The sequence below is a fragment of the Ruditapes philippinarum genome, unplaced genomic scaffold, assembly GCF_026571515.1.
Source record: "Ruditapes philippinarum isolate M1 unplaced genomic scaffold, ASM2657151v2 ctg470_1_1_1_1, whole genome shotgun sequence".
NCBI lineage: Eukaryota > Metazoa > Mollusca > Bivalvia > Venerida > Veneridae > Ruditapes > Ruditapes philippinarum.
This window is the reverse complement of record NW_026857845.1, coordinates 98746-170834: the sequence shown is the minus strand read 5'-3', so window position 1 is coordinate 170834 and position 72089 is coordinate 98746. Positions and strand designations below refer to the sequence as shown.

The following is a 72089-nucleotide window of genomic DNA, read 5'->3' as shown; positions in this document are numbered from 1 at the left end:
AAATTTACAGGAGCTTGGTATTATCCATGTGAGTTTACAGAAGATTTGATAGTCTATGTAACTTTAGAAATGACAAATGCATGTTCCATGGCGTTAACGATGGGGAGGGAGCTTGCTGCAATGTAAAAAGAAACAAAAGTTACAGAACATATTCCATGTGTGTTAAACATAGCTTTTGTTGGTTTTATGTAAGTAAGGGAAAACATAATCTATTTCACGTGCGGTTTCAGAAAAGGTATAATGTATTCCCATGCATATTCAGTATGAGAACGATCGAAATCCGTTTTATGCATATTAAAGCAAGCATTTCATTTCATAAATTAATTCAAATACAGAAATATAGTCAAAGGTTTCAGTATAATTTGATGATAAGCTTCAATGCTTACTTTAATTAAATTATAAATGAGCGGAGGTCATTATGGTAATTCAAGTGTTACTCTGTATATACGTGAAAAAATGACTTTTTTACAAAGTTCGAAATTAACATAGGAGCCGCATTTGTCATTTCTTCGCTTAAAATATAAATTAACGCACGATCTGTATAAACACTCAAGTTTTTTGGCAAAATGATTTTAACCAGAAGGAATGTAAAATTTATCAATTAAGTTTTAAAGTAGTAATTAAATGATTTTACTTTTAGAGTTGAAAGTTAGAAGGTGTTCATTACAAATTTTTTCAAAATGGGCTTCCGTATCTATAACAATCTGTGCTTTGTATAGCATTACATTATTTTAATCAGATATGTTGTAAAAAATTTTATCTATTGAATTTGTCAGGAAGTTATGAAAACAAATTTCGGGGGAAAAGTTATGATGATTTCATTACAACTGTTTTTGAAGATGAGCTGTCGTGTCCATGGTTACTATACCCCTCTATGTATTTGAATTATTTGAATAAATGTTTATGTCAAATAAAACAAGGTAATGCATTTACAGATTTTATAAGTGTGCACTTTCGTAAGCGCACATGCGTTTCGTAATAAACATATAAAATAATTGAATTCCAGCTACGAATGTATTTGAACTGGATGGTACTTGTTGGTTAAGAACAAATCAATTTGATCATGGATGTTTTACTTAATGCAATTTTTTACATGGTAAATAAAACATTTTATATAAATTTGTCGAGCGTCTCAAAGGTTTTCGTGTTGACGGGAAGGCGTGTAACTATCGTCGTCGTCGCATTCTCGCACAGCCACTGAACATGGCCCAATAACGCCACCAAAGATAGAGATGGTACAGTGCTTGATACAAAATATGTACTAAATGGACTAAATCGTCAAAACGATTTAATATTCAATTATCATTCTTGCCTTTTCGGTAGTGTACTTTTAAATGCATTATTGGACCTTAATCTATTGGTTTGTTTTCGGGTATCTATTTGTTCGTATTCGATATCCTATTCATGCTCCATGACATTTTAGGTCAAGCAAAAGCTCGTATAAATCCGACAAACTTCGTCACTTTCCGAGTCTAATATTTGTATAATAAGCGTTTCATCACTAAGATTTGCTTTGCTCTCGAGAAAGCGGACGCTTATTTAATATTGTAATGACACGGAAAGAGTCGAAATGTGCCGTAATTGAACGATCTTTTGATGAATAGAAAACACGTCTTTCTCTTGTCAATCATTTGTATTATTGAAACTATTAATTACGACATAGCTTGACATTCATGATGATATTTTTTTGTATGAACGAACTCGTCTCCCTTTAGTTAGTATAAATCATTACTTGTGTACAATAACAGTCGAAATAATGCATCAGTTAATTAATGATTTATCGAACATGATAAAATGTACAACATGTCATGTTGACTTTTATAGATATAACCCATATTTCATCATACAATCAAATTATGATTTATCTTGGAAGGAAGTTATAATGTGGCGGTTCTTTAATTCATCGTAACAAGAACCATGTATATCAATGGCTGAATCGGAATCGAACACCCTGGACCATGATTGTCCTGTTTGTGATGTAGTCCTTTTTCGGGGTGTAGTCCTTTTTTCGGGGTGTAGTCCTTTTTCGGGGTGTAGTCCTTTTTCGGGATGTAGTCCTTTTTCGGGGTGTAATCCTTTTTCGGAATGTAGTCCTTTTCGGGATGTAGTCCCTTTTCGGGGTGTAATCCTTTTTCGGGGTGTAGTCCTTTTCGGGATACCACATGCTGTCTATAAGGCACAATGTCACAATTATTTGCCCTTGGTTGCGGAAGAAGTTACATGGGAACTTGTGCTTATGTTTAATGTTGAAACATTTATAAAAAAAAATTAATGAAAACCCAAAAGCATAATTCTAGAGCGGAGATGTGAAATGAATGTTAAATGTGAATTTTGATGCAAGTTGAATAACGCACATGAACAGTGATCATTTTTGACAGGGGTGTTTTGCCTATTTACGAGCATCCTGACAGTTTTTCTACATACGCATTTAATTTAGGTAAACATTATGAAGAAAAAAATGCCTATCAACCCTTCCTTTACAGTGCACAGAACTTGTCTCTCAACTTGTTTTACAAAGCTGATTGGTGTACGATTTTTGCATGCACATTTAGAAAATTGTTATTTCACTGTCTATATAGGGCATATTATAGTATACAGTTAGTTGATCAGGTAATAAAACAGTTATTTCATATGTGATTTGGAACAGTCAAACTGTTGGCCCGAGGTGGAGGGGGTAGTGTTTTGAACTGTTGCCCAAGGCTGTAGGCCGAGGGCAACAAATCAAAACACTATCCCCGACACCGAGGGACAACTGTTTGACTGTTCCCAAATCACGCATGAAATAACTGTTTTATTACCTGATCAACTACTGCTTTAACAGTATTTGCAGAAGAAAAAATGAACAAGAAAATCGTTTTGCGCATATGTTAATAATTAAACTTAATATTTTAACTATGTCACGTCACGTCTGGTTCATGATCAAGATCGATGGACGCTTCAAGTGGGAATCCTTTATGACGTCAATGACGTCAGAGCACGAGAGGGAAACAGTCGAAACTATTGACCGGTCAACAGTTCGCGAACGTTGACGTTTTTAGAATTTCAGAAAACAGTAAATAATAACAAATTACATTTATATAAGGTATCAGGTAATAATAGAAAATAATTGTGGTCCTTGGCCACAAGCTGGTCGTTCTGCTCGACTAGTTTGTCACACTGCTGTGTGTTCTATGTGCCACTTGGAGGGTATATAGTTTTCCCTTAATAAAAATGCAAACGATTTTTGTTTCCTGTAAATTTATAAAAAGATATATCACAAGGTGTAAAATAAGAAATAAAAAACCACATAATTTAAACATGCATATACTTTATTCTCTACATAAAGTGCTTAAAGCACTGAAAAAATAGAAGAATTATACTATTAATCTTATCAACGAGCACTTGACAGGGAAAAGGACATTACGACTGGCTTGAACGTTATGATATATTTTGTTAACGTTGTAAATAATATGCGTTAACGTTGTAATATATGAATCATCTAAACATTTTAACAAATTATGTTAATTATAATAATAATAGTTGAATTACAATACTGCACGTTTTTAACATCGATTTTGAATAGTCCATCCAGACTATATATTCATATATTACATTATTATGTTGGTTTATCAAGATTGCATGGCGAATGTGCAGCTTTACTGGTGAAGGAAGACTTCAGGCAACCTTACCGATAGTTTAAGAGCTCAATTGTTTCAGGCACATGTGGGCAACCGTCCGCTTTTTCTAATACAGTTGTATAGCTTTCTCACATAATTCAAAGTCCCTGATGAGACTCGAACTCACAGCGGCGATAGACCACTCAGTCACGTGATAGACCACTCAGTCACGTGACGTTTACATTATCAATATTCCACACTGCTGCAAATTTACAAATCAATTATATTTAAATCTGCACAGATGAAATGTGCACTATCATAAAAGCGTTGCAAAAGTTATATGACCGTGTATAAACGACTGTTCATTATATAACCTTTGCAGCATGCAAAGCCATGTAACTGTTAACTAATATAACATGTAACATACGTTACAGCATATACCATAACGTTGAAATATCTAAATCAATGTTGTAATTCATGAGTATATGTTAACATTGTATAAATTAAAAATACATTATAAATAACAATAAAATTTGCATACCCAAACAAATAAAAAAATTAACTTTGCTATGCATACATTTACAAACGTAAACGTTGTAATACATATACGTTAACGTTGTAAACGCTATATACGTTAACGTTGTATAAATTAACAAGGAGGTTCATATACATACATGATATAAAGTTGAAAAAAATACTTTATAGCAGTTATTGAGCAACCTATGTAACAGAGAGGGTGTTAAACTTATTATCTGGGTGTTCAACATGAATATTTAGGTATAAAACATATATAATTTGTTAAATAACTGTACATTTTAACAGGAAAAAATAATTTGAACATTTTTAAACAAATGAGAAGGAGGTACCCACATGAATGCAGTTATCATAATATTATAATAGTGTACGTATGTTTATACATGTCAAATAGTCAAAAAATACATAATAAGCAATGTAGAATCGAATAGAATCTAAATAAAATAACTTAAAATCTGACAATGAATGTTTTGCCATTTTGTAAATCATTGACGTAAATGTTTGTGAAAACATGTGACTTCACCATTGAATGTGGTGACAAATTCTTAAATATGGCCTAGTCTTGTTCCGTTTTACTGTGAAAATACTAATACAAAAAATGTAGGCCAAGTTTGACAAAATATAATGAAAGGAATGTTTTCTTATATGCATACCGGTAAATGCTTTTACATGATATTGGTTGAGAGGCATTCGTTACATTAAGCCATGAAAAACATGTTTATTTGTATACTATGCCCCGTACCTGTTTATTGCACATCGTACTTGTATACTGCACGTCGTGCACATCGTACTTGTATACTGCACGTCGTGCACATCGTACTTGTATACTGCACGTTGTGCACATCGTACTTGTATACTGCACGTCATGCACATCGTACTTGTATACTGAACGTCATGCACATCGTACTTGTATACTGCACGTCATGCACATCGTACTTGTATACTGCACGTCATGCACATCGTACTTGTATACTGCACGTCGTGCACATCGTACTTGTATACTGCACGTCATGCACATCGTACTTGTATACTGAACGTCATGCACATCGTACTTGTATACTGCACGTCATGCACATCGTACTTGTATACTGCACGTCGTGCACATCGTACTTGTATACTGCACGTCATGCACATCGTACTTGTATACTGCACGTCATGCACATCGTACTTGTATACTGCACGTCGTGCACATCGTACTTGTATACTGCACGTCATGCACATCGTACTTGTATACTGCACGTCGTGCACATCGTACTTGTATACTGCACGTCATGCATATCGTACTTGTATACTGCACGTCATGCACATCGTACTTGTATACTGCACGTCATGCATATCGTACTTGTATACTGCACGTCATGCACATCGTACTTGTATACTGCACGTCGTGCACATCGTACTTGTATATTGTATATCGTACCAGTATACTGCCCATCGTACTTACAAAGTATATTGAAAATGAAAGCTTATAGACAAGAAATAATACAGGCCTATCATATAGATTATGTTTATGTCAGTTTATACTAAAAGTGAGTTTATAGTCATTAAATTAATTAATTAATAAATGAAGACGTATGATTTGATTAACCTAGTTGATTTGGTTGACCAATATTTACAAAAAAGACATTAATAACCAATTTAAACGATCGTTTTCTGTTATTTATGATCTTATTTTGGAACACTTTTAATTATCCTTTTGACTAGTCATGTATTTCAACAATGTATTCAATATTAATGTTGTTTAATTTCCAAACAGGCAAACATCATAAACTTAACCATAAAAAGAACTAAATTATAATAAGTCATTCATGAAAAATTTAATGTACGAAATTATGACTTCAAAGCGCTAGGCAATAAAATTATCAAAACATATACAAAAATGTACATGTTTATCTGTTTGAAATGCGATATTGTTCTAGAAATTATGACTTCACGGCGCTAAGTAATAAAATTATCAAAAACGTATACATAATATTAATAAAGTTCACCGAGTACTTAGAATAAACTTAAGAAGGACTGCAAGTTTGCCAAATGCTAATTAGGATCGTATCACACACGCAAATAACATGCATGTCTGTTATATAAGATATATTCAAATTGTGTGCAGCATAGACATATATTATATAAACTAATGGCTGTATGGAAATAAGGATATGGAAAATAACGTCATGAAATATTTAATATGTCTCCATTGCAATTAAATTTATGAATTATGATTTAAACATTCAGTATAAAAGGCACATGTTTTGTAGCCTTCTGAACACAGCTCTGTTTATCGCCTGATCATACGATTTACTTTTTCTGAAAAGACCAATCACGACCGACTTCCGCAAATGTGTATAATATAGGGCGGTGTTATAACTTCTTGATATCATTTCGAGATCTGTATCATAAATTGTATATATATTGCTGTATATAATATGTACTACAAACATTTAACAATTATCAAAACAGTCTTAAACAATCTATAGGTACATCTTCTAATTAAAAAAATCCATGTCGGTAATACAGCAGCCAAAGTAGATCGTGATGAGACTTTGAAAATGTAAAAAATATTTATATTTCTTTACATATTATGCACATGAACACTTTGCCCTACTGAAAGAAGGTTCGTCATCTAAAACTATGTAAATATACCGGCTCACTGATTCCATTAAATAAATTTGCAAACAGTCTGTATTTACTTAGGCAGTCAATGTACATGGGCGTATTTATTTGCACTGATGAATAAAAAATGACTTTCATATGAAAAAGTCATATTCAGGTAAAAATGTACTTTAATTAATACGTGCCTGTACCGATTTGCTGATAATTTCGTGCTTAACAAGTTGTTTAAACATTGAAATACCCTTGATATCAACCAAAAAAAACGAGTTATCTGCTTGGTTAACAGTAATATCACAGTTAAAACCAAATATTTACAAAAGCATTTATACACTTTATAACGCCCAAAAGTACAACAGTATGCACTTTAATATTTGCTTGAACAATCAACAGTCAACGACTTGTAATTTTATAAATGAAAATGCCTACATCACTTTTAAATGCCATTTTTAACCAAAATCTTCTGTATTTTTTTTCTCTCTTCTCTGAATTCATAACTTATCCATTTAGAGAACATAGATTTACCCCTGATCGTCTGCTTCTAGTTACATCAGCAGACGACTTATAATAACGAATGGAATACATGTACATACATGTTGCTAAATCGAGCAAGTACATGTACAATGAATTTTAGATTAGAAATCGCAATTAAACTGTTTACAAATTCCTTTAACATCAAAGCAATTCTTTCTTTAACAAGATTCCGAAATGTAACATTTAGTTTCTGTTGTGGTTGTACTGAACTTTTAAATACCAAATAATTTGATTTGTCATTAGTAGTATTGCCTCATACTTACATTATTTTTAACAACTTAATGACCCACTTTCTACAACAAAGAATAAGCGCATTATCTCCAATTCAACACTTTCTTTTAACTTAGTGCACCACCTCGTAAAATCCACAGACTGGGTTTGTATCAGATTTAGGTTTGTATCAGATTTAATGACCATGATTACACTGTTTCGAAAGAAAAGAAATCCCGAAAAGAATCATATCTATGATAGATCTATAGCTGAATTCCAACACATAGTCACCCCTTCCTCTTCTCCTACAAATGTTTTATCATAAACGTTCTGACTGTATTATATGAGCAGGAGGGGGCTTGCGAAATCTCCATGTTAATCTTTGCCACATACTTTGTTTATTTTCATATTTTCCGTTTCTCATTTGTTTTGGTTGACTATGTTGATACATGTTCATATGATGTCTTTCCTCACCCGTATCTACTCCGCTATCACTACTATTGGGGCTTTCTAAAGGAATCCCATTCTTGACCCTTAGAAATTCCTCGTAAGACCCTTTCGTGTCTTTCTGTCCAAATGTCTCTGCGTTGTCAATACGCATACGGTCTTTGTTATGTTTGATATAGCGCCCCTTAGCAGACGTACTTTTTGTTGTTCTATCACCCCACCCTATCTTAGAGTCAGAGAAAGTAAAATCACGTATAGTGTTTCTTTTCATATTTGGTTCACTAGGGGCGTGTTTTTTCTTTGATTTGGTCATTTTTTTGTCAATGTTTTTGTTTGATTTTAATGGTTTTTGAACATGCCGGGGCCTATTTTGCATAAAATGTCCCCCTTGACTACCAGGTGGCGGAGGATGTCGAAGAGGTCGGTTTGGTGCATCAAACTCGTAATCGTCTTCTTGTATGTATTTCCCAAAATCATCTCCTTCTAATTCTCTATAAACTTTTGCGTTGTTTCTTTCATAATCTACCATTGGTTCATAATCATCCTCAAACTCCATCGTCATTTCCTCATCCTCATAATCAGGAGGTGGTATGTAGGGATACGTTATCCCATTTTTATTATTTTGGTGTTCATTTTGAATTCTTTGGTGCTGCTCCTCAGCCCAAGAATATTCACTATCTGTTCTTTCACGTGACACCCCACTAATTTTCCTTTCTCGTGAATGAAATCCCGGATTATCAAGACCGTTGCTAAAGTCAATATCACCTCCTTGCTCTTCTAAGTCCATTTCAAACCTTTCTTCATCTGACCTTTGCGACATTGATCTGCCGAAAAGCGGATTACTTGTTGATGGTTCAGAATGAATAATTTCCGTTTCCGGTGCATTTGGCGCGCGGCGTTTCCGTCTGGGTGCTGGTATAGGCTGGTCATCTCTTATATCAACCGTGTCGTTTTCAATACGAAGGGGAACGTCTTTGTCACCAATAATCAACGGCGGTGCTGAAACGCCATTACTTGTATGGTGAACTTGCACTTGGTGAATATTGTCTTTACGATCATGTTCACCGTCACCAGGTGTTTTTTGAAGTAACATCTTCGGCTGATAGTTACCAATTTTCGGTAACGGCATTTGATCTGACGGAGGTCTTGGAGCCTGTTTATTTTTAAACATATTGAAGCTACTTTTCCTGTCTAATATATTGTGTTGCTTGTTAGGTGCCACACCGTTTACACGTCCATTGAAAACGTCTTCTACATGACGGATGTTGCGTTCAGCCATGGTTCAAACGTGCCGGAAGTATCCTGAAATATAAACACAAAGCTATAATGGTATTCAATACAAAAACAAGAGCTGTCGGAAGGACAGTACGCTCGACTATTCTTAGTGCTTGATAGTAAAAGAGCCTTGATAATGTTAAGTTTGCTAAGTTCACAAAAGGGCCCATTTTTTTCATTTCCATGTTATAAGCCTTGAAGAGAGTCCTAAAATGCTCACAAAGAAGTGTATAAGATGTCAATGAAATATGAAAATATCTGAGGTAGTACACAAAGTTTAACATAAATTCCAAGTTGAAAAAAGGGCATTATTCTGTCAAAATGCTTGATTGATTTACCTCCTCCTGTCTACATGTTGGGGGCATGATGGTGAACAAGTGTGCAAAGTTTCAAAGTAGTATGCCAATGGACTTTGAAAATGTTTGAGGTGGTACGCAAACTTTAACGTAAATTTAAAGTCGAAAGAGGGGCATAATTCTGTCAACATGCTTGATAGCGTTACCTCCTCTTGTCTACAGGTTGGGGTCGTAATGGTGAACAAGTGTGCCCGATGTCAATGAACTTTGAAAATATTTGAGGTGTTACAAAAACTTTAACATAAGTGGTTACGTCGACACCGACACCGACGCCGACGCTCGGGTGACTAGGATAGCCCTACTTATTCTTATCGAATGGTCGAGCTAAAAATTAAAGACTATCACTTTTATTTCATAAAAAAACAGGTTCTCGTCACACAAACATTACTGGATCTGACCAGTTTGAAACAGAAACTTTGATATAACATAGTTTCGTCTTCATTTTAGTCATTTTAATTAATATATCATATAATCCTATGACACGCAGAAAGCAGAAATACACGGTAATGTTGTCGTATTCTTCGCATAACATTATTCTCTTTTCTGGATTTAAATCTTAAACCTGTAATTACCATACGAAATAATCCAAATGAAAGAATTAAGAGATTTGGTTAAGTAAGAGTTCCGTGCGGCTGGTTTTAGATGTAAGACTGAAAATGGAAATTTGTCATTTTAACGATCAAACTGAAATAGTTTAAGCTTTTTATTGTGATGAAAGTTGTGAGATTTTTTAATAACCATAACCTACGTTTAATCGCGCCATATGGACGTGATCTCAGTGTGCACTGACATTAGCAACAGCCACTCTCAAATGCTCATTAAGTCCCAAAAGTACTTTAATGTTTTATTTAAGAAGCTCTTTGTTTTATGTGTTCTGCCCCAGTTTCAACAATGGGTACTTATTGGCCATATAGCTACACAGTCTCTTGCTTATTTGGCCACCAATTTTGTAAAACAATATTGTATTTAGTATTTTGTATGAAAGACTACCCACCCCCGCAAAAAAACCGTCCCGCCCTCAAGACCCATTTTGTTTATGTTTAGACAAATCATGTATATACAAAGCCGAGTTTTTCACGTGATAAGAATCTAACATGCTCGAAATCCATTATTAAAACATTGTAAAACACAAATTTTCTTTCCTTCAGAGGAAATTTCAATTCGCATTCATATATGAGCATCTTCTCGGCTTTTTCCGTCAAACTTCGGATATTATTGATAATAACCGAGGTGTTCCAATTGGTTGAGTGCCTTAAAAACTATAAATGAGAGAAAAGTGCAACACTACAGTGTCGTTGAATACTCAAGATTTGTATCTATCCTAAATCTTTCTAAGCAGGCAATTATTTTTGATGGTGTATTATCCGTCTTTCGTGACAATATTTTTTTCAAAAATAATATCCTACTGTGAGCAATTAAAATATTTTTTTCTTTTCAATAGATCTTATAAATATCTTATATTATGCCTACTTAAACTACATATATTATAAAACACCTATTGTGATTCTTTAAATGTAAACATTTGTAGTGTATGGCATTTTGCAGGTGGAATAAAACTTTAGATAAAACTGGATAGGAAAAAAATGACAGCCGCATACTACTACTTGAAACTGAAACGCTGCTTAAAATGCATAAAATATACTGCAATTCTGTGAATTTCGTTTTTTTATCTACATGTATGAAATTTTTGTATAACACCAATATGTAACATTTTCAGTTTCTCTAACCTTTTAGGCATATTCTCTATTCTTAATTGTTTGATTATAATGTCGTTTAAAACAACAAATACAATAAACAGTTTTTTGTTTGTTTATTTGCTTCACAGACACTTAATTAATATATAGATATATAGCTGTCAGAAATAAACGAATGAACAAGTTTTGTAATTAATTATAGTGGAAAAGCGTCAAATGATATATCATTTACAAAAAACAAATATGAACTATGGCTCGATAAAATTTAACGTTAAATCGTCTTTTAAAAGCAGTCATATGGAGGATAATTTCTGCCTGTTTTTGTATTTATTTGCGTGCTAATAAATTGTTATTCATGTAAAATTTATTCAGAATATTTACCGTGAAGATTATCGTAATAATGACATATGCGCATGAAAAGATTTGATCTCTAAATCTGACAAACGCATTAGTGTGAAATCATTTGCATAGAGAAGGCAGTACATATCTCCTTTTTAATGCCAATAGCGTAATAAAACATAAATGCGAAGAAAGCACCTTTTCGCTTCCGTAGGTTACATTATTAATGGCCATGCACATATCCTTAAACAGGATGATACGTGACCGATCTTAAGACTGCAATTACCATCTGAAAATGCTATTCCGTGCGGATTCGTGAAAAAAAACCCTGAAAATTTGAGTTCTGCAACGGAGAAACATACTCGTACGCGCGTGTTTATACGCCACCAAATCACATTTTCATTAAGCTGGACTATAAGACTGGGGATCTTTAAAAATGCTTTCAAAAGTGGCAGCCGTTCTAAAGATGTGGGTAGTGGTTCCCAGTCCAGACGGTGTTAATAATTAAAGACCCATTAAGCTCCAAAGATCAAAGTTTTTAATTTACAGGTTCCGAAACGTATCCATCGTTTGCTTTTTGACCGTTAGTAAATGATAGTGAATAGAAGTCAAAATACCACTTTGTTTACATTTTTATGACTGAACTTTTCACAAAAAAGTTTCACATTCAGGGCTATTTTCTTAAGGCGCTAAAAAAACTTCTCATGCATCAAACACATGTTTGTTCTTTTACAGAAGAACAAATATCTACTTGTGACGCATAACGAGCCTTTATATGCTGTGAAATGTGGATAAAGTTGCATTTACTCTTTCATTTATGGTAAAAAAATAAATCGCTAAATCGTCAACCACTATTGTCAGGAGTATACTAAAATATCTCTTTTCGACGACCTCTTATATTTAAGATATTAAAAATTAATCACATACCCCCCGTTCTCTATCGCATTCTTTCAACATGCAGGTGTATATTGGTGATAAACAACAATATCTAAAAACTTTTTCAGTTGCCTAAATAGGACACGCCTGTATTTTATGGGAGGCGTAGTCATTTGATAACACTGACCTAAATATTTTCATCTGTGAGGAGAAAGTTTTAATTTCACCTGTACCAGTTTTTATCAAACCGGATCATTAAAATAGTATGCGGAACCCAACACATGTACAACCTAGTTTTAAAGAAAAATGAGATGACAATTTGAAACATTGTCAAGTCATCCGGTAATACAATAGCATAATGATAATGTAAAACCGTGTAACATTTATAATCCTACAATTCTTACATGAAAAGAATGGGTTATACAATCCTTTATCACGAGATCTTTTGAAATTATAACATTCCTTGTTATAAAAATAAACGTATGATACACATTCTAAGAGCATGACAATCTGGCTGAATCAAAACTTATGTCGATATAATATAAACATTCAGGCCCGTGGGCTGTGTGTCTGTGACCTTAATTGAACCTTAATTGACCATGAATTGTGCGATGACGAAGTGTTTTTTTTATTTATGAACTTCTTTTTGTTTTGGGTTTAAGGTTTCCCGACGACCAATAGCTCGTTGAATATCGGTCAGTTAATTTTCACCCAAAACAGCAGACGACATTTAACTGAACGCCGAAAACGCTTCTAGTTTAAAGTAAACTGTTAACTTTCACTTCTTTATTTCAAAACTTTATTTCTCATTCTCATCGTCGAAAAAAGGTGCGGGATTTAATTCACCAAAAATAAATACATTCAAAATCCCATCATCGAACTTTTCTATTGAAATTACTTTATCCGTGAACGACACGCCCTCTGAGCTAAGAAAGGTTGTTTCATATCGCCAATGAAAGAAATGTGATTTCAATACATTATGTATATGCGTAATATATATTATTACAACATCCCGATGACGGATGTCACGAAATATTAATTATCACATTCATGCATGTTTAACTACATTTAATGTTCTAAATAATATATTTTACATAATTTAACATTAATTCTGAACAATACAGCCGTTCATTCGTTGGCGAAAAAAAATAAATTTAGTCTCATGTTCGAGTTTCTTCTACTTCTTGTATTTATTAATACTGATGTCATATGTGGAATCGCTAGCTGGTGTAGACCGTTGCCTTAAATAGTGCTCGAACACTCGTTCCCTTTGTTGAAAAACACGGGTTTATGACATTGTGTTAGTGTATATTACCATTTTATATATTATTATCTTACATATTACCATCTGATATAACACATTGGTTGCCGATTGTGACCATAACTTAGTTGAAACCCAGTAAAACACTATCACAACATCGAACGCTAAATAATATTGAAGATGTCAAGGATTAAACAGGAATTATAAAGGACTATGAACCTTGAATGTCTTGGGCATAACCAAATTGGACTGAAGACTCTGGCAGCATTCTTAGATAAGTGGGAACAATACAAAACTATATTCTAAGACAGAATAAACTAAATTCCTAGATTCAACCAATACTACTTTCAATTAATACATAACTGAAACCTAAAAGGTCCAAATTCATGAGTCGTGAGCCGACAAAATGGGAAAAATGAAGGGGTGTGGACTGGGGAGATAGAATCAATTAATGTCTTATAATATAAATAAATACATCGGTTTTCTGTTTGTTTTCTGTATGTTCACATTTGATTAATGCAATAGTATAGACATTTTGGCTAGTTTACGGACTTATTTCTTATAAAACATATTTTAATAAAATCGATTTAGAACTAAAATCGGCATCCGCTTTAGAAATTCCAACCAGCCAGGAGACTAATTCTTTAAACACTGAAGACGCAATGGTCTATATGGAACTTATAATCTCTGCTGCAAAATGCAGACGTTTCAGATGAAATGCTATTAACACAGCAGACGACATTTTACGAACTTCATGCATTATCAAACACAATGATGTCACTGTGCAATATTATGACAACAAGTTACGTAGTATGATGAAGAACGCTTTATAAATTATGTATAAACAATCATGTACATATATAATACAATATATGGATATTCGTTAGCAACGTTATAAAGAGCTTTATGAATATAAAGAGTGTGGTATTAAATTAGTTAACCTATTATTTAACCACATTTTAAGTGTTATGTCGCTATACGCCCAGCAGTCCAATGTAATAGATATTGGCCAAAAGTATATCATTGAGCCAGGGCATCATCCCGAATGTCTGCATGTTAGACACGTATTATACTAACAAATTAGACATTCTCGTTACATTGACCAGAAATGACAACTCCAAATTTAAAAGGCGAAGGAAAATTAAAGGCCATTAAGTATTCGCTTACAATAGGAAGAAAATATCGCAATTGGACACAAGTACTTTACAGACCCCTTTTGCTAATATAATTTAATTTCAGCAATGCAGAACGCTTTTGGATAAATAAAATTTCAATTATATTTGAGAAAAAAAGTCTTGAAGCATGTGTTTCATACAATGTAATAATAATAGTAACGTTTTATTTTTTCAGTGAAGCGAAAATTATGTTTTTTCTCCTGCATAGACCACCAAAACAATCAATTATTCTCCCAGAATGGAAAAGATAGCATGCTTGCCAAATTGACAATAAATCAATATATATTATATGTTTAATAAGTGTTTCATAAGTCAATGTCAGATCACTTATCTAATTCAGTTATTCTATAATAGAATAAGTTTTTTCTTCTCTTCATTGAATCGAATGAAATTTATTGTATTTTTATTCCTTTTCAGTAAAAGAAACTTATTTGCTAAGATTGTGATACAGGTTTAATTACGATTAAGTTCAATTGCAAATAAACTACAAGTGATCTCGGAAGTAAAGACATTGTGCTCGCATAAACCATACACATTGAATAATATAAACTCGCAATAAATGATACAGTGATTCTTGTCTATATACATGACGATCTAACAAAATACATATATTTATGTACGAAAATACTTTAGTTAAGACGTATTTTATCAACAAATCTTACCATAGTTTTAATTGATCTTTTCGTCCAACAATATTCCAACAAATTCCATATACAATATACAAATTTATGTAAATACGTTGTATTATAGATTGAACCAATTAAACTATATCAGTACAGTTGGTATTTTCAGACACACCTGTCACCAAGTTACGTCAATTCTGTATTAACTTGTTGATAAAACTACCTCCTCGAAAACGTTAAATGTTAAGCCAAGTATAAAATTAATAAATTCTAACCTTATTACCGTGAATAGTTTGCTGTTTAATCATATAAATCCATACAGAAAATATGTAAATATTTTGCCGTCCCGTTTGGCTGCTTATTCCCTGTTTTATTTCCACTGGTCGATATTGAAATTCTATAGCTGTCTACACAACTACGGTACAGTGGCTATGGTTTGTGAAAGAAAAATAATTACTATACGTCACGTGAGAAAATCTTTTGAAATTGATCACTGGGGCTAAACCGGTCTTGGTATTTTTATTGATAAAAATAGGTAGTATTTTAAAACCTTCTGGCTATACTTACTAAAAAAACCATAACGGTTAAAAAGAAGTGCTTTCGTGAGATTAATAAATAATCCGGGGCAGATAACTGAATGCATACAAAGGTGTAAAAAAAACTGTATATATAAATTGTACAATACATGTTTATCACACACGTGTGATCGAGAACGCACGTGATATCACGGTAAGAAAAATTAGGTAAAGAAAAATTCCAATTTTGCCGGGCATAACAAAAATAAATACACTATCCGTCATGATAAAAAGATGTATGTTGATATGATAAAATACGTTTACGCATTAAAAGGGCGTCTTGTAACAAAAAGAACTTGTTTCTAAAATCTAGCCCACTTTGAATCATAAATCATCGTAAAGCTTGTGGATGAAATCGTAAATTACAAATACAACAAGACTTTTGAGTAAATTTTGGCTCTTTTACAGTGCAATGATAAATGCAGAAACTTTATGCTAAAGAGACGATTTATCTGTAATTCACAAATGATATGCATATTGTATATCATTTTAGATAGCGCATAATTATGATATTTTGACATTTAAATGACACACAAAAAACAAAGATTCGTATCTCACATTCTTTGCTATAAAAGAGAAGAATTGAAAGTTGCACACAATGAAACTTATAGGAATTAATATAATGTAAATCTATGCATAAACATTACGTGTTTGAACTTTCTGACTTTAGTCTCTTACGGTAATGCTATTACATTGTACCTGGGACAAAAAAATGTCCTGGATTGTACATATATACTAGCTGCGTTGTTTCACTAATTAAGTAGAATGTTTATCATTCTATTTATTTGAGTAAGATTCTGTATTTAAATGTAATAAATCACACTAAATGTACGATTTGCGTTGACTAATTCATAATTACAAGGTCTGACAGTTATGTCACAGAAGACCCAACAGGAAACTAAAATAAATCTCTCTATTTGTTATAGTAATAAGGTAAAAAAAACCTCTAAGACAGTATTTGCCATGTATTAATTTAATCATAGTTTAAATATAAATGCGTCCCAGGTACAACCAATGGTGTTGTCTAAGTGCTTAAAGGGAGTCCACTGAGTTTTTTTCCTTGACATGACGGGACTGGAAATTATTTTTCGAGGAACGTGTTCCATTTGCTGTACTGTATAGGTGAACATCAGTAACTTGCGTGCATATATATAGATCATGTGCTAACTCCGTTTTTCCAGAACTACTTAGTATTATTATAATTGTGAAAAAAATGACCAAAAGCGAAAATAGTTGCGAAAAGCGGACTTCAAAGGGCACAAAAGAACAAATTTATTATAAATTTCTGAATCTAAATATTTCTCATTTATCTTTTTCATATCTTCCTGTTGGTCTCACAGGGACCCAGCACAGTGTTGGGATAGTGTAAAAAGTAATTATAGAAAAAAAAATATATGTATATATTTTTTTCTAGAATTACTTTTTTTACACTATCCCAACACTGTGCTGGGTCTAAGACTATGCAGACTCTTTCAAATTTGAAAGACCCTGGACTATGTAAGAATTTCAGATTTTATATTTTTAGGCTTTTTCTAAGTGAAGTTCCTCTAAAACATGCAGATAAATTTATCCTAAAACACCCGTCAAATATTTTTTACTCTAATATTTGTGAACTATAATGATCTTATAGTACGTTAAATATTTTAGTGCGTTGAATATTTAGTGTCATGCAACCCAATAATAAGAAAATACAAGGAAGTATTTTCATGCTATTATTTTGAGCGCTTGGGCGATTGAGATGAAATGAGGAAGTATTGAGGAAATTTATGTCGTATTTTGTTGTTACGATGGTTTCTTCTTTGCTGAAAATAATTTCATAATTTGGAAATATATTAAATAATTTTATTCAGTCGCTGGTTATAAATGGTAAGACCTTTAAAACCTAAAATAACGCAAATACTACGATAAAAAATTTTGTTTTGATCCATATCATAAAATGCTTTATTTTTGTTTGGAATAATACGCGAGTCCAACTTGTTTTCTGTAGTTACTGTAATAGGCTTTCGTAATATATCAGAAAACGTTACAGATGCCCCTGCTCGAATATGAAGCATTGTCGCACCGCACCTAAATACAAGTAGATCAAATTGAAAATGTCAAAAGGAGAGTAGCCTGATGGATCAAGCCACAGACACTTGGGGTTTGGAGCTCAAAACGCCTTTAAAATCCAAATAAAATGCATATTTGTCAATCCCAGCACATGTACTGATCATATATATCAAAAAATCTTAATATAAGCCGTTTTGAAAAAAAATCATATTTCAACATCTATAATAATACACTGTATTATTATAGATGTTGAAATATGATTTTTTTTCAAAACGGCATATATTAAGATTTTTTGATATATATGATCAGTACTTGTCCTGGGATTGACAAATATGCATTTTATTTGGATTTTAAAGGCGTTTTGAGCTCCAAATCCCAAGCGTCTGTGGATCAAGCCAGATTATTGTCAGACCTCTAGTGTCACGGATACGTTTCACTCCCTTAAGTTTAGAAAAAAGTAATTCAGACATGCAGATGATAGGCTATCACTTTTCTACAAAATTCTCTTTGGTCTGCACACAGAAAAATATGTGATACCCCTCTCCGTATCATCACGCCATGTCCATTACCTGTGTTATACATTATTCACAGCAACTTAAGACTATTATAAATTCTCATTTTGTTCTACCTAGGACTGTTAACCACTGGAACCACCTCCCCCCTGCGGTTTCCCTACTCCCTACCCAAGAAGAACAGTTCAGTGCAGCCGTGGCTTGCATTGAATATGTCTCACCCTAGATTTCCAGCCAGTGTTTTTTGTTCACCAAAATATTTGCGAAATTCGGCCTCATTCCCCCCCTCAAAATAGTTTGTTTTTTTCCCCTCAAAGCTGAAATTTCCCCCTATATGGCAGCCCAAATTTGCCTGCAATGAATATCATTTTTTTTGCAACTTACTGCCAAAAAATGTTTTATTTTTGCCTGATGAGTTACTGTTCAGCAAGGTTGTTTACAAATTGTTCTCTGGTAGGTAAGTGGAGCTAATTCTAGCTTGCCAACAAGTTAAACATGAGACACATCGATATTTTAGATCCGTATATTTAGAAAAAGCGACATATTTTAAACTTGTGTTGCAAGAGTTGCTCCCATTTTTTACCGCAAAGAAAACAATATAAAATAAGTAAACAAATAAAATTTCCCATGCTCCTATTGCATTTTCCCCCTCCAAAGGGCACCGACCCCCTTCCCCAAAGTAAAAAAAAAAAAACACTGCCAGCCCACCTTTTCTAACATTTTTAATATTCTTTTTTGATCCTCTTTTACACTTCTCTTTTTAACTTTCTTTAGAGTTTGACATAAATAAGTTTGTCTGCATCCCAGCAAGGAGTTTGACATTAATGGATAAAATTAATTAAATTACATATATCAAAAGTTTAAATTACATGATCAAATCAAGTCAAGTAAATTTTATTGATAAGTCGGATTCATAAACAATTGACATAAGCTCTGATTAACATAAGCTCTTTTACACATACTACAAAAGTACAATGATGTGGATACTTTAACTTTAAGGATACTTACAGGGTTATGAGTCACATTCAAGTATAGCTCTTGTATTCATGACTTCATTTTTTATAAAGAGTAGGCTTTTGTTTTTCCAGGAAACAGGTTAATATGGAGTTAGAAAGAAAGGCTGAAAATATGGAGAAGGTTGATGAGAAACCAGTGGAAAAAATAATTCCAGAAGTGGCAGCACTACCAGTTAGCCGTGTGAGTAATGTAAAAATCCTGTTTCATGACTGTTCAATAATTACAAGTAATTTTGACTGTTCAATAATTTTAAGTAATTTTTAATGACATACACATGTGCATTTGTATGCTTCTTATTATAGTATTTGCATACATCTGCAATTAAAATTATAGGGTCATAAAATGTAATGTATTTTTTCAGAATTCTGTACAAATTTTATTTTAATGTGTTACATGTATATCTCAAGGGAGCAGTTACAATGCATGTCATTTCAAACTTGAGACTACATCAATTATTATTAACCAAACTATTTTCAAAATTTTAACTCTCTTGAACTACATATAACTGTAGCCAGCAATTAGTATTCTGTACATGTTTAAAAAGATTAAATTGTTTTTTTTCTATCTATCTATAAAACCAGACTTTTACCCTCTGGTATTGGAATGGGTTATTCTAATATTAGATGTTATCATCATGAAGGTCTGGGATGAAAACTGTTTAATTAGTTTTGGATAAAAAGGGTGAAAGGTGTTGAATGGAAAATAAAAACCATGAATCTTATATTTATAAATTATTATAAATGTAATGTATGTTACAGCCAAAATTAAAAGAACAAGCAAGTGTAAGCAGTACGGGTAAGAAAGTGACCCGCAGTAAGACCAAACCCCTGTATTTCTGGACCAGTGCCGATGTAAATAAATGGTTAAAGAAACATGGAGGACATTGTCATGATCTTTATGGTGAACTTTTCCTAAATCAGGAGGTAACAGGTATGTGAAGGTTTTTTCTAATGTAAGAAATAATCCAATGGAAGAATTACTTTTTCATTAAGAGCTTTTATGCTTCCCTGTTAATTTGTACTTCTTTGTGGTGAATTACAATATCAGATTGATTCTAAGAGTCAAAATAAAAAAGCTTTGTACAAAGGTAAGATGTGTTAAACATGTATATGATCAATTGGCATGGAAAAAATCTAGCGACCACTGTTGTGTAATGGTTAGCATACTGGATTAGCAAGTCAAATCTTAAAACCAGACCACCTGGTATGATGACTGCGGCAGCCTGCCTAACTAAGAATTAATAGTGTAAATGTTTTGACATTTCTTAGATATTGAACCTAACAATAGGTAGATTCATACATGAAAATATTGCTGTTTCAGGAAGAACACTTATACGCCTTACAGAAATCAAACTTGAGAAGATTGGTATTACCAACCCTCAGCACAGGTATGTTATTTTATTCTTCATCCAGTCCACTTATTTTACTAAATTCTCTGGTATTAAATTATTATTGGGGGCTCAGTTTTATATTTAGATCTTAATAACCTGCTGTAAGCGAACATGATTAGCCTTTGCCACCAGTGTCGGCTCTCTACTGTTGATAGCTCACTTTTTAGCTTGACTATTCGATAAGAATAAGTAGAGCTATTGTTGTCACCCGAGCGTCGGCGTCTGTGTCGGCGTCGGCGTAACCACTTATGTTAAAGTTTTTGTAATACCTCAAATATTTTCAAAGTCCATTGACATATGGCTTTGAAACTTTGCACACTTGTTCACCATCATGACCCCAACATGTAGACAGGAGGAGGTAACTCTATCAAGCATTTTGACAGAATAATGCCCCTTTTTCGAGTAAGAATTTATGTTAAAGTTTTTGTAATACCTCAAATATTTTCAAAGTTCATTGACATAAGGCTTTGAAACATGTTGAAATTTTATAATCTTCTTTGAGAGCATAATAGGACTCTCTCCAAGGCCTATTACTGTTATATGGATTTTAAAAAAAAATTTGCCTTTTTCTTTACTTAGAAAATTTTACCTTTTAATCAAGGCTTTTTTAGCTCACCTGTCACAAAGTGACAGGGTGAGCTTTTGTGATCGCTTTTCGTCCGGCGTCCGTCCGTTGTCCGTCCGTCCGTAAACTTTTACTTCAAATGACATCTCCTCATAAACCACTAAGCCAATTTCATCAAAACATCACAGGAATGTTCCTTTGGTGGTCACCTTTAAAAATTGTTCAAAGAATTTAATTCCATGCAGAACTCTGGTTGCCATGGTAACCAAAAGAAAAAACTTTAAATATCTTCTTTTAAAAAACCCAAAGAGCTAGAGCTTAGATATTTGGCATGAAACATCTTCTAGTGAGTGTCTACCAAGTTTGTTCAAATAAAAGCCCTGGGGTCAAAATTGGCCCCGCCCCAGGGGGTCATTGATTTTCCATATATGCATATAGTAAAAACTTAAAAAATCTTCTTTTAAAGAACCCACAGAGCTAGAGCTAAGATATTTAGCATGAAACATCTTCTAATGGGTGTCTTCAAAGTTTGTTCAAATAAAAGCCCTGGGGTCAAAATTGGCCCCGCCCCAGGGGGTCATTGATTTTCCCTATATGCATATAGTAAAAACTTAAAAAATCTTCTTTTAAAGAACCCAAAGAGCTAGAGCTAAGATATTTAGCATGAAACATGTTCTAATGGGTGTCTACAAAGTTTGTTCAAATAAAAGACCTGGGGTCAAAATTGGCCCCGCCCCGGGGGTCATTGATTTTCCTTATATGTGTATAGCAAAAACTTAAAAAATCTTCTTTGAAAAAACCCAAAGAGCTAGAGTTTAGATAATAAGCATGAAACATCTTCTAGTGAGTGTCTACAAAGTTTGTTCAAATAAAATCCCTTGGGTCAAAATTGGCCCCGCCCCAGGGGGTCATTGATTTTCCCTATATGCATATAGAAAAAACTTAAAAATCTTCTTTTAAAGAACCTAAAGAGCTAGAGCTAAGATATTTAGCATGAAACATGTTCTAATGGGTGTCTACAAAGTTTGTTCAAATAAAAGCTGTGGTGTCAAAATTGGCCCCGCCCCGGGGGTCATTGATTTTCCTTATATGTGTATAGCAAAAACTTAAAAAATCTTCTTTGAAAAAACCTAAATAGCTAGAGTTTAGATATTAAGCATGAAACATCTTCTAGTGAGTGTCTACCAAGTTTGTTCAAATAAAAGCCCTGGGGTCAAAATTGGCCCCGCCCAAGGGTGTCATTGATTTTCCCTATATGCATATAGTAAAAACTTAAAAATCTTCTTTTAAAGAACCCAAAGAGCTAGAGTTAAGATATTTAGCATGAAACATGTTCTAATGGGTGTCTACCAAGTTTGTTCAAATAAAAGCCCTGGGGTCAAAATTGGCCCTGCCCCGGGGGTCATTGATTTTCCTTATATGTGTATGGCAAAAACTTAAAAATCTTCTTTGAAAAAACCCAAATAGCTAGAGTTTAGATATTAAGAATGAAACATCTTTTAGTAAGTGTCTACAAAGTTTGTTCAAATAAAAGCCCTAGGGTTAAAACTGGCCCCGCCCCAGAGGTGTCATTGTTTTTAACTATATGTGTATAGTAAAAACTTAAAAAATCTTCTTTTAAAAAACCCAATGAGCTAGAGGTTAGATTTTAAGCAGGAAACATCTTTTTGTTGGTGTCTACCAAGTTTGTCCAAATAAAAGCCCTTGGGTTTAAATTGGCCGTGCCAAAGGGGGGGGGGGGGCGGAGGTCATTGTTTTTCATTATATATGTGTAGTAAATACTTAACATCATGAAACATCTTCTAATGGGTGTCTTCCAAGTTTGCTCAAATAAAAGCCCTGGGGTTTAAACTGGCCCCGCTCCGGGGGCCTATATACAGGTGAGCGACCTCAGGGCCATCATGGCCCTCTTGTTTACTATCAAGCACTAAGAATAGTCGAGCGTTGCTGTCCTACCGACAGCTCTTGTTATATTTTGATATTAAAATCCCTTCAACTTTGCAATATCCATTATACAAATGGAACTGGTAATGTTGAATTACTATTCTTCTCTTCCAACTTGAAAGCAGGCAAGTTTATAAAGCAAACCTTGTGTTTTTCTTTTCATACTAATGTGTCTGTTTCATTATTCATACAAATGTGTCTTATTTCAGACAAGAGTTAATGCATTATGTATTGAAGTTACGATTAAAACATGAAGCCACAGACTTAAAAAACCTAGATCAAAAAGGTATGTTTGATTTTATATGAATTTGATGGGTAAGCCTCTTAGCTCATTGCACAGTGTATAATTTTTATATGTATTTTGTATATAGAAATAAGCATTTCATCAATATTTCAAGTTTTCAATAATAAAGCTTTAGGGCCAAAAAGAAAATGTCACAGCGTTATTCACAGACTGCTTAGAATTTTAATTCTGCTAGAAATATATAGTAAGTTCATGTAAGGTAAATGAAATTAATTCTTTTGAGAATAAAAGGTACATTTGAGAAGTATTTCTAAATTAAAAGGAAGCAGATTTTTGGCTTCAATATTTTGTATTTAGAAAGACATACATGTATTATATAACTCCTCAGGGTCAATCAAAAGCCTGTAGAAATGATTTTGGTTCAGGATAAAAGCAAAAAACAAACTGTACACACAAATATATTTACTTTAAGAATAGATAGGCTTTGTAAATAAACCTTAAACTAATTAAGGGTTTGATCATATTAGTTTTAAGTTTAGATAATACATGTGGACTCATTATCTTTTTTGGCGGGTTCACAGTTTAATAAGTTTTATGTTCAGGGTTTGGTAGTATATTGTATATCAGTTTGAGGTTTACAATTTAATAGTATATTTTGATTAGTTATAAGTGTAAGGTCTATGAAGAAACTGGTTATTCATTTTTAGCTCAATTGTTTCGAAGACAGAGGTTGAGCTATTATGATCGCTACAGCGTCATCGTTGTTGTATCCAATTATTCAAACATTTTAAAAGTTATCAATATGAAACTTTGAATACTTGCTAATCATGACAAGAGACAGTTGTAAGACAAGGGGCATAATTCTGAAAGCTATATTTTGGAGTTATCTCCCTTTTTAACTTAGAATTTTCAACAGATGAGTGTTAACACTGTGCTCTGGGTGTTGGTAGTTTTCACTCTGGATCATGGCAGTAAGCCACATTGAATTTACCAGAGCATAATTATATGGTTCCTAGGCAGGCTGCCAAGCAGTTTAACCAGTACAAGTTGCCTTCACTTTTGCAACTTCCAAGGAACTGATTACTTCTGTACATACAAGAACAGAGGTACTGTGCAATAGAAAGGATTTCATAATCAATCAAAATGAAAGTTACCTTTGCCTTCCAGGAACCGAACCCAGGTCCCTTACTGGATAGAAGTGCTCGTTTTTAGCTTCTTGGTTAAAAGTAAATTGTCAAATCCATTTTAGGTTCAGGATTTGAGTTACCAGTGCCAGATACAAAGAAACAGTCAATAAAAGAGAAGAAGGACAAGAGATAGTGTTATCTAGTGGACCAACCATTGCAATAGTTCTGTATGGAGATGAATCTTCTTGTATATAGATATGACCAAAATAATCTCTCAATTTTCAAGCAGCGTACCTCTAGATCATAAAATGTTTAAGTTTTCATAAATGCTTGATTTATATTTATGAGGAAAATTATTGTTCAGTTTGATTTGTATTGATATTGATATTTTAATGTTCTTCAAGTAATAATTATGTGGATTGTTTTTATAACCTTTAGATTTCTTAAGTATGTGAAAGTTTCACTTTTTGATAAGGGTTGTTGTTTTATAGATTTAGCCCACTGATTTAGGGGTGTTTTGTAAAAACAACTTTTTTTGAAGTGAACAAATTTTTTTTTAAAGTTTTGTAATAATTGAATTTTTTTATAATATTGATATCTTATTGATATTAGGGTGTGGCACTTCAGATAAATTATGTTTAAGCATGATTAAATTAAATTTCCTTTTAAAAAAATGTGATTGTAGAGAGCAGATAATTGATCAAAAGGAGGAAATTTTTTCCAAATTTAATGAAGACTTACTTACAGTAAGACTAATTTTATATGTCTAGATTAGCAAAACCTTTTGCTATGCATTTAACAATAAAATTAAGTTATATTTCTTAAGTTAGAGGTGGGTTATAATTGTAAAAACAAATTTGAGGAGAATCGATGAATAAATATATATATATTATTGACACTTGTTTATGAATTTTCATTGTGGCTATGCTGGGCTGTATCATTTAAACCTTTTCAATAACCGTGTTATATTTTTTATGCCTTAGTGTTTTATTTGAGTAAATATAGATCATCACACATGATTTTTAATACTTCACCTTTAAGTTTAATGCATACTCTATCTTTGCAGGAAACAAATTTGTATTGAAGGATTTTTTGTATCAGTTAAAACTAGTCAATTATTGTCCCTATCTCACAAAATATTTTTTAAATTTCGGAAATAAATTGTAATTTTGAATTAATTATCATTTAGTTTTACACAGGCTATGTTCATTTGTGCAGTGTTATAATCATATAATAAGTGTTACAGATTAATTATATAGTTGTGAAGTTTTTATCTAGTATGAGAGCACAAATTGGTACCAATTTTCATTCCAATATACTTATAGAAGAAAAAATTTTGAAAATTGTTGATCTACATTTAGCAAAGAGTACTTTTGTTGACTGAAAGGAAATAACAACAATCATGTACATGTAAGAGGTATTTATTACCTAAAAATCTCAATGAAATCAAAGGGCAGGCTCTTTGAGACTAAAGTTACAATATCACAATCTCAGGTACCAGTCTGAACAATTTTTCATGTGAACAATTGAAAGGGAGTACCAGTCTAATCTGGTTATTTCAGACATACTATGGAATTGTAGAAATCTGTAACAATTAACCGGTAACCTGCTAAAACCTAATGTTATTTATGCTTTTTCCATCAGTATAGTGCTAAGGCCAGTCTGTACATTCCTGCAATCTGACCAGGTCCGTGACCGAGTGGTTAAAGTCGTTAACTTCAAACCACTTGCCCTTCACCCCCGTGGGTTCAAATCCCGAAGGGACTTTAGATTCTTTCATTGAGGAAAGCATCCAGCAGCTTCGGAAGCAGCGGTTCTACTCAGTCCTTTCTCTAATAATGCCAAAGGGTACCTGATCCTGCCTCCCGGTAAAGATGAACTTGCCTTGACCTATAATGTGTCGGTGTGACTTAAACTCAATTAAACAAACTGTCAGACCTGGCTCTACTATATACTGTTGGTAGCTCAATTTTTTGTATTTTGAATTTGAAATTTCTTTAATTTTTGAATGGACTGTTCCAAATTCAAAGCAAGTCAAATCCATTCTACAAATTCTGCAGGTTATGGGTTAAATTAGTAAAAGTAGGATATTATTATTCTTAAAAGTATTTTGTACATTAGTTATATTTTTTTCCAGTATTAGATATAGTCATGTGATGGTTTTGACTCTACAAAAATATATATTATTCAGGGAGTTTCTGTTCAAATTAAGTGAAAAGTCAAGATGTAAGGCATAAAGATATGTTTTTTTAATGAAACGTTAATATTTGTTCAAATGTTTCTTTGTTTGCTTTTAGACAAAGTAAAAAGTCGAGCGTATGTTAAAAAAATATGTCTAGTTAAAACATGTTTATTTTATATTTATACAAAAAAAAGGAAAAAAGACTGTGTACCAATTATCAATATTTTCAAATATCAAATTTTGGCATAGTATATCTTTAAGATGTTTGTTAGTCCCCTACCGGTTTAACCGGAGGGGACTTTAGGTTTACCCTCCGTCCGTCTGTCTGTCTGTCCGTCTGTCTGTCCGTCTGTCTGTCTGTCTGTCAGTCTGTCAGTCCGTCAGTCCGTCCGTCCACAAAACTGGATCCCGCGATAACGCAAAAAGTACTGAAAATATTTTTATGAAACTTAATACATGGATAGATGGCAGTATGGAGATTATGCACGTCTTTTTTTTTTCTTCCTATGTTGAAAATTCTGGTTGCTATGGCAACAAATAGTCTAAAAAATATGCAAATTTAACACATAAACTGGATCCAGTGGATAACTCAAAAAGTACTGAAAATATTTTTATGAAACTTGAAATATGGGTAGATGGCAGTCTGGAGATTATGCACATCTTTTCTTTTCTTCCTATGTTGAAAATTCTGGTTGCTATTGGGGGGGGGGGGGGGGGGGCGGGGGGGGACAAAAAATAGCCTGAATTTCAGATTTCTGATTTAAATTTTTCAGCTTTTTCACTATATTTCTTTTATTTCTTAAGTGTTTACTTCAAACTTTAAAATATAAGTTTCTGGTCATCAACCACATCATATGTGACAGGTTTTATAACTCTAGCACAAAATTCAGTATTTACCTCCTTTGAAATTAAGATTTTTTAGGGGAAAAAATGTTGTCTTTTTTAAAATAACTTCTTTATTTCCTAATGTATCTACTTCAAACTTCAATATATATGTTTCTTATTATCACTCGACATTTTTGAGAAGGTTAAATTTACTCTAGCAAGACTATTTCCAGAATTATGTCCCCCTTGAACTTAGATTTTTTTCGAGAAAACTGGTATTTTCACTCCAAACTTCTTTCATTCCTTATATGATTTACTTTAAAATCCCACATCGTAATAATATGACAGGTTGTATAAACATAATTCCTTACTAAGCATGGAAACTTAACACATTACTGTGATATTAGACAAACTTATTTTTTATTTGATTTGTGGTTGATATTTTTCAAATACAGACTTCATCCTCAAAATTCATTATAAATGGCAATACACAGGAGTGTATGACAATTAAAGAACTTTTTGAGGGACCGGTAGGGGACTACTGTATTGCCCGCAATACTATCAAATGCTTGTTGTTTTGTTGTTTTTTTTGTATAAAGAAAAATGTTCATATAATTTTAGTAGCACTATGCTATTGCCAGTTCAATAGAGCAATATTTTTTTTCACAATTCAATTTAATGTTAAGACAAAATAAGATCATAATATATTTGTTGGTGAAATAGTATTCCATACAACTTTGGAAATGAATTATTGTATTATAGATACTTGTTAGACTAGAGAAGAACTCAAGGGTTTAGATCGAAACTGATCTATCTGCTTCTATTTCTAAATAAAGATGGACCAGTTTTGCTCTAAGCCCTCGAATTTAGATTTAATTTATTGTTAAAAAAGGAGTACTTGATAATATACTTGTACCTGAAGATAAGTCTTTGTATTAAATTTTGAGAAAAATAAACACAACACAATGAGCTACATGTACTGTACAGTTAAATTATTTTGTCATTTTAGAGTATTGTAAATCTATGCAATTGTAAATGCTGTGAGGAAAAAAAATAGCTTTTTTGAGTTTGTAAAATATGAGCTTTTCATACTTTTCAGTAGTTATCATAACTGAAATATGAAAATTAATTATAGTTTGATAATTTCACAGTGAAATTATTGAAATATAATTTAACTGTATTCAATTCAGATGAAGAGCATAGTATTGTATGTGTAAATTTAAGCAGAAATACACATGATTATACGTAAAATGTACAGACAAACTGGAAGTATGAAGATGATTATACACCTTCCTAACAATAAGAGTTGTATTATTATTTCGAACGTTAAATTGTAACCGAATTTGAGAAATTTAAATGATTTTTTTTTTCAAAGTGAACTTTGTGACATCATGATTTGTTGACAAAAAATTCTTTTTAAATCTGATATAAAGTTATATTACAGTTTTGAACACCAACTGTTATTTTTTCACATGTGGCTGCACTACTCATTAAAATATTGCATGTTGTGTTCACTCTGTAACATTTATTCCAATTTTACACTGAAACAAACAAAACAAAACAAACCAACATTATCTTTGAATCTCACAAAATCGTTGGTTTTATTAATACTGCAGTTTTTGTGTGGTATTTTTTCTTTCTTCTTTTCTTGAAGAAAAAAACAGATGTGATACTGCATTATATCAAATGTATGTGTTGATCCAAATAATTCATATGATAAATTTTGCTCTGCACCACAGTGCCTCTGTAATGTAATGATAGAAAAGTAGATCATAGATTAAACAATATCTTAAATTCAAGTTATGGAATGATTAAATAATGTTGTCTAGACTCTTTAGTTCTGATGTATTATTTATTATTGCATTAATATGGGGAAAGAAAAATGATTTTTTTCATTGTTTAGTTTCAACTGATAAGATTTAAAATCCTAAAATTTATCATTAGTTTGTCTTGAAAGAATTTCAATTTGGCATTGTGGTTTTATGTTGTATTCTTGTTTTTGTTACTTTTTAGCTCACCTGAGCTTGCTCAGGGTGAGCTTTTAGGATCGATGAATGTCCGTCGTCCGTCGTCCGTCGTCCGTCGTCCGTCGTCCGTCTGGCCGTCCACAATTGCTTGTGAACACTCTAGCGGTCGCATTTTTGCCTCAATCATCATCAAACTTGGTCAGGATGCTTATCTAGTTGAAAGCTCGGATGAGTTCGAACATGGGTCATCTCAGATGAAAAACTAGGTCACAAGAGCTAAAAATAGAAAAACCTTGTGAACACTCTAGAGGTCACATTTTTGACCCAATCTTCATCAAACTTGGTCAGGATGTTTGTCTAGGTGATAGCTCGGATGAGTTCGAACATGGGTCATCTCGGATGAAAAAAAAGTAGGTCACAGGAGCTATAAATAGAAAAACCTTGTGAACACTCTAGTGGTCACATTTTTGAACCAATCATCATCAAAACTTGGTCAGAATGCTTGTTCTAGTCAATTGCTTGGATGAGTTCGAACATGGGTCATCTCTGATGAAAAACTAGGTCACAGGAGCTAAAAATAGAAAAACCTTGTGACCACTCTAGTGGTCACATTTTTGACCCAATCATCATCAAACTTTGTCAGGATGCTTGTTTAGATAATAGCTCGGATGAGTTCGAATATGGGTCATCTCTGATGAAAAACTAGGTCACCGGAGCTATAAATAGAAAAACCTTGTTAACACTCTAGCGGTCACATTTTTGCATCAATCATCATCAAACTTGGTCAGGATGCTTATCTAGTTGATAGCTTGGATGAGTTCGAACATGGGTCATCTCGGATGAAAAAGTAGGTCACCGGAGCTAAAAATAGAAAAACCTTGTTAACACTTTAGCGGTCACATTTTTGCATCAATCATCATCAAACTTGATCAAGATGCTTGTCTAGGTAATAACTCGGATGAGTTCGAACATGGGTTCATCTCGGATGAAAAAACTAGGTCACAGGAGCTAAAAATAGAAAAACCTGTTAACACTCTAGTGGTCACAATTTTGACTCAATTGTCATCAAACTTGGTCAGGAAACTTGTCTAGGTCATTGCTGGGAATAAATCGAACATGGGACATCTCGGATGAAAAACTAGGTCACAGGAGCTAAAAATAGAAAAATCTTGTTAACACTCTAGTGGCTACTGTTGTGATCCAAATATTCTGTTAATTGGTCTGAAAGTTTGTTTTGATGATTTCTAAGTCAAGATCGAACATGGGTCATCTTGGATGAAAAACTAGGTCACACCGCCCAAATATGGAAAAACCTTGTTAACATTCTAGTGGTCACATTTTCGACTCCATTATCATCAAACTTGGTCAGAATGCTTGTCTAGGTAATTGCTTGGATGAGTTCGAAATCGCATGTGAAACTAGGTCACCGAGCTAAAAATAGAAAAATCTTGTTAAACACTCTAGTTGCTACTGTTTTGATCCAAGTATCCTGGAAATTGGTCTGAAAGTTTGTTTTGATGATTTCTAGGTCAAGTTTGAATATGTGTCACCTGGGTAAAAAACTAGGTCGCACTGCTCAAATATGGATAATCCTTGTTAACACTGTAGTGGTCACATTTTTGACTCACCTGTCATGAGACTTGGTCAGAATGCTTGTCTAGGTAATTGTTTGGATGAGTTTGATAATTCAGGTGAGCGATCTAGGGCCATCATGGCCCTCTTGTTTACTGTTAAGCATATACATGTATATGGATTTAATAAGGGCATATTCTTAGCTTCGATAAAACATACAATTATCTGTTTATTTCATAACGTCATATTTCAAGCTCTTGAAGGTATGACAACTTTATTCCCATTGTTGCCATAGCATACAATGATTAAATAAGCATATATATGACAAAATATATATGTACATGTAGATATACATGTATATAAAAACATATGAACTCTCTGGTTTTCTAGAAAAAAAGAGTAACAAAATAGGTTGAATGGAGTAACCATAGCTAACCTAAAGAGTCTATGGCCTCTATAAATCTTGATGATTTTTTTTTCTATTTTTCTCTTCGTTCTTAAAAAAAAATTCAGTGTCCTTGCTCTTTGGTGTTAATTTTTATATAAATCTTTGCCTGTTGGTCTTTAATTTCTTCATTATCATCAGCTATTATGACTTTTATTGCTGTTTGACCATATTTTGTCAATTTTTTTTGTTGCTATTTTTGTAATTATATACATGTAAAGTTAAACACCAAGTTCTTTAGCAGACTGCTATGTTTCTTTTTATAATTCCAAAAATTGCTGACAAAAAAGTGTGCAAATCCGAATATATTACTTCACAGTGATCAAATGCATATCAATATAATATAGGTATTATTGTGTGAATTATTTATATATACATGTAAACTGTAGTTATTGCTTGTAACTGATGGTTGTTGATGAACGGAATTTGTGCAATATATTTTATACAGTATATAATGTGTATATTATTATTTATGTAAATAAAAAAATTATAATGGCATGAATGTTTTAAGTTTAACAGAATCAAAGATTCATAATGAGCTTTTAGTATAAAGTGGATGCTCTGGTGTTTTAAGTGTCCCCCACCCTCTCAAAAAAAGTTGTTACCCTGTCCCCCCACCATGGTACTGGTCAGATGCACAATAGGTTTACTTTGTAGCTACATGTATATTGTACACTGCTGTCTGCTAATTATATTATTCATATTGTACTTCACCTTGGCTAAAAATAGAAATACGAAATACATTTCAACAACATCCTCTCATGAACCAATGGATGTAAATCAAAATTATACTTGAATATCTAATAAAGGCCAGCACCTTTTAGAGTCTGCAAAAGCTAAAAAATAGAAATATCTTTCATGAATAAATGTATGCTCTCCACTATCATGTGTGTTTGAATAAATTTGTTCAAAGCTTAAAATGGTTTCCTGTGAACAACCTGTTCTAATGAAACATTTGATGGATGGTCACTTTTGGTCAGATTTTTTGTTTGTAGCATATAAAGATAGTCTTGTTTCAAATTTTCGCAAATAAGTTGGAATTGGTACATTTTATTCTGGTGAGCAATGCAGGGCCAACATGGCTCTCTTGTTTCTTTAATGCTTGTATTTATATGTTTGGTTAACCAGGTGAAATACACAATAGATTGTATAAGGAAAGCATCAATAAGTGTGAAAAAAATGTTTAATTATACGAGTAAAAATTATTTGCCAGAATGTCACATACATTGGGAAAATGAAACACCTGTTACTTCTGTCCTTAATTAAATAACCTTTTGTTAACTTTTATATAGTAGACTTGTGTGGCTTTAGATTAGAACTGTCCTTTGTTTCTAAAACCTTTAGCCTTCTCTATATTTCTACCCATGCTACATGTCTAAATTATAATATCAGTTGGCACATCTGTGCCGTCCGATCATGATGGTCTCCCACTGTTTGCTGCCCCGTTAATACAAAGTTAAAAACTTTCCTAAATAGAAATAATTAATGTTTTTATACAGATTGATAGAGGGATAAGTCCATTTAAAATAATAATTTAGCATGGTAAGGGTTAGGGAAGGTCAGTTTGTAAGATAGAGAGGCCAATAATAGTATTGAACCTAGTGAGACTGCACAGATGTGGTGGCTGGCCTGAGGTGGTAAAGGCTTGTCATTATCGTTCTGTGCACTGCTGACAGGTTTTATTATATATCAGTAAACAATATAGCTGGCATAAATCTCATGTAACTGTGGTTCAATTGATGATGCAAATGTATTTATTGTATTTAATAAAGTTACATCCTATTTTTGACTATAGTGTAAATGTAATTGTATATCTCACTTACATTTTTTCTTAGATGTTGATGTATCAGTCCATGATACGACTGTTTGTTGCATGTGTAACCAGTGTTGAAGTGTTTTCAGTTGTAATCAATTTTGTTTTTTCATCTAGTTTTGTTGAAAAAGATTTTTTTTAGCTTAGTTTGAAATCATTGAATATTTTTATGTTGTTTTTTCCCCTTTACAACTATTTTCTAGTTAAACATATTTCACTTTTACTGAACTAAATTTTTGTAATGGACTTACATAGGACTTGAATTTGGAATAAGTTACTAGGCTTTGAAATGTAAAAATATTTGTAGTAAACAACCTAGTCAGGATAGCCGCACTTATACCAGGAGCAAATAACTTTACATCATTGTTCCTGGAGTTCAGATAAGTTTTAATTTTCGAAATTAACATTATAATATGCATACATTAAGCCTTTTGTTGCCCAGGTGAATGATTCACAGGGATAAGGAATATTTGAGCCGCATCACGACAAAACCAACATAATGGGTTTGCGACCAGCATGGATCCAGACCAGCCTGCGCCTCCGCGCATTCTGATCAGGATCCATGCTGTTTGCTTACAAACCCTATAACAAGTTAAGAGAAACTGATAGCGAACAGCATGGGTCCTGATCAGACTGCGCAAATGCCCAGGCTGGTCTGGATCCATGCTGGTCGCAAAAGCGCGATGTTGGTTTTGTGGTGACGCGGCTCATTTAGCTCCTATTTCTGGTGCCATTTTTGTCTTATTTTCTTACTGTGTCAAATGTTTTGCAGGTAACATATTTTTTGTACTCCATTGTGTTTTACCGATCTGATCTTTGTTACTTTACAGCATTTTTTTAAGGAGGCACATATTTATGTGTACAAAATGTTTACTTAATAAATTAATGGATTTCTAAACAAGCACAGCTTTTTACTGGATTTCTAAACAAGCACAGCTTAACATGCTATAACCTTGAATAAATTAATGTGATTAAGATGAGTGCCAAAATTAGTATTACAAATTGCCATTTGGTTTTTCTCAAACACTTAGTATTATCGAAAATTGTTAGCAAAAGTATGTGATTAATGTAAGATTTTTATCATTATTACAAAGATTATGACATAGTCTGAGAGGCGTGTTTATATTTTTAAAAAAAAAATAATCAAAAAGGTTTAAAGAATTTTCTTAAACGTTCAAGTCTGATGAATCTCTTTTACCTAATTTGCATAATACTGAGCAACGGAACTAATTCATCCATGTATAATTGCAGCAATGCTTAACGAGTAAAAGTTTTTTTGTAAGTGTGAAACCTGATATTGTTCTGTCTACCTCTGTTCCAGTGTGATTCTTCTTGCTATATTTTGAGCTAATTTTAAAATTTAATGTCTTACTAAGAAGGGCAGTATTCTGTTTTATCTTGAGTATTCAAAGAATAGGGAGAGCTGTTGTACTCACCCAGGCGTCAGTGTCACACTTTGGTTAAGATTTTGAGTGTAAGTTGGTATCTCTAAAAATACTTAAGTGAAAGGGTTAAAACTTAACACTAGTATTTGAGAGCATAAAAGGAGCTCGTTTTTCAATGTCCATAATTCTTACATGGATTTTTGACTGAACAAAAGTCTACGCTATTTACTATCACTTAAGCACCCAGAAAAGGCGAGCACACTGTCCGACTGATTGTTCTTGTTCTTGATTACCCTGGTATGTATTTTCAAATGTTATACTTGGTCTGTAGTGTTGAAATATGTGTCTATCTGGCAGCTAGTATTCAATTAGATTATTCTAAAAATATTTCAGTTTACAGTGGCAAGTCTTTGTATTAATTTTATTTCACATATTTAACAAGACTTTCTGTTATTGCAAATTAAATCTACATCATTTTTGTAAAAAACAAACAAAAAACCTTTTGAACATTTTGTGTAAGTACATGAAGTAGAAAAATGGACTTTTGTTGCTTTTATTACATTGTATTATTATATATATACTTTTTTTTTAAAAATGTATACAACTTGATAAGGTCTGACATATTCAATGTTATTTTATTCACATGATTTTGTATTTTAGTTATGTAATTTTGCAGAGATTTTGGTTTGTATTTTAAGCTCACCTGAGCACAAAATGTCGACGTGACCTTTTATAAATACAGTGGGTGCGTTGTTGTCCACAATATTTAAAATAACATCTCCTAAACCACTTGGTAGATTTTAATCAACTTTACCAGAATTATCCTTAGTTGGCCCTAAAGAGATTCCGTTTCAGTATAAGTAGGTCACATGGGCTAAAATGAGATTTTAGAAATGAAATCTTTAATAAGTTTCTTCTTATAAACTATAATGTTCAAAGCTTAGATATTTGGCACGTAGCATTGTCTAGTAGTCCACTGCAAGTTTTGTAAGTTATACCCCTTGGATCAAAAATGGCTGTGCCCTGGGGTCACTAATAGCTTGCATAGACGTGTATAGTAAAAATATCTCAACAATATTTTTCTATACTTTAGTGCCAAAAATGATATATTGTGCATGTAGCATCACCCCACCAGGGTAAAATATTGCCCTTTCCTGACCAAGTGTAACTTTGTTTAGACTTTTGTAGGAAACATATTTTGAAAATCTCAATGCTACAATGTAGCATTTTCTTAGCAGACCTCTACAATTGTTTTGTTTGTCATCCAGTTGTGAACAAATATAACACTTTATGTCATATGTTAACTTCTCTGTTGAACAATCTAAGTCTATTGCAACCCTCTTGTTAAACACTTACTTTTCTTCACTTTGTTTTGTTTGAGAATCATGATTATTGTTGAAGTACCATTCAGTAATTTTTATACTTTTATTTAGGGCATACATATATTCTGTGAAAAGTGATACATACTTTTAGATATTAACATTTAATTTGATTTGGTAATTAAAATACCCTTACAATTCATGTATATCTGATGTTCTAGTGTACATGTCATATTACATGTATACAGTATATGTTATAAATGTTGATATATACATTTATATAGTGTAATTTTAAATTTCTTTGCTTGCAAAATATTATATTTTAAAAGATTTTTGTCATATATATGTGTCACTATTATATAGATAAATTAAATATTAATAAATTATTATGACAATATTGACATAGGCATTTTGAATAGATGTCCATTTTTGTATTTTCTGATCGCAGATCAGGAAATATAATGCTGACATTCAATCTCTGGCACAGAATTTCACGAAAAACCTAACAACAAGTAGTTCTCAAACAGCTTAAAACTAGCTTGTAAAAGAAAGAAATATTTTTATTTTGTTACAAGTATCCAACAAATTACAACGAATTCAAAGTTTAAAAGTAGCATTGGCTTATAAAATTGTCAATAAATGCACAATCACAAATTTACGCGGATGAATATCATTTTAATCAATGAAAATGCTATTTTTAGCGATGTCGATTACCGAATAGTTCAGAGCGTAGTACACAAATAAATCTGACTGTCGAGTAATGGAATATATACATGTCGGACTGTTTTGGCGAGAAGATTTTCGCTAAATCATTTACATCAGTGTTAAACAACAGGTTTATCGTGAACAAAATACCTCGAAATCAATAAGGATTACAAACCCGAAATGGAAATTCTAAATTTATAATAATTTGATTTTATTCAAACATTCTTTGTAAACTTCCCCCCTGGTGCAGGGAAATTGCGCTCGTTTAGGGTGTGAGAGGTCTGTGGTTCAAATCCCAGTTGAGGCAACTATTTAATTTTTTAAGGAAGTAGCCATGATATACAAGGATAATGTGTGGCTGTCAAAAAATAAAAATGAGCATACATTTTTGATGCAACCCTAATCATGCAAAATTCCGTATGTATCAAACTCAAACTGTTGTAGTAAAAAAAATCTAAACGCAGTCGCTGCATCTCGGTGCCCTGTAAGATGAATAATAGTATATGAAATTAAATTTATACAGAAAAAAACCCCAGATATATAGTATGATTTAGATTGCAAAGATCAGAAAATACCACAGAGCTTGCAGCCTTTGATTTTGTATGTGACTCCCCACTTTTTATTAGATCTAATGAACTCTGGCCAAGACTACCAACTTCAGACACTTCAACGCTCCTTACCACTGTGCAAATGGGTTTAAGACTTAAGATTCTTTCATGCGAGGAAGCTTTTCAGCTATCTTATGGAAGGTTCTGCACAGGAACCCACTTTTGTTTAAAATAATGTAGGCATTCAAGGGAAGTCATTCTTCCCGAAAGACACCATATGATCTTGACTGTCAAAGTGACTTAGAAATCCAATCAACCATGTCAGGTCACAACAAATTACATTAACATAAAAAAACAAATTCATTTTTATCTTTAATAATTTTATAAAAAATACATTCAAAACACAAATATTATAAAAGTGATGACAATGGATACTTTAAATCACATGAACCTTGATGAACATATATGTACATAATTTTTTTATATAAATTCTCTATAGAGAAACCTTCCATAAAGACCAAATATAACACTTTATATGTCAACTGGTGACCATACAATTTCTGAATTACTCAATTCTAAATAAATCATATACAATTTATTTAGAATTGAGTTATTCAGAAATTGTACGGTCACCAGTTGACATATAAAGTGTTATATTTGGTCTTTATGTAATGTCTCGGAAGGTGACCTTTTATATCCATATTTGTAAAAAAAAAGTTAGGTGGCCTGTTTTTGCAGACTACCTGTTAAATAAGGTCATTTTTTTTCATTTCCTAGAACTGAAGTAGTCTTAACAGACAGTTTCCGAACTTTCCTTTATCACAATCTCCATAAAGCTAATCAGTAAAGGGAGACAACTTTCTACAAACTTGATAAGAATTATTCTTGTGAGACAAGTCAATTTTCGTTGTCACTAATTAACCCTTTCACTGCCATAGGAATGGCTTATGCCGTTTCTATAATAATAGTAGTAATGATAATAATAAATTAATAATAATTATAATAAAAATAATAATAAATATAGAGAAAATTATACCATCGACAATAATTATTATTATACTCACAGATCTGGAAACATATATAATTATTATAATACTAATAACAAATAATAATAATTATATTAATTAATAATATAGTAATTTCTTAGAAAACCCTCTGGCAAATAGGTGATCAATAAAACAATAACCCTCTGGCAGCGAAAGGGTTAATATATATGTATGTATATAATATACATGCATATAAGAATAACATGGTAAAATGACTTTTTTTTCATCAAATAAATTCCCTTTCAATGCTATGAATGTTAGATGGTGTTCTCCCAACTTTTTCTAATAACAGTAATTTACATAAACTGACATGGCTTCAGTGCGATAGTTCATGGTATAAACCCAGTTTAGTAAAGTATGGATATGCTACTGATCTAGAGAAAATGCAATAATCCACGGTTCCAATACCATTCTGCAGTTTGACAAAATCTTACTGTTCATCATAGGTATCTTTTTATTGAGTTTTCTTGTACCTAAATTATTTTTAGTAAGACTGTGAAGCCCATTTCAGATATTATAAGCAAACCAAGACATTCTGTAAGCATTCATTAAAAATAAACAACAGAGTGTATTGGCAGTATCTATGTATCGTCGACAGTAAAGAAGAGACATAGTCCCTTTGAAGATTTTAAGAAAAATTTAAGCTAACATCATTGATCCGCTCATAAGACGAAGAAACACTTTTGTCTTCAAAATGGAAGAAAAAATTCCCGTCTTATAGCCGGGTAAATACTTGTAGTTATAACTGACAATAGCTTAAGTATTATGTCATGTTACATGATTATATTAAGTGACTTTTTTCCGAATAATACCACTATCACTTGTAATTAGTACTGCAATATCTAAATATACAATATTGCTGCACCATTATAAACCCGTTACAAACGTTTTTCTCACACACTGCTCATCAAAATATTTTGAACCAGCCAGTCATTTCTGTAACTCTCAGATATTTTGTAAAAACGTTTGCACTCTCATGAATTCCTGGAAAAAAAGATAAGAAAACCTGATTTTTCCAAATAAAACCTTATGAATAAAATATTTTACCTAAATCTCATTTGCTCTATATAAAGAAACTGAAAAAGGAGACATTCCTCAAAAGCGTTTGAAAACAAAAATTTAAAGGCTTGTTTGATTGACTCTGTTCGTGAGTTGCACATCTCTCACGCCCCCTAGCGCCCGCTTAATCGGTATTCAATCATAAACACTATAAACACATTGAAATCAATGACCCAGAAGAACCTGAACAATATAACCACACTGAGATGAAGTAGGTATGGGCAATTTTACAGCTTCAACAAGGCACTTCACACCAGCTGTTGTGAGTATAGAAAAACTATTACGAATGACCATATGAGCCGTGCCATGACAAAACCAACAAAATGGGTTTGCGACCAGCATGGATCCAGACCAGCCTGCGCATCCATGCAGTCTGATCAGGATCCATGCTGTTCGCTTACAAACACTATAACAAGTAGAGAAACTGATAGCGAACAGCATGGATCCTGATCAGACTGCGCGGATGCGCAGGCTGGTCTGGATCCATGCTGATCTCAAACCCATTATGTTGGTTTTGTCATGACGCGGCTCAATTACAACTTTCAAAGCATGTAACATATTTTGCATATATATAAGATATAATACATTACCTGCTGGTTTGTAAATAGAAATGATTGTGAAATATATTGTTTCCTTTGTACTTTGTCAAACCTCCATAAATGTATCACGTGACCTGAAATACAAAATTATGCATGTTCGTATTATGTCAAGTTTTAATCGTGGTCAGATGACATTCCGTGCATAATTTTAGGCAACGGGTAAGACAATCAAACTTGAAGTGTACATACATTTCGAGCAAGCAGTAGGATTAAAGGTTTTAGGGGCTCAGATGCATTGTGAACTTTAAACTATGACCTGGTAATGTAGTCAACAAGTATAACCCCGATTTGATGCTTTTTGCGACGCCTGGCCATACTAATTATTTTTCTGCAACCTAACGTTATTTGTCAATTGATATTTTTGTATATGTTTACCTTCCCGTATTAAGGAACTTCCAAAATTTAACATACCAACTACCGAAATTTAACTCACCAACTACCGAGCTTTGAAAATCTCCGCCTTCGTCGGCAGTGAAGAAAGATCCTTGCGCCGCTGTTATTTGGTCATATTTATGAAGATTAACATAGACATCTTGTTTAACGGGACAGAACAATGAGGTACCAGTAGGCTTCCAGTCTTCCGTTGAAAAGACGTCACAGCCTCCACGTACTGGTAGAAACGAACGCCCTGTAAAAATGTATACTAAATTTTAAACATATATATGGCTTATGGAAAAGATGTTAAATATAATTTTCATGATGGCTGAATTTACTAATCCAGAAAAATGCTCGCAAATGTTTTACTGTTTCCAGATTACTTTCTCATATCAGAGACTTAAAATACTTAAATATAGATGTGTGTTAATTAATAGTGTTACATATAAGAAATGACGCAGACAGAGTATGTCATAAGATATTAATTGCCAAGTAATGAGCTAATCTATATAAAGTGACAATCTCACATTGAAATGTCACTATGTGGGAACATTGGTCAAACAGAGAAAAAAGGCGGAAAGCGTCTCCGTTTTGTTGTTGTTTTTCTTTTTTTGTGGTGTACGTTTAACGTCGCACCAACATAGCAAAGGCCATGTTGCGGCTTTACTGGTTCAGGAAGACGTCACGTACCCGTCTGTTCATTATTTCATGCACAAACGAGCACCTGAGTAGAACCACCGACGTTCCGTCAGCTAGCAGCATGACGAATCCGAAGACACTGGCGCGGGCGGCAATTGGAAAACATATCGGCAAGAAGTCTCTTCAGTGAATTTTATGATACAATAAACATTATGTAAGCACTAGAGTAACGCAAAACCCAACTCAAAGATTCTTATGTTTAACAATGCATCTTTACCTCTTATGAACAACCGCTCTCCCGTTGCGTCCATGGTTTCCTCTATCTTTCTTTTCTTGCTAATTCCGCCAGGCTGGTTATTATTTGCACAGTGTATGCTGTTTCCGTTAAATGCTTTTGTAAAGTTTTCTTGAAACACACCGCTCATCTCTTCGAACGGGTTTGAATTTTCATCACAATCTGCCATGGTGTAAAAAAAACATCATGAATCAAATTTGTGTCTCGTTATGTTTCATGTATATAACTAACAACAAACCTTTAAATCTTTCTAGACCAAATATACAAGGTTATCTATATTTATAAACAATATATCATATAAACTACATGTATCTATCAAATACCTCTCTTCAGTGGCTATAAATATATCTTTAAAAAATTTATCCCCACGACAGACATCCCAAACCAATTGCTTTGAAATGTTTGTATCACTTTAACATTAAATTTAATCAGTTATACAAAATCTAATTTATTTCACCTTTTTTGTATCTAAAGTATGCAATTTTCTTTTCAAAGCGTCTCGGTCCACAGAAAAAGTAAGGTTAACGTACTGTCGACATAAAACGTATGTTGAGTTCAGCAAATCTACTAAACGATTAACCTTGACCGTATTGTGTTAAACTATCGTATTGTAAACAATAATGACCTACTATGGTATATTTACTACAGTTAACTAATTACAAATGAACTTATTTAAATATGAAAAAATAAAGAGTAACGGCAAAATTTCTATCTACCTGAAAGCACATGTACTTTTATCTCGTTAAAAAGCTACCGGTTAACTCAATATAAATGTTATATTATAGATATATGAGTGAAAAATTTCATATAATATACTTTTACGAGACTTGACCTATTTCAAACTACACGTATATCAATAATAGCAACTGCAGACGACATAAACATGCATGATAAATAGAGACAAATATAAAATATATATGAAGTTCCTATCATCTGTTGTTGTTGTTGTTGTGCAGCTGTAAGCCTGTAACCGAAACAAGCAGATCATACTGTTTTCCTTCTTAATTTATGCTAAAAATAAACTCGTATATGATTAAATGACCGGACACATAAAGCAAACAATGTAGTTCTAAATCCGTTAAATTAACTTTTTAAATCCTTACACATAATTTCACTGCAAATTCCGGATGTTTATCATGATTTAAAAGTAGAAAAAAACACTCAGGTGTGTATTTTTGTTAGATTCGGTTACGCCATATGAGACAACGCAATACTACACACTGATAAACTTTTTGTGTTGCTATTTGTGAACAGTGGTTATGCCCATTTTTAGATAAAAATAGGGACATAATCTAAATATAATGTTCCTGTAAAAAGTCCCTATATGAATAACGGAATCATCAGTATTGTAGTAAAAAAATAGTAATGTTATACAGTTGAACATTTTATAGGTATAGTTGCATGAAGTCGTTATAAAAAATATAAATAAAGAAAGAAAAGGATATGACAAATGCCTGGGTCTCCTTCATAGGCACTTGGTTTCGTGATAAAAACTCTTTTTGAGAGGTTTGTAGAACTCAAATTTGATTGAATATAACATTTTTTAACGTAAATGTCTCGATTCTAAAACACTTATTTTTCCGATGTTACTAAAAACATCGGTTAAATGACTGTTTTAGAATCGAGATGTAAACTATAATATCGCGCTCGATCTAATTCTTAAAGTCATGACTTGAGATAGTTAAACTAGTATCTCTGTGTAAAATAAATATTTACCCTACAAAGTAGATCTGTAGCACATTATATATGTAACTGCTCATTTGGGAGTCAGTGATGATTTTCCACTATTCGGAATATTTGCACTAGATATATTTCGGAAAATTGCAAACATTTGTCATGGACATACATTACTATAAAATAGATATCTTAAAATCCTTCAATGAAAAGGTAAAGAAGAAAAAAAAAATGAAAAGAAAAAAAGATTCACAAATATCTGTTGGTGGGGACGTAAACCTTCCAAAGATGGACCGGGACACTTCCAGTCCATAGGTCAAAGAAACTTTCACCGATGTCAACCTCACTCCCTACTCGAGGAAATAGCATGCTTGACTTATTCCTCACTAGTCCTACTCTAGTTAACCAGGTCCATACCCTCCCAGACATCAACTAGTGAAGTGTAAGCCAATACATCCGCAAGGGTAAGTGGTAGCAAGGATAAGTTACCTAGGATCCCCTGAATAACAAGAAAAATATTACATACATTCGTATGTATTATAAGTACGATTGCATACTACTTTTTGTGAAGACTTTATGTTTGCTGAATTAAAGGTGTAATGTAAACTGAACAAACATGTCATGAGATATTTTATATCTTTAAACATTTTCATGGAATGTAATTAATGTATCACCATTATTTTCTCATCTGAAGGCATGCAACTTTAATATGCCATATTAAAGTTACATGCCTTCAGATGAGAAAAATGATTTCAAGGAAATCAAATTATGTAAAGAAAATTCACGGTCAATTGACTGCTTTGAAGCATAATCACAAAATAAAATTACAGGAAATTAAAAACCTTTTTAATACACTTAAGGTAGAATTTCATTGTAAATCATAGTCAAAGATTTGAGATATGATTATTTATTCATATTAACATCATTATTGGTTATATATTGATAAAAAAAACCCCGAAAGACACAGTTTGTAAATATTTATTACAATAAAATATGAAGAAAGTATTCGCGTCGAGGTTAGCTATAACTGGGACATACGATAAGTATCCCAGGCTATAATTAAAATTCCCGCGCTAAGTCGCCGTGGTGCTTGGGATAATCACTTGATACTGTAAATGGCAGCCATTTTACGATACGAATCCTCGGATAGTTTATCCTGCCGAAAAGATATGAAAAATTACTTGCAATTCAAAGTTTGCTGGCTACATAAAGATTATCGATTTACTCTGCCCTGAGTATAATAATATTGACGTGTTTTCATTGGCTTAAACCATCACGTTACCAATACACATGTAGGTGTGAACTAATTTCGTGTTCATTAAAATTATTCCGTTAATAGACATATAACAATCTTATTTACAAATGAATTGATAAAACAACAATCCCAAAAGCATTTAAGATAATAACAATCATTGGAAAAAATAAATGCATATAAATTGTAAATTTGTGTATGACAACTCAACCCCCTAAACAAAACATAATAGACTCAACCAAAACAAGCGCCTGCTTCTTCACCTAACTATGTAGTTGCATGACCATGATTAGCAATTTAGTAAACCAAATCTAAGAGATAAACCTATTGTAAAAATAATACTATGACCACAGCAGATTTCGTACAAAAACTGCAAACTGGTAGGAAAAAATATCGATGAAGGCTTATTGCCATCCAAATGGGAATCTGCACTTGAAGCCTCAATCTTTAAGGCAATCTGCCAAGCCCTGCATATTATAGGCCAATTTCCTTAATATGTGTTTTGTGTAAGGTTTTGGAACACATATAAAATATATAGTTTCTTCTTCAATATAAAACATTTTACCAACAATAACATCGATTTCAGGGAAAAAGGTAATGTGTTCCGAAACTTGTTAAGTTGGTAAATGACCTAGCTGGTCACCTCAGTCTATTATAAGCAAGTAGATTGATTCTTTCAGATTTCAGTAAGGCTATCGATAATCAGTCATAAAAAGTACTGCTAAAAATACACGGCTACGGAATCAGAGGTCAAACTTTAAGATGCAAACAGTTGTGATAAATGTCAGCAGCTTAAACCGATCTCAGAATTCTCAGGCGTGCCTCAAGGCTCAGTCCTAGAACCCCTTCTGTTTCTCGCTTATAGAAATGACCTCCCACAAAACATATATTCCAAGGTCCGCTTCTTTGAAGACGACACTGCAATATACATGCTCTGGCATCTGCACAGCAGTCAGTCACCCTCCAAAATGGCATAAATCGGTAAGAAAAGTGGGAGTTTGGGTGGGATATGGAATTTAACCGCTCCAAGTCTCATGAATACATGTAAGTTATCCACGTCACAAATAGGAAACATCCTATCCCAACAAAATGCTGCCTTCATGGAGTCCAACTGAAATCGATTATCTCCGCAAAATACCTATGAAAACATAACAGGAGATGCCCACATAACAAGGGCATCCAAGTAAGCAAACCAAACCTTAGGATTTCTACACAGAAACAAAGGTTCAATCGAGATTCATTAAGTCCGTTGCTTACCAGACGTAAGTCAGACCTCAGCTTGAATATGGTTCCGAAGTAAGGTCTCCCAACACCAAAATACAAATAGATAAAATTGAAAATGTCCAAAGAAGAGCAGCCCGATGGATGAAGCTATGCTATTGTCAGACCTCCAGCGTCATGGACATGCTTTATGCCCTCAAGCTCCGAAAACTGGAATTCAGAGGTATAGATGCAGGGTTATCCCTTTCTATAAGATTCCCCAGGGTCTGGTTGCTTTCACCAACATCACGCCATGGCCACCCCCTGTGTTATATAGGTTATTCACAGCAACTTGAATTCAGACTTTATTAAATTCTCCTTTCTTAGGACTGTATACATTTGAATTGGAACCACCTTCCCTTAAACATTCTTCATTTAAACATTTTTTTACGCTTTGCGTTTGGTTTTGGCTCGCAGACATGCCTACGTCCCCACGAGGGGATTTGATAGATCTCCGTTTTAATTTAGGTACTCTAGTTTGGTTATCACCAATATTATAAAATTAACTTTCTACAAATACTATAGATCTACAAATACTTTCCGCGTTTTTTCTCTACTCTGGGAATGGTGCCAGTACCAGACTGATTGAGAAAAAATTCGTTATTTTGACTTAAATTGGGAACTTTTTTAAGCATTTTTCAGCTACAAATAAGATTAGTCATCATGAATAAAGATAGCTAACAGCTTCCACTGTCCAGGTAGAACTATCCAGTGATGATTTATATGAATATGTTGGATTTAGATGATTTCAGAGAAATCACATTTCGGAATTTAAACATTCAATGGAAATTTTAATGTCTATTTTCTGTTGGGAACAGTACCGTTTTAGGGTAGTAGTTATACACTGACTTTCTAAAATTGTCTTCCCGCTAGTGTACGAAAATAAGCAAGCACTGATTTTCACAAAAATTAAACAGTTAAACACAACTCGGCATGTTTCTTTAAAATAACTAAGCTAATTCAATGATACTCGAGTTTTGAACTACCGTATACCGGCATTTGAGCTTTAATTAAGCAGTGATATCCGGATTTGTTACGTGATATATCATTCTCTGACACATAAACGGTATTTGCATAAATCTGTGATATAAATTCTAATCTAACTATTGCCATGCACTAAATAACCATTTTATTAAACGATACAACTCATGTCACTCAACAATCGGTGGTTCTTTGTAGATGTAACTTAACAGTTGTTTTACCTGCACTTTAAATTTCCCGCAATTTATAGACACCGGAACCGGAAACGCATTCGGCTACCAGGTGGCATACAACAACAATCTTCCGGTGAATAAGATTTTATGCTTTAATTTATGAAATTTCAAGTGAAACTCATTTTCTATGAATATGTTCCAGATATATTTTGAAGCATCTTTCGTAAAAGAACATGAAAAGCTCATTTCATTTTAGTTCAGCTGCAGAATATGACCAAAATCTGTTTCCTCTTGAAACAAAATTTGGTGGGTGGGGTTGAAAATAAGTCGGGGGAATTTATTCGAGTCATGTTTATTTATAATATTCAATAAGTGCGTAATTTTTACTCCACACGGATTGACAGTTTCCATAGGCTAATCTTATCAGTTGAATTGCGAGTAAATATCTGACTGTATAAAACGTATGTAAAATGGTCTGACTTGTGGTAGTCCGTACAGCGCATTTTCATCGCATCTCCTCCCTGTCATACACCAACGATTCACGGTCCTGATTCCATTTTTCATTACATTTTGTCTCAGGTCTATTCTTTTCATCCTTTTACTGCTGTTCTGCGCGCTCCTAGAGTTTTGTTTTTTCCCAGGTTTGGCACCTTTATTGACGCCATTTTGTTTACATGCGACTTGGATAAAACCTGGGCAGTCAGACCTATCCAGAAAAAAAATCGCCGGACCTCATCAAAATTACCAGACATGTCCGTCGGACCGTGGGACCGACATAATTTGTGGTGTGGCAAAGGTCAAAAATTGAAACAGTCAGGAGCATATTGTTTGAAATCAGGCAATGGCTTAAAACGTGAAGAGAAATAAATTTAAACATTATTAAATCATTTCTATAAACACTATATGTGTAAAGTACACATTTGTAATAAAAAAAAATTTCTTGATCACTTTTAGCAGGCATTGAAAATTTCTTTTTATGATGAAGCTCAGCTGTTTTTCACATTTTGCATTTAATAAGCATGCTAGTTGCTACTGGGTCAATCACAGACTTTAATTGACCTGCTACAGTAAAGTATGTGGGTCAATTTCCAGTGGATTCTGCATGCAGGCTTTTGATTCTCCACACTTCTTTGGTATTGATATATGTGTTAAGTGTTATTGATATACTAGTATGTGTTAAGTGTTATGTTCTTGTCAAACATGTGATTGCATGTACAATGTACTTTGAGGGCGCTGACTTATAGATAACTCTTAGCATTGATTACCACTGAATTATTCCCCTTTTTGTGCAATAAAACATTTCCAGGCTTTTTGCTTTATTTTTCAAACATTTGTTGTGAGAGAAACCAATGATAAAGAATCAATGCTAAAGTTATCTATAGGTCAGTATAAATAAGTTAGCTTAACTTAGCTTGATTTTGGGAAAATAATCACTAAAATTGCTAATTTGGGAAGTAGGAAAAAGCTGGTGTGACTATAATTTCATATTTTTATTGAAAACTGCATGAAGTTTGAAGAAAATTTCTATTTGGAAGAGGCTTATAATATAAAAGGCCTCTGTTATATAAGATTAAAAATCACTGTTTATGTGTTTAACATTAGTATCTTTTTTTTGTAAAATAGTTTTAAATAGTGTGGTTAAGGTTAACATAATCACAGAAATTCAAGGTAGAGTTAATTATTGAATTAGTAATTATATGGTTCTTTTTCTAGAATGCAGAGTTACCAGTCATATTAAAAAATTCACAGAGTAATTGGAGGAGTTCTTTAACCTTACACAATGTCTGCTTCAGCAGTCTACATTCTGGATATGAAGGGAAAGGTAATAAAAAATTTTATAGTTCAAAAAGGTCATCATAAATTTTTGTGATAAAAAAATCAGATTATTTTCCTCTTATTAAATCATATACATGTAAATGATTGTAGATTGTTACTATAGAAACACTTAACTTGCTGAATTTCACTTAAGTTATTTGCCATGCCTAGTCAGATGGCATGGATGTGCAGGCCGGCCTGACACTATGCTGGTGATAAAGGCCTAACACCTTCAGTTCCAGGTTATGTGTTTTTAAAAATAAAAAAATGATTTATATTTTATTGTTGCAGGTTCTGATATGTCGGAACTACAGAGGGGATATAGACATGTCTGTGATAGACAAGTTTATGCCAATGGTAATGGATATGGAAGATGAAGGGCAGATGTCACCTATTATCCAGCATGGAGATATAGCTTTTATTTATATAAAATACAACAACCTATATCTAGTGGCATCATCGAAGAAAAATGCGAATGTTGCTCTGGTGTTTTCATTTCTACATAAATGTGTACAGGTATTGTCATATGTGACTTGTATTTGTAAATAATGCAATTTATGTATTTGAATCACAGAAATTTATTGAAATCTATAAAATTCTTACTGAATATTTTTAATTTGAATAGAACAATGAATAAACTATGTATGGAAGCTGCTTTCCCTATTATAGGTCAAGTAAAGTTGTTCCTTTTTTACACAAAAGATTTCCCTTTCAGATATTTCTAGAATATTTCAAAGAGCTGGAAGAAGAAAGTATACGAGATAACTTTGTGCTGATTTATGAACTGTTGGATGAGGTCATGGATTTTGGCTTCCCTCAAACAACAGATAGTAAAATTTTACAAGAGTATGTATCAATGTGTTGTTTTGGAATATCAAATAATATTTCATTTAAACATAATTTTTGAACACAGGTATTCAGAAGATGAATCTAATTCTTCTTATGAAAGACAAACACTCATTCTTTAACTAAAATAAGCATTTATGGTTGGCTGTTTTTTTAAGTAAATGAGTTATGTTATCAGAGTGGTACGCTTGATAATATTTTCATATGAGCTCTCTGGTTTACAAATGGCATCCCTAAGTTGGTTTTCCAAGGAGAACTAGGGTGGGTTAGAGATCCTTGTTGTCTTTCTCCATTGTAAAAACAAGGGTAGAAATTTTTTGAGAAAAAGACTAGGATACAAATTTTTTATCGTTAAAAAAACAATACGGACTAAGTTGGTTGATGTATATCACGAAGTAATGTATTTTATATTTGACATATTTCAATTAAAGGTACATCACTCAGGAGGGACACAAAATGGAAATCGCTCCCCGTCCACCTATGGCTGTAACAAATGCTGTGTCGTGGAGATCTGAGGGACTCAAATATAGAAAGAATGAAGTGTTTCTAGATGTTATTGAATCAGTCAACTTACTGGTAAAGTCACACTTGAACAATACCATTTTCTAAGATAATTAAAAAAAAGATAATGTCGTTTGAATAAAAATCATATTGTTGGAACAATGAAAAACCTTACCAAGTCTTGTTTTATATGTGATTTACCACTTGCCCATTGCCACTGTAGGTTTGAATCTTGCCAGGAACTTTTTATTATACCCCCACACAAAATGTGGGGGGGGGGGGCTATAATGGATTCGCTTTGTCCCGTCGGTCTCCATTTTCGTGTCCGCTCTATAAATCCTATACCAATTAAAGGATTTTCTTCAAACTTGGCTCAAATGTTCACCTCAACAAGAGCATGTGCAGAACCCATGTTGCCCATGTGTCAGCTCAAGGTCAAGGTCACAATTGAAGGTCAAATATCAAACAATCAAATATTAGACAGTATGTCGTGTCCGCTCTGTAAGTCCTACACTAATTAAGAGATTTTCTTCAAACTTGTCTCAAATGTTCACCTCAACAAGGGCATGTGCAGAACCCATGTGTCTGCTCAAGGTCAAGGTCACAATTGAAGGTAAAATATCAAACAATCAAATATTAGACAGTATGTCGTGTCCTCTCTATAAGTCCTACACTTATGAAAAGATTTTCTTCAAACTTGGCTCAAATGTTCACCTCAACAAGGGGATGTGCAGAACCCATGTTGCCCATGTGTCAGCTCAAGGTCAAGGTCACAATTGAAGGTCAAATATCAAACAATCAAATATTAGACAGTAGGTCGTGTCCGCTCTGTAAGTCCTACACTAATTGAAAGATTTTTCTTCAACAATGGCTCAAATGTTCACCTCAACAAGGGGATGTGCAGAACCCATGTCACCCTTTTGCCGGCTTATGGTCAAGGTCACACTTGAAGGTCAAAAATTGACTTAGAAAAATATTATTAAATTTTAACATGTTTTGAATATTTCTGAAACTAGAAAAGGTATTTGCTTGAAACTTAAAATGTATATGAAGTGTCACAATGAAGATATGCAGGTCAAGTTTCATAACTCTGTATTGCATTTTAACAAAGTTATGCCCCTTTTTAAGTCTTCAAATTTACATACAATCAAATATTAGACAATATGTCGTGTCCGCTCTATAAATTTTATACTAATGGAAGAATTTTCTTCAAACTTTACTCAAATGTTCACCCCAACTGGGTAATGTGCAGAACCCATCTTACCCTTGTGCCAGCTTAAGGTCAAGGCCACACTTGAAGGTCAAAAATTGACTTAGAAAATGTTTAGTTCATTGGAAAAATGAAAGGTTATTTGTAACTTATTCGAACATCATTTGACAATATATATTTATACTATTACCTGTACAATTTGTCTTTTTTTTCACCAGAGATAATTTCTTTTTATGTATATGTATTTGTGCCACTAAAGTTATTCCCTTTACCACCTTCCCAAGTCCTCTTCTGTCAAGGACATTGGTGGGGGTATGAATCGCATTCATCGATAGTTCTAGTTATTTCTTGTGATCTAAGAATTGTTGGTAGTTTTAGTCAGATGCCAAACTGAGTTCTTTTTCTATCAGTTAGGCTGGAATTCAATTTGTATTTTATTCAAATAAATGAATTACAGAAGTCAGTCAACCTGTTTTATTGATACATGTACATGTATTTAAATATTTAATACTTAAACAAATGCACAGTATGTAGTTAAGCAGAGGGCCTAGTTGTTGTATTAAGCTGTCTACTGGCATGCGAGCAGTTCCCGTACAAAAATCGTAGTTATTTAAACATTATTTTTTATTACGCTCACTCACCAAAATTTGAATGTTACACATCAATATTCGGCTCGTCACACAAATCATGGAAATTCCATCATGTTCTAAACATAGAATAACCCTTAGTTATGAGGCCTCATATGGGGTACCGAAATTATCCATTATTTTGTATGAATAGAAGTAGTTCCCGTACATAAAATTTAACCCATTATAATTATACAATTTTATTATATCGGACCTATTTTTCATTTATAATTGTTGAACAGACCATTTTCTAAGAGATAACTAGATGTAATTCAGGAAATAGAAAGTAGACTAAACGCGTGCATCTATTACCCGGTACCGTTACCCCCAACGCATTCACATGCGATGGCATGCTTGTATGCATGATATTTTACGCATCAAAGCCATAAAAGTAATATTGGTCAAAATTCTGATAATTAAACAAGTTTTCATCACATTGCCTACTTATCAGTAAACAGCTGGTATTAGTGTAAAACCCTTTAACATGCCTCACGTTTAAGTATTTTTGCGCATGCGCGCAAGGACGAAATCCCCCAGATAAAAGAAGGTCACGTTTTGACAACGCACAGGTGAAAGTGATCTAAAATGAGACTTTTTATACGTACTGCCGAACTGACACTTAGATTTTGTCTCGTTTATGTATCTGTTTGATTTGAAATGAATTTTTGAAGAATGCAAGTAAAAATCAAGCGTTAACATGAAAAATACGGGTACTGCTTCTGTACGGGAACTGCTCGCATGCCAGTATGGTTTGTAAAAATTTTATGTAGCTTTAGTGTCAAAGTACATATAATGTATATATATTTTTTGATATATTAAAGGTGAGCGCAAATGGCAACGTGTTGCGTAGTGAGATTGTAGGAGCCATCAAAATGAGGGTGTACCTGTCTGGCATGCCAGAACTGAGACTCGGACTTAATGATAAAGTGCTGTTTGAGTCAACAGGAAGTGAGTCTATGCATAAATATTAGTTGCCATGTTCTGGCAATATATAATTGATTTGGAATGTTTGGAATTAGAAAATGATAACTAGGCTAAATAAAGTACAATAATGATTTATCAAAGATTTTTTGGACACTGAAAATAAGGCCAGATGAAGTACAATATGCATTTGATCCAATAATGATTTATATTTGAACATCATGTGATATAAATGCTGGAAGTTCATTGGTTACATTTTATGAGGTCTTACAAAAAGAATTATATAATTTTATATTAATTTGAAATTCTTTTTTGAACTTCACCTGTTAAATTCCTATTTTTTATGATATGAAGGAATTAAACAGAATGCATTTTAAAAATTTAGGGATTGCACATTTTATAACATCAGCTAGTTTAATGGGCCGTCGGTGAGCTAGTTATGGTCATAGAATGTAACTTTTGCTAAATGTGTGGTGTACTTGTGTATTCCATTTGGTCATCCTTATAGACAACTTTAAAGGCCCAACTGCACTATAAAAGCCAGCAGATGGCGCTAGGGCAGGTTTCTTATTAATTTTATGCATGCTTCACTTCAGGGACCCTTTTTCAAAGATTTAAGATTAATTACCAAATGCATTTAAACAACACTTGGCATGTATGTAGGCATAGATATTCTTGATATAGATTGATTAAAATTATTCAAAATAAAACTTTGTTAAGAGTGTTTCTGGAAAAAAATACTGGCTGTCAAATTTGAAATTTGAATTTCCCTGGGAGGAGCCAACTGATCATTACAGGTCATGAACCTTCAGTAGTAAACAGAAACACGTGGCAGTGTTTATTTCAGTGAGAGAGATTTGTAGCAGACGATATATATTTCAGGGAGGTAGATTTTCAGCAGACGACACATTCGAATGCTGAATACATGATAAGAAAAAAAAACAATACCTTTTACTGATCTTACTTTATCAAAAAGTATTTATATCCAACAAATTTACAATAATCCATTAATCTATGATTTTTTTTTTAATTTCAAAGTACTGATTCAACTTGTATTTAAATGGTTTAAACTTCATGAAAACAGTAAAATTAACTTCCAGGTATATTTCATTTACACTATATTTTGTTGTAAATATCTTGAAGTCAAAATTACATTTCACAAATGTTTATCAAACCAAATGTTGCATTTGTATAAAAATTTTATATATTAATAGTTTAAAAATATTTTAAATTCCTGTCAAGATCATTTTTAGCAGGTTTTCTTAAAAGAAATGTCCCATGTAAGGCACATCCTTTGGATTTGGATATAGTTGTCTGACTTGATGCAGGACACAGTCAGGCATAATTTCCCTTACAGTCAGTTCAACATGTGCTGCAAGCATAAGTCTCTCCTTTCTTTCTAAATATACACTATTGCTCCCAAGTCCCCTTCTGTCGAGCATAGTCCAGTATTTTCTATAAAGTTTTTTTCTTATTAAGTTATTTCCTGGTCTTGCTAAGCGACCATCTCCTAACCAGGCCTGAGGACTTGCAGTCACACAAGGGGAACTAAGACAGTGGTGACAAACATCTGTATTACCGGTAGCCAGTTCAGATGATCCATTTTGTTGATCTGTTGACATGTTTGCATTTTCTTCAGAAATTTCTTTTTCGCAAACATCTGAGTTTACTGACTTAGTCTCAGTGGATGTTCTGCTCAAATTTTGATACTGGGTACTTGTTGCTTCATTATCGTCATCACTTGATATTTCAATATCCCACCCATGAAAATTGAATATTCCACAAGTAATTTCTTTCTGTTCTTCTGTCATATAAATCACATATCTCTTTTTCTTATTATCCTGTGCCATTTTTTAGAATTCAAATTTGTACGAAATATATAAAATCAGATTATAACAGCTTAAAGATTTGCACTATTTCCCTCCAAAACAAGCATCCTATGTGAATTTTAATTCTACATGGCAGGCCATACAATGAACAATTATACTTCATTGTGACAGCATCTTAATTAGGTGTTGGCAGATTAAAATGTTTCCCAGCAGAGTTTACAGTTAAAACAATGTGAAGCTGATATCATTTTCATTTGTGTGAATTCATTAGTAAAGTCAGGTATACAATATAGTGATAAACATGGATGATAACCATAATCAACAAGTTGAAGATCATAATAATGGAATAAAAAGAATACGCTTGGAATTACGTAAGGAGCCAAAAGCCTATCCATCAAATTCTGGTGAAAAAAAGACGTGCAAGAAATAAAGAAAATAGACAAATAAATAGAAAATCAAGAGGCAAATTGGAGTACTATTACAATGATGAGTCAGAAAAAACTGAATTGTTTAACAAAATTGACAAAATAAAATTGTTTCTTGGTGGAGGACAGTTTAATAAAATATCGACGTTTTGAGCTACTCCACAGGCTTTGTGATTTTTTTACTTCTCTGAATCTACCCGTTGAAGATAATGTGACAAATGAAAGTTTAGACTTTGAGCCAGAATATCAATATTGCACCTTGGAAGATGCAAAAACGGAAGACATTTTATAGGATGTTTATCATCAGTTCAAAAAACTTATAACACAAGTACAAGCCCATGATATAAAATGCAAGGAAAGATTAAGTCTTGATAAATCAAACAACAAAAAAAATGCATGGGTAATGACTGCCAATATCAAATGTAAGGAGTCCCATGCCTTGAGCTGGACGTCCTCTCCACACATGGGAAACGGAAAGTTTTTAGCAAGTTACAAATTTTGTCATGGTTATTTTTTCCAGCGGCATACTACCTAACCAATTTTAAAAACTGTGTGAAGCTTCAGATATTGCAGATTTTGGGGAAAATATATTTCTGAAATGATGGAGACTTACAAAGGAGCTGTAGAGAATGAAGTCTTAGAATCTAAAAACAATGCTCTTCAAGATGAAATTGCCATGACCGCTGCACTTTTGCCTGATGATGAAAATACTGACAGGAATAAATATTGTTTACTGATGCCGCCATTGTTGGCGCAAGAATGCAAAGTTCACTGATGTTGTCTGTCTTTGGTAAAGCAACAAACAAGTGCATTCAAGTTGAGACAGTCACCAAGTCTGATGATCCCAGCTCTCAACGGCATGAACTTGTAGGAGTACGACGCTTATATGATTATCTTGACCAGAAGGACTGCCCAGTAAACATCCATGCACATGACAACAACAACCAAATAACTAAATATGTCAGAGAAGAAAGAAGCCCAACAACGAATGCAAGTGATACTTGGGATATGACCAAGGGCATAGCTAAAGCTGCAAGAAAAATAACAACAGGCTTCAAATCAACACATGGAGTTGTGTGGCATGAGGAACTGTCTGACAAAGCTGCTGCATTAAAAACTCACACATTCCATTCAATGAAAAACTGCCAAAATAATCCCGAAATTCTACGAAAAAACATACTTAACTTTGTTGACCACTACAAGGGCAGTCACGACAATTGTCTACCAACTTCTCGATGCAAAACAGATCCACATTATGAATGTTCCAAATACACCATCAAAGATGAAAAAGCTGTTTCTATTCTTACAAATTTTTTAAAATCAATGCCAGTATACAAAGATGCAGAAAAGTATAGATACTGTATGGACACTCACTACGTAGAATCATTTAATAATGCATTATTACAGTATGGAGACAAAAGAATATGTTTTGGATTAGATGCCTACAAAATCAGGATTAACCTGGCTGTCCTTGACTGGAATGAAAATGTGAATCGCCCTCAAACATCAGAAAGGCAGATTCCATATAAAAGAGATCCTTCAAGAACATACAGCATTCCAGTGAAAAAAAGAAAAACAACTGCCTTCAAAAATAATATCTGGACAAGATGGCTTGATAATGTCTTTTAATTAATCTGATTAATCTGTGAGTTATATAAAACATCCATTAAACCTCTCCTGTGTAAAATCAGCTGTTTTTGTTTACATTCTCCCTGCAGGTTAACACTGCATGCTATTTTTAGCTCAGGGTTTATAACAGACAGTTTTACATCACTGATTAGTCACACCCACAAATACTCGCTGCCGCGGCAGCGAATGTTGCCCCTTTAATTTTATTGCAATACTAATGGAATATGATAAATATTCATCCATGTAGCTATTTTTAGAAACAGTAAATATTTTAACATACATGTGCTCTTTATACTGAAGGAGGAAAGAGCAAATCTGTCGACCTGGAGGACACGAAATTTCATCAATGTGTGAGATTATCTCGATTTGAGAATGATAGAACAATATCCTTCGTACCTCCTGACGGAGAGTTTGAACTGATGTCCTACAGACTTAATACACATGTAAGTTGACTAAATATTAATGTAAGTATGACATTTGCAGGGTTTTTTTCTTCTGTAGCAGGAACTGTTTAAGGACAGCTTTCCCTAAAGAAAAATTCTTTAAGATCATGCAGTTTTCCCTAAAAATTGAATTCTTTTTCTTCCCTCTTTACAAAAATATTGTATTATTTTCCCCCAAAATTAGGGGAAGGGCAGCTTCCACAGGCCTTGTTTTGTTGGCATTTGCAACTCAGTTGCTTATGTTGAGGGTTTGGAATCACCCGACACTGCTGTGGGTTCATAATTAATAGCTTAAACAATTGACATTGACAACTGCAGTATAAAATGTTATTTGTAAATTCAACTGGTCATTTGATGAAATATTGTTTTTATGCAAGTAATATAAATAAAACTAGTGACTCTGAATGTAAGAGTAAATTTAACTCGTCTGTTTACAAGAAAAAGTCACGCTATTATTATTGCCATGTTGTCTTTGTCGTTGTCCTCAATGTCATCGTTTTATGTAACGAATTATTATAACATTTTTGTGTGATTTTATGTCACACATTTTAATGATCAGATAAGAAATTGTGCTGTTACTTATATCAATTATTTACAGATGTTCATAATTTATTTTAGGTTAAACCTTTAATTTGGGTGGAATCAGTTATCGAAAGACATGCCCATAGTAGAGTAGAATATATGATAAAGGTGAGTAATTCTCAATATCACTTTGTGTATGATATGTACTATCAAATCAAGAAACAAGGGAAAGATCCAGTCTGTTAACAGTCATCGAATTTAGCACTGGCCCGGTGGCCTATGGCCAGTGAAAATCAGTTCGACCAGTGAAAATTAGTTTCGGGCTGGTGTAAATTTTAAGAAAATTTAGTTAATTATGTTGTAGAATAAGTTCTAAACTGGAATTCGGGCCAGTAAATTCAAAATCTTAAATTCAATGACTGTAACAGTTAAGATACTGACAAATTTATCGTTGACATGGAAATAACAAAGAATTTTCTCACATTGAGTGACATGTTTTAGAGGTGGGCTGCTTGCCTGCATTGTTGCCTAATGACATCTCACACCATATGTTCGTTTTATAAGACTTAGACTTTATTCTTGAGATATGTTGCTCATAATTTTATCATTTCATGTTAATCATTGACCAGATGTATTATTTTTTTCTCAAAGTAGATGTTACAAAATTATAAATAGTGTTAACAGCTATTAAGTCTGCCATGTTTTGGCCTCTATTGCTCACTGGTTCAGGTTGATGACTTTAAAACACTTGGCTCTCAATAATATAGTTGTGATTTCTATCAGTGACTGAATTTTCCTTGTAACTAAGCCATCTGGCTAACTAATGGGTGCTTAATTGCTCCCTTGGGTACCCTTTTGTTCCTGAAATAATGTACAGAGGGAAATCCGAGATTTTTCTACATAGTAAAGCTAGAGAATGGCCATATGACCTTTATATTATAGTCTGTGTGACTTAAACCCCTACAAAAAAAATAAGTCGGCCATATTGAGACTGACATTTTTGCACCATAAGTTATCATTTTGTATTAACCTGTATACCTTGAACAAAGGAATGGTTTCTTCATTTATCTTCTTATTTTTTTAAGGCAAAGAGTCAGTTTAAGAGACGATCGACAGCTAACAATGTGGAGATAGTGATACCAGTACCTCCTGATGCAGACTCTCCCAAATTTAAGACAACAGTCGGAAGTTGTAAATATGCTCCAGAAATGAATGCTGTACTGTGGACTATTAAATCTTTCCCTGTAAGAATAAATTCAAGATGGTTGCTTTGAATCAGTTTCCTGTACTAGTATATTAGTAGTTGTAAATTGATTTGTAATATAGTTATATACTGTTTGTCAATATATCAAAAATAAAATGTTACATTCATTACTGCTGTTAGAATTTAATATTTAATTGATATAAAAAGGTATAAAGATGATCATTAAAGCCTTGTTTTCTCACTCTATTCTATTTAAATGTTTATGATTTAAGGTCTTCATCATTTATACACTTGTGTCTCTGGCTTCACTTCGGTCAAAATTTCCTTCTGGTTCATGCTAGGAAAGCTTGCATATTGTAAGCATATTATTTTTACATAAAAGTTTTTCTCACAGGTGATTATTTTTATTTACAGGGAGGCAAGGAGTATTTGATGCGTGCACATTTTGGTTTACCTAGTGTAGAGAATGAGGACCAAGAAGGACGTCCACCAATCAGTATCAAGTTTGAGATTCCTTATTTCACTGTATCTGGAATACAGGTAATGTACATGTATGACAAATGTATTTCTGTTTCACAAACAACAAGGAATATTGTTAAGATTGAGTATATTTTTCACTACATGAATATACAGTTGACTCTCGGTAACTCGAAATCCAAGGGACTAGGTATTTTACTTCGAGAGAAACGGAATTCGAGTAACGTGGAACTACCGCCATTACGTTGACTTCGTATATGTATATACATGTACCTGATTGAATGTGCAAAGAAGTAGGTTTCTTATTGTTGTTAGCGGCAATGCTGCAATATTTAACCATTGAAATGACGGTAAATCACTTTCAACTACAAATTATAAATGAACAAAAATATATCATTCAAAATTTGATACATGTATATTAATAGTGAAACATAAACACACAATTATATTTGATTTAATTGATCATCGGACGAAAACGAAATTACCAACTATCGTGAATCGGAAGTACAAATTAATGTATGCAATATGACGGAACATTAATTATACAAATATCATTTACGTTGATAATACACATCAATACCTAGGCTGTTATTTGACTAAACTGTAATTTGACTAACACCCGTCAGACTGGCACGAGTAAACTTTTTTAAAGAAATGTAATTAAATTTTAATTTAGTTATCTAACTGTTAAAACCAATTAAGTCGTGAAACGGATTAAAGACACTTTTACGACGTGTTAATAATACATGATGACCGGCAATTAAAACCTCTCACCTTGATGTCGCCAACCTTTGATCAGTCGGCTGTTTTCACACTTCGACTAATTGAGATGAAAATATGTGGACTTTAATTGACGGGACCAAATTTTCTTTTCGACTAAACAGGAGTCTCGGTAAGTCAAAATTTGACCTAAGCGGAGTTAAAATACAAATATAAAGAAGGACATTTGACGGGACTTTAGGAATTATTCGACTTAGGCGGAATTTTGAGTAAAGCGATTTTGACTTATTGAGAGTCAACTGTACAGTGTAGGATAATATGAACATTTTAACCATAGTCCTATGTTCTTAATATTTGCAGTCACCCAGAAACTAAAACCATGATGGTTTTGTTAAATAAGAATTTAAGTGAACTATGCCAGACAATGTTCTCTTGCATCATCTTGTAGGTATACATATTAATTACTGTAAAATTTATACCAAAACTTCAATTTATCTATTAGAAGCGACGTTTTGTATAATTCTACAAGATAGGGCATCCATTGTCGAATCGTTTAGGTTATTGGCTTCAAACCACTTGCCTTTCACTGCTGTGGGTGCAAATCTTGCTAGGGACTTTGAATGCTCTATCCATATAGCTTACAAAAAATCAGTGTTTCTACACAGGTGCCCGCTTGTGGCTGAAATAATGTACAGATCAGCACCTTAGGTCACCCTCTACCTGTAAAGCTGGAAAATTGTCATGTGACCATCACCATGTTGGTGTGACTTAAAATTCAGGGGTAAAAGGATAGTTAAAGGGGGTTATTGTGACTAATTGTCTCATAAACTCATGTCACCAACATCTGTTGAGGATGGGAGTATTTCTTACAAGAGTTTGATATTTGAAATAGGTTTGTTAATCTGCAAGTATGCAGCTTTCAATTGAAACAAAATTTAAAAAAAACTAAGTGAATGGGTTTTTCAAGACATAATCATTGTCATATTTTGATCGATGTAAGTCATGTTAAAGTTGGCAGTTTTCCTTTTGAAATAAATTTTAGCTGGGATTTCATAAAATATTTTGAATAATATCAATCTTTGCTTTTATACCAGGTTCGTTATTTGAAGATCATTGAAAAAAGTGGCTATCAAGCTCTACCATGGGTTAGATATATAACTCAAAATGGGGACTACCAACTGAGGACGAGCTGAGGGACGAGGTAGCCATTTCTCCACTACAGCCAGAGACTATAACTATAGAACACCACAGATGATCAGATCTGCACATATTACCTGTTAAAATTTGTGATAAAAGTCCTCCTGAAAACTGTGCAATGTTTCTCTGAATAAATTCTATTCATGTTTTACCAAAGTAGTAGTGTATAACATGAATTGTAGAATATCATATACTTAAATGAATTGTGTTTTATTTAAAAAAATCTTCTTGGATATTGATAATTATACCCCCACAAACGAAGTTTAGGGGGGGTATATAGGAGTCAGCTTGTCGGTCGGTCGGTCGGTCGGTTGGTCGGTCCGTCCGTCCGTCCGTCGGTCGGTCCACATCATGGTTTCCGGACGATAACTAGAGTTTGGAATGAGGTATTGTAATCAAACTTGGTATATAGCAACCTTATGTGGAAACTCTGGTTGGTATTGCATTTGGACCCCCTGGGGTCAAGGTCAAGGTCACCGTTACTAAAAATAGAAAAATGGTTTCCGGACAATAACTAGAGTTAGGAGTGAGATATTGTAAACAAACTTTGCGTATAGCAAGCTTATATGAAGACCTGGGTTGGTATTGCATTTAGGCCCCCTGGGGTCAAGGTCAAGGTCATGGTTACTAAAAATAGAAAAACGGTTTCCGGACAATAACTTGAGTTAGGAATGAGATATTGTAATCAAACTTGGTGTATAGCAAGCTTATATGAAGACCTGGGTTGGTATTGCATTTGGACCCCCTGGGGTCAAGGTCAAGGTCACCGTTACTAAAAATAGAAAAATGGTTTCCGGACAATAACTAGAGTTAGGAATGAGATATTGTTATCAACTTGTTGTTTAGCAAGCTTATATGTAGACCTGGGTTGGTATTGCATTTGACCCCCTGGGGTCAAGGTCAAGGTCACTGTTACTAAAAATAGAAAAATGGTTTCCGGACAATAACTTGAGTTAGGAATGAGATATTGTAATCAAACTTGGTGTATAGCAAGCTTATATGAAGACCTTGGTTGGTATTGCATTTGGACCCCCTGAGGTCAAGGTCAAGGTCACCGTTACTAAATATAGAAAAATGGTTTCCGGACAATAACTAGAGTTAGGAATGAGATATTGTAATCAAACTTTGTGAAAAGCAAGCTTATTTGGAGACCCCGGTTGGGATTACAATTAATTGAAATATTTCTTTGTACAAAGTTGATAGTATGTGTTGAAATTTTTCTTCAGACTACTTATTTTTCAAAAAGTTGCTGGTGGGGGTATTAATCACCTTCAGTGATAGGTCTAGTTTATTTTTGTTACACACTGTATTACTATTGTCATGACCTGTTTGTTGGCATTGGTTAACCTTTTCATTAAGGAACTATATAAGCTATTCAAACTTGGTATACTTGTTTATTGGCATATAAAAAATGCTTGTTTCATAAGGGCAGGTAATCCTAAAAATATTTTTACAAAGTTTTACCGATTTTTCTATATTAGATCTACTTATATTCTACCATCCAGCACTGAGAAAAGCGGAGCATGCTGTCTATAGACAGATCTTGTTTATGTCTTTACAAAACGTATACAGTGTGTAAAACTTACATATTTTAAAACCCATTCTGGATTTGATAAAGCAACGTTGTATAAGTAATAAATAATCAATTAGACAATGAAGTAATAAACTTATTTTTTATGTGGATTAAATGATAGAGTGCTTCAAGTGTTCTTAAAGTTTCATAAATACCATGTTTATATAATTGTAAAATGATATCCTTCCCAATTTATTTTTGCTCTATCCCTACTGTCTTCAGTTGGATAAGATATGCAGGAACCCAATTTGCAATGTAATCTTCTTTATTTTTACCTCAAAAAGTTAATATACATGTATATTTAATGAAAAAATGTTTAATTTCCTTTTCAGAGTTATGAACTCTATTTTTTTGTGGGGGGGGGGGGGGTAGTATAAAACATTTTTTTTTTCAAATTTATGTACATGTATATTAAAAAATTTATTATACACATAATGTTAATGAAATGTCAAAATTTAATGATTAATAAACCCTTTATTATTTGTTAATTTGTGAACATTCAAAAAAGAGTTAATATATATGTAGCATTAGGAATTTAAGAAAGTTTTGAGCATTTTCTTAATTTTAATATTCTATGTTAAATGCATTCCATGTTTAACTGTTTAAAAAAGTGAACAGATGTTTTTTTTATATCATATTTATTCATGTTACATGTAAACTTCATATCTAGGCAGTGATAATTAAAATAATGAAGTTTGTTATTAACAAACTGTATAACACCCCTCTCATTTTTTGTTGTGAATTTGGAACATGCATGTTAAAACATGCTATGTCCATAGCTTGTATCATTATCAATAAATGGTAACGTTTAACTTTGGAGTTATTTCCTGTTTTAATTGATATCCTGCGGTAAGCTCGTGAAATTAATGTTCTTTGTTTTCAGTGTTGAAAATAGTCCCAAAAAGCCATGTTACTCAATATTATAGAGTTTTGATACAGCTAACAGAACTTGATAGGGGAAGAGGTGACCTTGATAGGGGAAGAGGTGTTTTTTATTAAGATGTTTGCCTCTATTCAGTACATGTTCGTTACTTGATGAATTTAGGTCACATTCATCCTGATGTTGCTGAGCAGTTTGAAAATTGACGTTTTGTAACGAGCAAATCTTATGATTTCTCCTTGAAACCCATTGACCAACTCGTGAACAAAACAATTAACTTGTGAAAGGTGATGGTGCTATTGGCCTTACTGAAAACTCGAACCAATTGTTACTATGGATGGTATCAGGACCAGAGAAAGCAAGAGCTCTTCAAGAATTTGAGAGAGTGCGGGATAAGAAAAGGATAAAAAGTTCATGTTTCATTTTACAGTAAGTCTTGTGTTTTTGGCAGACATGCTGAATTCATTTTCAATATTGCTTCACTTGCTATATACAGAGTTAAGTGAGCAAGGTGACATTTACAACTTATAATGCCCGCCTTCGAAGAAGGGCTGATGTCAGTCGAGATCTGTCTGCCCGACGGTAGACTATATAGTTTCCGCTGATTATCTATCACAAAATCTTCATACTTCACATACTTATTGGTCAATAGTAATACATTTTTTGGGTTACTTGGTCAAAGGTCAAGGTCACAGGGGCCTTAAATGGCAGAATGGTTTCCGCTCATTATCTTGAAAGCTATTTATCACATTCTTCATATTTTATGGACTGGTTGGTCATAACTAGTAAATGACCGCTATTGATTTTGGCGTCACTAGGTCAAAGGTCACAGGGGCCTTAAATGTCAGAATGATTTCCGCTTGTTATCTTGGAAAGAATTTATCACAAAGTCTTCATATTTCACATAGTGATTGGTCATTACTAGTAGATGACCCCAACTGATTTTGGGGTCACTAGTTCAAACGTCAAGGCCACAGGGGCCTAAAATGTCAGACTTAAAATTGTTTGATTAACATACTTTATGCCTGTATTGGAAGTCTCTGTTGCAGAAGAAATGTTTCCATTATACTTTCCAAAACATTAATCGGAAATTTAATTATTGAATTTTACAAGAACATTTTATTTTGATACTACTTTAAATTGAGTTTAATCATATAATATGATGCGCCGAGAAAATGTCCATTTCTCCGGCATATAATCTTTCAATAATATGACACTTTATTCAATATATATAATAAATTCTATTTTGTGAAATAATTGTAATTTATAAACATTCATCGTGCCTTTTATGCAAATATATCTCCAAATATTTTCGGATTAAACAAATCCTCCACGGCTGGAAAAGACCTCTCGCATGTTTCTTTTTAAAGAAGCTAACTTGTAAATCTAACTGATCAGCAGTTTTTCATTACGTTTAACTTAAATGTCTCCAAATGTGCGCAGTACGTTAAATGTGCTGTTTAAACAGATCAAGTTATTATATAGGAAAATGAATATTATTTTCTCTGTTTAACCAAATTTGGATGTTTAAGAAACTTTGTATTATATATAACACAACATAAGATATACAGGTGGTTATATACTTTTTATTCCTCCAATATTGAAGAAAAATTTTAAAGCACGTTATGCTTTGTTCAATGTCATTTTTGCATGTTCACACCTGTAAATGGTAGTTCGACATGCCAATAGGTAATTTCTTTCATTTGCATCATAATTGTTCAATGTAGGCCACACTACGTAACTTTTCGGATATGGTACACCCGATTCAGGCCAAAGGTGTTCGGCGCGTTGATTGGCCACTATACCCCCCCCCCCCTCTACAACCCTCCTGCCTCTCAAAAACCATGTAAACTGTATGATTTTTCATTTGAAACAGGTTTTAATATTTGGTATATGCTTTTAATTCAATTTCCTTCATTTACCACAAAATAAAATAAAAAAATTGATACATATATATTTAGTAAAGGTAAGTAGCTCCCGTCATTTTTAGCACTGTTCTTAATATGAACTCCATAACATTTTTTCACCAATTTTCAAAGTCTTGGTACCAAATGGTAGGGAATTGATAACTCGAAAAGAATAAAGCTGTCATTACAATCATTTCAAGTTATAAGAAGATATATAATCTCGAAGTCACCGCATGTGTAAGTCGACAGAGACCTGACAGCTTGGTTTTTTGTCAAAATTACCCGACTTAACGGCATTTTATTCGAAATCAATGAATATATTTTTTTTTGTATTGCGCATATAAATATGATAAAATTATATAATTATTTGTAATAACTGTTCAATCCACAGACACTTGGGGTTTGGAGCTCAAAACGCCTTTAAAATCCAAATAAAATGCATATTTGTCAATCCCAGCACATGTACTGATCATATATATCAAAAAAACTTAATATAAGCCGTTTTGAAAAAAAATCATATTTCAACATCTATAATATGAATCAAACAAGCAAAAATATTTTGACAAAGAGAGTTGTTTGTTCACCAGTGTTTGTGTTTGCATGAGAGCATGCACGAAATGTTTCTTGCTAGTTAGTCATTTTCATTTCACTTTCACACCCGACGTTACGCTTGCGTTTCGTAACACAAATAACTAAAGCTAACATTACTCCAGCAATCGTTATGTTGATCCCAGCAACAATGAAAGGTGCATTATAACTTTCTGTCTTGTCATAAAGCCAACCTGTGATTAGAATGAATATTTCTCTTATTATTATTATTATTATTATTATTATTATTAAACAAATTATAATTATTATTAAACAAAAGTTTCATGCAGTCTGCAATATGAGATTATCCTAGAAGGATTTATGGTTAATGTATCGTACAAAATGTATTCATAAATGATTGATAAACAAAAGTTAACATGTTAAGATATAACAATATATAATGAGGAAAAACAGCGCCTCAAAATTTCATATGGCACTCTAAATGTAAGTGCGGCGTTCTCAAGAACGAGATGCACAATTCAACATAATATGTACATATTAAAACTTGTAAGAAAATATCAATATTTACCCGCAAACGGCGGCCCAATCAGATTTGCAACTCCTTTACACATCAGTAGTAAGCCGAATGCATTTGTTAACATTTGTTTTCCCAAGATGTCAACTATCACAACAGACATAAGTGGAATGTATATACCTGAAAAACAAAGATCTTAGATATGATAAAAGTTGATAGAATTATCAAATATTCAAAAATGTCTGTTTTAACTTATCTTTTTATACTTTTTTATATTGATCAATCTTTCATTTTACCATTTAGCTTGTTCAATTTGTTCTTTGACGGCAACAAAAGTAATAAAGGCGCTTACCGTAGGAGAGTCCAAATACGCAAGAGAAGGCGACGAGCCAAGTAAAGTTTGTGCATAGTGGACAAATGGCAGTTGAAACGCCAACAACTATAATTGCACTGCTGAATAACATAATCTTATTTATCTTCAGTTTGTCAGCAAGAATCCCACTAAACACTCTGCCAACGGTATTTGTTATCCCTATAATGGCGCCCAGCCATTTTGCACTTGCTGTGTCTATTCCCATCTCAATGGCACGATCATATAAAAATATGAATGGTATAAGAAGACTGAAGCTTATTAAGACGTTTGAAATAAGGTAAAAAATGAACATCACATTTTTAAATTGGGATAAATTGCACGCCTTTGACATCATACTACATAGATTTACTGCAAAACTTTTCACTTCATGCTTCAATTTCTCATCTTTACCGAAATTGTGGCTAGAAGAGTTCTCCCTTATGCATGTCTGCAATGGTCCTTCTTTGCAATGAGATACAGTATGTTCTGCAATGAAAATTAAGTATAAAACTAAATATTTCAATTTTTTGTAGTTTTCAGAAAAAGCACTTAATATACCTATTAAAAATTGTCTACTTATGATAAATATAGATAAAAGAGTAAACCTTACCATGTTTATCTGAATGAAAAGCTGGTTCTCCGCTGTGCCTCCTCTTTGATACAGTAGGGCACAGAGACAAACTTTTCACACTTTGGAATGGTTCATGCTCGGTACCATTCTGCTGAACTGTTGCTAAATGTGATAACTCCAATGATGATACTTTATCAGTAGTTTCTAATATGTTATTTGTGTTGTTAAAATTTTCCATTTGTGTAAAGAATTTCCTTTCTGTACCTTCAACTTGAGGTACTGGTTGCTTCTGTTTCGTAAGTGGTCTAAATAGGGCTCCACACAAAATGCAATTAAGTTGAATACCCGCTTGAATGAGTAATGTTCCGCGCCACCCATATACGTCAATCAAATACTTTGATAAGGGATTTAGAATAAAAGCTCCTATACCACTCCCACAAGACGCAAGCCCCATAGCCAAAGTTCGCTTGCTTTCAAAATAATGAGCAACGCAAACAACAGCTGGGAAATATGTTAGACCAAAACCTAGACCTGAGGTAAAAAAAAGAACATGATATTATTTTTATGGTTTAATATTTGAACATTATGTACACTGAACAAGACATATAGAACTGTGATTACATCTGTAAGGAAAAATTGACACATGTTTATATGAGAGGTTTGTACTTTTTATTGAATAATTATCATATAGAAATTAATTTACTGTAAAGTGTTATTAAATAATCATGCTTGACATAATGTAAAAAAGCAAACGTTTCATATACCTGAAAGTATGCCAAAACTGAAATAGAGAAAATAAAGACTCGGTGAAAAGGCGCTTAGAATGAAACCAACGGAGGTTACTATAGCACCAATGATTGTTGTAGCTCGACATCCAAACTTGTTCGTCAAAACACTGGCGATGGGTCCTGAAACAAATAAAAGTTTATTGTGAAAAAGCCGATAAGATTGGTCTATTTGACAAATGTTAAGAAAATGCACATCTACTTTGAAAATAATATAAATAAACAAATAAAAATAGGTTTGAAAATGGCGCATTGTTTTGATACATTGATAATGTTTATTTGCCTAATTGTTTGAAATTAAATTTCACCAAATTCATTTACATTTCAGTTTAAAATAATCTTAACATTTAAATTCCATTTTTCCACACAACCTTTGTCACAAATTGATGTGCATGATAAATTCAGTTGTTGCTGTGATTTAAATTATAGTAATTCAATTTATAGAAATATTAGCCGTCATAGGTAATGTTTGCTGATGTAGTTTTCGTAAAGTTGTTTACAATTTTATGTGTTATTTCTTTGAATTATTTTAATCACGTTCAATAAATGAGTAGATAATGATAACTAGAATGAGGTTCTTTATTTTACAAAGGCCAGTAGACCAGATTGGTCCATGATATGAACCATAAAGAACAACTAAAAGAACAACTGATTATGTAGCAATATTCTCCTACCCGTTACAAGCTGAAGTCCTGTTGCCAGAGAACCGATCCAAGCTGTCTCCCCTTTACTGCCTTCATATTGATTTAGGAATTCAATATACAATATTCCAAAAGAATACAACAATCCGTCAGTTATTAAGTGAACAAAGAATGAACCAAGCACTACTATCCAACCCCATCCACTATCAGGCGATACAGTACTCGTTACATTTTCCCTTTTCTTCGATTCAAGTAAATCGCCGCCATTCTTTCCGATTTTCAATTTTGTTGTTTTCGATTCATTGCTGTACAGCAATGTCCTGATTTCGTCTTCATTTAATGATCCGTCTAAAGTCGCGTTGTTTGTGTTCATCTGGAAAAAGTGTTTAATTTATTTTAGTACAAGAAAAGCATTGATGCAAACCATCAAAAGGCGTCCAAACAAGAAATGTAGCAAGTGAAGATGACCTAGTAGACATATGATAACAAGATATTCTTATAATTTTTTCAATGGTTAAGTGGTTTTTATCAGAATTGTATATCACTTATGAATGAGCGGACGAAAGACATTGTTTATTATGAACTTTGGTAGGCATGCTAGAGATTAGAATATTACCTTTTTTTCCACAGGAACTTGATATTTTATCAATATTAACGATAATATCTAAAATATACTGGTCAATGATATTCAAAATATACCGCTATATGGTATACGTTTATTTATGCTATATAGAATTCTCAAGTTTTTTATTTATTACCATAGCGCGACACGAATGACCGTTTCGTTAATCTAAAAATGGTGTCATATTAATACCATAAAAATGTACCTTTTTACTCAATTATTGTACATATTGATTGTTTTTATCTCATATAAATAAAATGAAACATGCTATTGTTGTTTTTCCACATTGTATGTTTATGTATAATAATAAACAATAAATTTGCGAGTTGATCTGTGTTTATTAATTATTATAACCAAACTAAGTGACAAACATTCATTTTGGAAAAAAAAACTTATTTAAAAAAACGATATCAAACATCTACTTAAAAAACCGGGAGAGACCAGACAATAAACGTGTGATACTATTTGTCGAACTCTAGTAAATCCCGGTCAAAATAGACCGGGAGAGATCGGGAATTACACATAGGAGACCGGTGAATATAGAACATCCCTCTATAATTAGATTTCCGGACTTTCACAATGTTAAAGCAGCTAGCCTCCAGATTCACATTAATTTTCAGGAAAATTTTATAAAATGTGTTTAATGGTATTATTTAGAAAGTACCAAAAGGAAGCAATTTTCAAATTATCAATGGCACTTACAGTCCACACGTTATTACGAAAAAGAGGACAAAATATGCAAAAATTTACTTTTCATAAAATCTAAGTATATTTTTCTCAAATTTGATTTTATTGAAATATTTTTGCTCATCTGGAGGCATGCAGCTTTAAGGTCATCATTCTATTTACAGCTTTCGGATACATGTACAACACTAACATACCATAATAACCCACTGTGTACTACAAAATGATTATTAAAAAAAACCGCGAAGAGCGCGATTAATTGACGGAAAAGATTATTTCATTTGAATATGTTTGCATTGCAAATTCTCCACTTCGCTATTCATTGTACATATCGCGACATTTCATTTTTAAAAATCAAAAACCCTCATACCAATCGGAATGATTGGCTATTATGACCGACTAAAAGGCCCGAGAAATTGCAGTTGTCCTTTCACACAATCTTTTTTCATTCCGCACTTTGGCGCGGACGCCAATAAATGCACTGAATCCTGGCTGTTGCGTGCCGATTTTTCGTATGATTTTGCTGTTTATAGTTTCCCTCTCATGACTTTCTTTCATTAATTATTCATTCATGGGCGGGGATAATGGTCTTATAAGATAATTAATGCGTTTGAAAAATAAATATACCAAGATCATAAACGAGTAAAGGTCATTATCAAGCACAATTCAAATATTTGACCTTGAAGGTCAAGGTCATTTATGAGTGAAGATCAAGTATAATCTGTCTTGTCCAAAGGGATGTTGTATTTAAGTATGAAGGCAATCCATTGAGAAATGAAATCATAACCAACGTTAAAGTTTTCGGATGACAAGGACCGGCAACGGCAACGACAACATGACTGTAGCAATAGCTCCTTTTTTCTTCGAAAAAGTCAGCTAAAATAATGTACTACAACATGCAGATTTGGTTTGTAATAAACGTGAGCGGTTCAAGATATTTCCAGTCCAAGAAAGGTTGCGTAGCTCAAATAAAACGATTTTTTTAAGGGTTGATATAGTGATACATCTTAGCATATTAATACAATATGGAAATAAGGTTGTATACTTGTGATAATGAATGGTCAAATTCCATTGTTATACATAGATCTTATAGTCAGATTAGTTACCACAACATTATCTGTTAACAAAAGAGCACATGTTTATGGTAGAATATATATTGTTATTCAAATATTGTTATTCAAATAAAAGGTCATAGTACGTAGGGATATACCATTTAATAGCAAGCTCCTGAAAAAATATGACTCAGGCTTCAAGTTTGTAAAATATCATCACATTGAAACATAAATGCATTTTTCACAATACAATTATTTAATATATACTAGTTGAAAAAGAGATTCTTAAACTGTGTACGCACTGAGAGACGGACGAAGTACTAGTCAACAGTAAAACTGACCATGACGCTTTACTATTGCCAGTATGATATGAAAATTCCTGTTAATGTTCCGTCCCTTTATTACTGTAATTCTTTTGTTTTAAATTACATGAATTGAATATTTAAAAATATTGATCTTTTTTCTTAACAGTTTACTGTGTATTTAATGCGATTCTTAACGTCATTTCAGAAGAAAATAAAATGTTTACTTGC

The 72089-nt window shown here is 33.1% G+C and overlaps 5 protein-coding genes across 11 annotated transcripts; 2 read left to right on the top strand and 3 right to left on the bottom strand.

Annotated features, from left to right (window-relative positions):
- Positions 1–5691: 5691 nt before the first annotated feature.
- Positions 5692–15965, bottom strand: LOC132751222 (uncharacterized). 3 transcript variants are annotated; one of them, XM_060741372.1, is made up of 2 exons: positions 15808–15965; positions 5692–9227 (listed from the first exon to the last, which is right to left on the bottom strand). In XM_060741372.1, exon 2 carries the CDS (start codon positions 9202–9204, stop codon positions 7798–7800), a length of 1407 nt encoding a protein of 468 aa, XP_060597355.1. In that variant the 5' UTR covers positions 9205–9227; positions 15808–15965; the 3' UTR covers positions 5692–7797. The 3 variants fall into 3 exon arrangements, with proteins under 3 accessions (XP_060597355.1, XP_060597354.1, XP_060597356.1); XM_060741371.1 differs by having other exon boundaries at positions 15800–15964; XM_060741373.1 differs by lacking the exon at positions 15808–15965 and adding an exon at positions 15564–15784.
- Positions 15966–17807: 1842 nt separating this feature from the next.
- On the top strand, positions 17808–26269 carry LOC132751221 (protein aveugle-like). Its single transcript, XM_060741370.1, has 6 exons — positions 17808–17965; positions 19749–19857; positions 20436–20607; positions 20998–21064; positions 23786–23862; positions 25070–26269. Exons 2-6 carry the CDS (start codon positions 19762–19764, stop codon positions 25138–25140), a joined length of 483 nt encoding a protein of 160 aa, XP_060597353.1. The 5' UTR covers positions 17808–17965; positions 19749–19761; the 3' UTR covers positions 25141–26269.
- An 11798-nt stretch (positions 26270–38067) lies between these two features.
- Positions 38068–42458, bottom strand: LOC132751220 (uncharacterized). Its single transcript, XM_060741369.1, has 5 exons — positions 42438–42458; positions 41704–41883; positions 40846–41040; positions 40404–40486; positions 38068–39738 (listed from the first exon to the last, which is right to left on the bottom strand). The coding sequence occupies exons 2-5, from the start codon at positions 41849–41851 to the stop codon at positions 39700–39702; spliced, it is 465 nt and encodes a 154-aa protein (XP_060597352.1). The 5' UTR covers positions 41852–41883; positions 42438–42458; the 3' UTR covers positions 38068–39699.
- A 4617-nt stretch (positions 42459–47075) lies between these two features.
- LOC132751219 (AP-1 complex subunit mu-1) lies at positions 47076–63811 on the top strand. Of its 5 annotated transcripts, XR_009628654.1 has the most exons (12): positions 47076–47194; positions 48775–48883; positions 49168–49392; positions 49592–49722; positions 50154–50298; positions 52881–53007; positions 57161–57306; positions 57925–57996; positions 58914–59072; positions 59447–59572; positions 61324–61892; positions 62332–63811. XR_009628654.1 is itself a non-coding variant. In XM_060741364.1 (11 exons), exons 2-11 carry the CDS (start codon positions 48842–48844, stop codon positions 61420–61422), a joined length of 1272 nt encoding a protein of 423 aa, XP_060597347.1. In that variant the 5' UTR covers positions 47076–47194; positions 48775–48841; the 3' UTR covers positions 61423–62080. The 5 variants fall into 5 exon arrangements, 4 of the variants coding, with proteins under 4 accessions (XP_060597347.1, XP_060597351.1, XP_060597350.1 ...); XM_060741364.1 differs by lacking the exon at positions 62332–63811 and having other exon boundaries at positions 61324–62080; XM_060741368.1 differs by lacking the exon at positions 62332–63811 and having other exon boundaries at positions 47077–47194; positions 57164–57306; positions 61324–62080.
- Positions 63812–66366: 2555 nt separating this feature from the next.
- Positions 66367–69571, bottom strand: LOC132751231 (monocarboxylate transporter 12-like). Its single transcript, XM_060741383.1, has 6 exons — positions 69232–69571; positions 68537–68680; positions 67812–68303; positions 67202–67687; positions 66904–67029; positions 66367–66568 (listed from the first exon to the last, which is right to left on the bottom strand). The coding sequence occupies exons 1-6, from the start codon at positions 69569–69571 to the stop codon at positions 66414–66416; spliced, it is 1743 nt and encodes a 580-aa protein (XP_060597366.1). The 3' UTR covers positions 66367–66413.
- Positions 69572–72089: the final 2518 nt, after the last annotated feature.

Coding starts and splice junctions, on each gene's coding strand:
- LOC132751222 (XM_060741372.1), bottom strand. CDS start 9,204: ATGGCTGAACGCAACATCCGTCATGTAGAAGACGTTTTCAATGGACGT.
- LOC132751221 (XM_060741370.1), top strand. CDS start 19,762: ATGGAGTTAGAAAGAAAGGCTGAAAATATGGAGAAGGTTGATGAGAAA. Junction 19,858..20,435: donor CAGCACTACCAGTTAGCCGT/GTGAGTAATGTA, acceptor TGTATGTTACAG/CCAAAATTAAAAGAACAAGC. Junction 21,065..23,785: donor ATTACCAACCCTCAGCACAG/GTATGTTATTTT, acceptor GTCTTATTTCAG/ACAAGAGTTAATGCATTATG.
- LOC132751220 (XM_060741369.1), bottom strand. CDS start 41,851: ATGAGCGGTGTGTTTCAAGAAAACTTTACAAAAGCATTTAACGGAAAC. Junction 40,487..40,845: donor TTTTCAAAGCTCGGTAGTTG/GTGAGTTAAATT, acceptor TTTGTATTTCAG/GTCACGTGATACATTTATGG. Junction 39,739..40,403: donor TTCTATTTACAAACCAGCAG/GTAATGTATTAT, acceptor CTTTTTTTCCAG/GAATTCATGAGAGTGCAAAC.
- LOC132751219 (XM_060741364.1), top strand. CDS start 48,842: ATGTCTGCTTCAGCAGTCTACATTCTGGATATGAAGGGAAAG. Junction 49,723..50,153: donor GATAGTAAAATTTTACAAGA/GTATGTATCAAT, acceptor TTTCAATTAAAG/GTACATCACTCAGGAGGGAC. Junction 57,307..57,924: donor CCTACAGACTTAATACACAT/GTAAGTTGACTA, acceptor AATTTATTTTAG/GTTAAACCTTTAATTTGGGT.
- LOC132751231 (XM_060741383.1), bottom strand. CDS start 69,571: ATGAACACAAACAACGCGACTTTAGACGGATCATTAAATGAAGACGAA. Junction 68,304..68,536: donor CAGTTTTGGCATACTTTCAG/GTATATGAAACG, acceptor TTTTTACCTCAG/GTCTAGGTTTTGGTCTAACA. Junction 66,569..66,903: donor GATTGGGCCGCCGTTTGCGG/GTAAATATTGAT, acceptor TTCTAATCACAG/GTTGGCTTTATGACAAGACA.